This window comes from Acomys russatus, chromosome 15, assembly GCF_903995435.1.
Source record: "Acomys russatus chromosome 15, mAcoRus1.1, whole genome shotgun sequence".
Classification (NCBI taxonomy): domain Eukaryota; kingdom Metazoa; phylum Chordata; class Mammalia; order Rodentia; family Muridae; genus Acomys; species Acomys russatus.
In genome coordinates, this window is record NC_067151.1 from 8,954,613 (window position 1) to 9,015,560 (window position 60,948).

General features: G+C 45.6%; 2 protein-coding genes across 2 annotated transcripts in view; both read right to left on the reverse strand.

The window, feature by feature from the left end:
* Cldn11 (claudin 11) overlaps positions 1-7,424 on the reverse strand; it is a 13,391-nt gene extending 5,967 nt beyond the window's left edge. The window contains exons 1-2 of the mRNA XM_051157003.1: positions 7,005-7,424; positions 3,864-4,028 (exon numbers count right to left, since the gene is read on the reverse strand). Of these exons, the coding sequence (XP_051012960.1) occupies positions 3,864-4,028; positions 7,005-7,230 (391 nt within the window). The 5' untranslated portion in view covers positions 7,231-7,424. The remainder of the gene's footprint in view (positions 1-3,863; positions 4,029-7,004) is intronic.
* A 28,927-nt stretch (positions 7,425-36,351) lies between these two features.
* Positions 36,352-58,786, reverse strand: Skil (SKI like proto-oncogene). The gene is made up of 7 exons (XM_051157005.1): positions 58,587-58,786; positions 55,195-56,947; positions 43,001-43,098; positions 40,450-40,682; positions 38,505-38,734; positions 37,926-38,150; positions 36,352-36,908 (listed from the first exon to the last, which is right to left on the reverse strand). Exons 2-7 carry the CDS (start codon positions 56,281-56,283, stop codon positions 36,750-36,752), a joined length of 2,034 nt encoding a protein of 677 aa, XP_051012962.1. The 5' UTR covers positions 56,284-56,947; positions 58,587-58,786; the 3' UTR covers positions 36,352-36,749.
* Between the last annotated feature and the right edge of the window lie 2,162 nt (positions 58,787-60,948).

Below are 60,948 nucleotides of genomic sequence, written 5' to 3' on the forward strand. Positions count from 1 at the left end.
AAGGAAAAAGTAAACTTATTAGGTGTCAACTTAAATATTAGCTGAAATATTAACTTAAATATTAGGCTGAGGAGTTCAGTGAGTAAAAGCACGCATTGCAGAAACATGAGGACTGCAGTTCAAATCCCCAACACCCACATGAAAATCTGGGCATAGCCACCTGCATAGCCACTATAGGAAAACCTAGCATTTACCACCAAATCAACGGAATGTTCCAGTATGTTATTTTCCTGGCCAGTCTTCAACATTGACATTTTTCCCGTTGTTTTTATGCCATGCACTGTCATCTACTTTTTCCTACAGCAATCTAATAAAAGCCTCATGGTTACGTGTTGGATTTGATTTTATTCTTATTTATTGTTTATGAATGTGTTGCTAGTCCCCAGTTGCTCTACACTCTGCCACATATCCAGGTACTTGTTAACATTAAAAAATAAAAAAGAACCACAGAATTTAGAGACAGGAAGGGTTCACACAGCAGTTAGAGTATACGGTATATAGAGCTTACGGTCAGGGTCACTGTCATACTAAGATGTCACATCCTTTGTCCACACACAGGATTCCCTATCCATGTAGAAAACCCATGAGCAAGGCAAGCCGTTCATCTCATATTCGCCCTCACCCTTAATTCTAGCAGAGCTCACCATGAACTGGAAAGTGTATAGCTTTTCCCAGCATAAATAAAGCCACCGGCCCAGATGTTTAAAGTCAAGAAGAAAAGCTGAAAGAAGTTCCATGAAGAGGCCAAGTCCTGTTTCCTCTCTGTCCACTCCCTGGGGGGTTGAGGGGACAAGATGATGTATTTCACTGAGAACAATGGATTGGGGTTCCTTCATGATGGAAGATGTGAACATTGCTTTTTGATGGAAAACATGAACATCCCCTCATAGGGTCCCCATACCCCAATTTCCATCAAGCCAGGGTGCATTGTCCTGCCTCTCCCCTCCAGCTCTGTGCGTGGACACCACCCTCTCAGAACTCAACCATCATTGGCTTGGCTCTCTATTTCCTCTAAACAACAGCAGCCACAATCGTGCCAACCTTGACTTGCTATGTGCCAGACGCCACGCTAAAGCTTTGCCATCCTTCGTTGCACTGGAGGCATGGCTGTTAAGAGCCATTGATTGCTCGGCTGGCACAGTTGAGGAGCAGTGGGGTCCAGACTCAGTACGGTTGGCTTGATGCCAACCGACAAGATGAAATGTTAGGGCCCAGAGCCTTGTACCTTGAAAATTGACAAATTCGATTCCCCTCTGATCTCTCCCTAGCTCTGAGGCAACTGTTGCTCCTTGAACAATGCAGAACCAAGCACCTGCGGCTTCCTGCTCAGACTGCAGAGGATGGAGCTGGCCAGCAGGCAGACTTCTTTTTAAGCCTTCAGAAAAAGTAGTCAAAGCCGGGCGTGGTGGCGCACGCCTTTAATCCCAGCACTCGGGAGGCAGAGGCAGGCGGATCGCTGTGAGTTCGAGGCCAGCCTGGTCTACAGAGCGAGCCCAGGACAGCCAAGGCTACATAGAGAAATTCTGTCTCGGAAAAAAAAAAAAGAAAAAGAAAAAGTAGTCAAAGGTTTCCAGGACCAGGAAGAACTGATCCGTGTTCAGTTTCCACATCAGAACCAGCTGTGACACTGCCCACTCCCAGCCCCCCCACCCCCAGCTCCTGCACTACTTCCCGCCTTTTGCCCAGCAACCAGCAGATCATCGTCAGTGACCCCATCTCAGCTCCCACCCCCAGGACTGGGCATGGCCCAACCCTGGGGAGAGTGGCAGAAACCAAGCCGGAGCTGCACACAAAGGGAGCCTTCACACTCCGGCTTCCCCACCCATCCCTGAGGATGGCAAGCAAGGATCTTAGGGCAGGAGTGAGAAGGCTTGAAGGAAATCGGCAGGTGACACTCTTGAGACAATGAACTCAACATTTCCCGAGCCAGCTCCATCCCATCAAAACAATATGTGGAGACCTGTTGAGAAATAAATCTGACAGCAGTCAAAAGAAGAGGCAGCAAGGAAGGTGAAGTTAGGCCCGCACTGCAAGTCCCTCACCTGCTCTGATGCTGAGCTGAAGCCACTGCGAGGGCGCAGGCGCAGCTTCCTAGGGGTCAGATTTCTTTTCTCCCATGGGTTGGATGGAGGCAGACAAACAGGGACTAATAGATGCACTCCGTCCCTCTCTCCAGCCCCATCTCACTTTCCCCAGCTACGGAACTGTCCCCACTGAGACAGCCCAGTGGGTAAAGGTGCTTGCTGTCAAGGCTGGGAGCCTGAGTTTGTTCTCCAGGTCACACACAATGGAAAGTGAGAACCAACTGTCCTCCATGCATGTGTGTGCACACACACCCACATAAATATATGTTTAAAAAAATAGTACTAAGACAAAGAAAATTAGGCAGGTGCGGTGGCACATGGCTTTAATCCCAGCACTCGGGGAGGCAGAGGCAGGAGAATCTGAGTTCAAGGCCACCCTGGTCTACAGAATAAGTTCCAGGACAGCCAGAGCTACATAGAGAAATTCTGTCTCCAAAAAAAATTAAATTAAATAAATAAAAATTAAATTAATTAATTAATTAAAATAAAAGCCAATTCGTCTGAGAAGTTTTAATTGGTGTGTCCCCATGCAACACTACAAGTATCTATACATTTCACTGTCCGTCTCTCACAGGCTCGTCTGCAGTAATTTTAACATGCTGTCTCACTTGGGGATATTCTGGAACTCTTGTGTAAAAGGTCAGGGAAAAAATACATTTTTTTAAAGACAAGGTTTGTATGTCTCTGTGGCGTAGTCATTAGCCAAGAGGACGACCTTGAACTTCTGATCCTGCTGCCTTGGCAAGGGCAAGATCTGCAGCTGCAGCCTCGGAGACAAGCCTGTCGGCGGGAGTTGGTTCGAGCTGCCCCGAACACATATGATGGGGAAACTGAAACAGCAGGCCCCACTTCCTCAGCCTAGATTGTTCCTCCCTCCAGCCCATGACCCCATCATCTTCTCTTCAACTCTCTGTGGCCTGGATTCCTGTGCTCTGGGAAAGCCCTCTGCTGTGACTTGGGTGCTTCCTTCCATGTTTATTGCATATCTTGGAGGTCTATGCACATTCAAAGTAGACATTCCTCCTCTCTGTCAGGGTCCCCATGGCCCACCACAGTGTCTGCCATACTTGATCAATGAACACTTACTGACCTAAAATATTGCTCCATCACCTACTGGTCTACGGCCCTCTATATCATCCCACTGTGCTCCTGTTTTCCTGTCCTCTCACTACATATTATTGAGGCTCTCGTTTCTTCTTCTTCTTTTTTTTTTTTTTTTTTTTTTTTTTTTTTTTTTTTTTTTTTTTGGTTGTTTTTGTTGTTGTTGTTGTTTTTCGAGAAAGGGTTTCTCTGTGTAGCCTTGGCTGTCCTGGTCCCGCTTTGTAGACCAGGCTGGCCTCGAACTCACATCGATCCACCTGCCTCTGCCTCCCGAGTGCCGGGATCAAAGGCGTGCACCACCACGCCCAGCTACAGACTCTCATTTCTTATTACAATGAGAATCACATGGGAGCCTCCCAAAAATACCTTTTCCTGACCTGGTCCCCAGAAAACTCCAGACCAGTTGATGTGCTGTGGAGTCTGTGTACAAGTCATTCTAAACCGAGTCTACTGTGAAGGCTGCTTACACAAGCCACTTCCTTCAGATCTCGCTTGGGCAGTCATTTCCTTGTCACCTGTCAGCTCCTCTCACGCATGTAACTTGGAGTCTTGTCTAAACTTCCTCTGGAATGAGATCTAAAGGGACAGAGACTAGAAGCTACATTTCTACATCTCCCTTGAAGCACCCACTGTGAGATCTGAGGCTCTCCACATTCACCAGAGTTGGGGGGTCCTTACCCAGCAGAATAAGAAGCACCCCAGCCAGCTGGGCTCGCCTGTACTTGGCCACTCCAGGCTCGTGGCCCATTCGGATGCACGGGAGAACTGTCAACAGCAGCAAGATGGCCGGCAGGCCCAGAACCGAAGCAGCGATCATGAGGGCTCGGCAAGCCTGGACGTAGCCTGGGAACAAGAGAACAGAGAGGGTGGGTTGGCCTGTGATACGTTGTTGCTGCTGGTGTTGTCGTTGTTGTTGTTGTTTCGAGACAGGAACTCACCATAGTCTGTACAATTCTCAGGCTCATGACCCTCCTGCCTCAGCCTCCCCAGTGCTGGGATTATAGGCATGAGGCACCACCTCAGCCTAGTGTGGCACTGCTATCGCCGATCTACCACATGCTCTTGTCCTCAGTTCCCGCTGGGTGTGGATGTATGCAGCCCTGACCTACGCTGTAAGCTAAGACTAAGGCTGCCCTCTCCCCCTCCTCCCCAGAGGCTGCTGTCCTGGAGACTCCTTTCTGCTTGGGTGGTTAGGTTCCGTTTCCTGCTTTATGAGTGGTCCCTGTTGATGTTTAAAAGGTGACTCTCTAGCCCTTGGGATTCCTTTGAGTAGACACCCGTCCTGGGCTTTATGCCGCCACAACAGATGGTACAACTAACGAGGAAGGAAAAGGTGAGTTGAAAGAGACTTGCAGAGCAAAGGTGCCAACTCTGCGCTGTCAAATGAAAATGCCAAGCGAGAACTCTGTGAGCATAACATGCGCAGCTTCATGTAAAACAACCCTGAGCAGATGCCAAGGGGATTTCACAGATCTAAGTTTTCTGTTTCACTTTTACGTTATTTATTGTTCCTCATTAAAACACTCCTTTTTTTTTTTTTTTTTTAAGTGACCCATTTATGAATAACTGTTGTCTGTTTCATCTGCTTAGGCAGAAGTAGAACCAGAGGCCTGAGCAAGGCTGGTTTAATAGCAAGGCCCTAACTCTTTCCCGTGTCCCGGGACCCCATGTCAGACCCAGCCAGCCAATGTGCAGCATCAACACTGCCCCTTAGCAAGGCATGCCACATGGCCTGTCTCCCAACCCCTGCCCACCTCACCACAACAATGAGATAGCCTGTCAGGTATGGATAGACTTGTAGACCCCAGGAGGGGCCCCAGAAGTCTGAGCCCAGCCCCTCCCTTGCAGCTGGGAGGAGGGGAGCCAGGGCCCACACAAAGGCAGCAGTCAGCTCACACAGATGCTCCAGAATTTATGGCCCGAGGCTACCCACGAGCTGCTGTACCATAGACCATGCCTAGAAATCAGAAGATGGAGATGGGGGAGGGGGGGCGCAGGTGGGGACACGGAGCAGGGGACGAGGACGACACCCCACCCCCACCCAGCAGGTAAGGTAGGGAGTGCAGAACACTAAGCTTCTCCACACAATATATGCACATCCTACCCCCAGCAGGGCCTGGGTGTTCTGAAAACATCCCGTTTGGCATTGAGTGCTCCGGAAATGTAATCTCAGGGGAAGAAGACAAAAGGATTTTGTACACCAGTTAAGCAATCTCCACAGCCAGCTGTGACGAGAAAATGACCTTTGCCAGTTCTAGAGCACCTGTACTTCAAAGCGGGTCTTCATCTCGTCTCTCATTGGCTCCCACAAGCAATGCTGATTTACGTTCTTTAAAGAAAACTACTAGGATTTGTTGAGGTTAGCAGTTTGTCCCAGATGACCAAAACTGCAAGTGGGGCTGAGTCCCGGAGTCTGGCCCGGGTCTACCCAAGCCAGCATTAACTGAAGCTAGTCCACACCAGGGCTCCCGGATGCCTGTCCTTCTGAAAGTCCAGGCGGAGAAAGGAGGAGTGGACGGCAGGCCTGACATGCACTGCACCCCCTAACTATGTGGTAGAGGCAGGGTGTGGAGCAAGAGAGAGTGCAAAGAGAAGTTCAAGTGTAATGTGGGTGGGACTATAGCTCAGTCTGTAGAGAGCTCGCCCAACATGAACAAAGCCCTGGGTTCAAGTCCCGGTACGGCACACTGGGATCAAGATAAGAAGTCAACAGTAAGTAAGCTGCAGAGGGGGAGGAGAGTTCCAAATGCCCTAATAGGCTCTGGATAGCCAGATATTCTCTGTGAGGAATGTACAAATTTAGCTGTTCTCAGACCAGAAATGTCAGGGCTGATTTCTCCTCACTTAAGGACCTGCCTATGCCCTTAAATGTATGCATCACCCAAGGCCAGAGGGACTTAGACAACCTCACCTGGGTCACAGTAAAGCCACCGAGCATGACAAGTGGTACTCACAGCCGCCCAAGTCATCCAACTGTTAAAATTGTTTCCACAACCTTTCCCATGGGACCCAAAGGGAGATGCTCCCTCCACAAATTCCTCACCCAGGGTCGCAGAGGCTCGTCCTCCCCCGCCCCCCCCCTTCCAACATGAAGCTGAAGACACAGTGGCAAAGCCTGGAATGAGACTCTGACCTGTGTCTCCCAGGGTACTGGATTCCCAACAGCCAGTAGCCGTCTGGGTGGAACTGGAGAAGGGTGTCACCCTCGCAGGGGAGAGGTGTTACTGCAGCCTGCTGTTGAGGGATCTCGGGGCAAAAGATAGGGGTGGGTGGCAGGTAAGATAAGGCAGACCCTGAGACCTGAGAGAGCCAACTGGGATTCACTTAATCTGGGCAGTCCAGAAGTCCTTGAACTTGAGCCTAACCTGACCCGGATGCCTCCGGAGTACTGCGCAGTCTAAAAGCTCAGCCTGCACCTACTTGAGGCACCAGGTTAATCTTACTTTTTCCTCCTCTCTCTTCTATAGATGGCTTTAACCAGAAGCACATCGGAGAAGGCAGGGGCCAGGACTGCAGTATTTTGGTCAAGTAGCATGGACACCTGGGATGGTGACACAATGGGATTCGTTAAATTCTCAAAGCCATTGATCACTGATACCAGTGACCAACTTGCCTCTACTATCTCATGCTCCCGATGAAGAACCTGGAGCTGGCAGGTGGTTGTTTAGGGCTAATTCTCCTATAAGGTGGGATTGGAGATGCCAAAAATGTACGCGGAGGTCTCTGAGTCCCCAGACTTCTGAGAGCTCTGTCTAAAACTCCCATTTCTACCCCATCCTGCCTCTGGAAGCTGCTTGCAAGCTCCGACGGAGTCCTTACCTGGTAGGATGAGAATGTCCACCAGGGGCTTGCAGTGGTAGAGACCAGTGGCCATGACGCAGTCAGCCCACAGCCCCTTGGATCCCAGTTCGTCCATTTTTCGGCAGGTGGGGATGGTGTAGCTACAGGTCACCACCCAGTCATTGGTGGACGTGGTGACGATGATTCCAATCCAGCCCACGAAGCTAGTGACGAAGCCCACCACCTGCAGGCAAGTGGCTACCATGGTGGCCGCAGCGACGTCCACGCGGCTCGACTCTTACGGACTGTGGCCCCTGCGCCGGCCTGGACAGAGCCTGCTTTAGGCTTGCCCTCTGCCGCCCTCGCCAGCCGCTGGCTCCAGGAAACTCGAGGTGGAAAGTAAAAGGCTGCGAGCGCACTCCGACGGCGTGCAGCGGGGACAGGTGCGCCTGGCGGGGACAGCAGCGCTGCTGGCCAGCGCGCCCCCGCCCCCTCTTTAAACTCCGTGGCCCGGGCCAGCAAGCGCCAATCTGCGACAGCCCCGAGCCAAGCCAGCCAATCGCGGGCCGGGCTCCGGAGCGGGGTGTGGACGGGAGCAGGGGGCGAGGAGGAGGCAGTAGGGGGCCGGGTGACGCGCGGTCAGCGCTGGAAAGTAAATTAATCCCATCCTGATGGGAGAACCTGCAGAATGCTCCGGGTGCATCGGGCTCCTGGTCTCTTATCTCTGCATCTGAGTTTCTCTCCTCGACTTCTGCCCACTCCCACTCCCTCCCCTTCTCAGCGATGATACCCACCCAGTACAGTTTCCTATGACCCTAAGGAAAAAGAGGGACCCATTCAGAACCTGAATCCCAATCCCCAGCACCCAACAGAAAGCCTAGCAGGGGGTGAGGGCCCGGGCAAGTCTGTAACCCCAGTGCTGTTGGGCTAAGTGCTGCTGTCCGCCACCCCTAGCTCCAGGTTCAGTGTGATTCTGTCTCCAGAGACAAAAGTGTATGGCGACAGAGCAGGACACAGAACACCCTCCTAGTGCATACTTGTGTACACACACACACACCACATACACATGCGCGCGTGCACTCGCGTGCCACAAGAAACAAATAAATACAATAAAGATGCTTTCCCGTGGTGGCAAACCAGCAGGGTTAGCTCTGGTCACAGTGATGGTGACGATAGCTACTCACGGTACTGTTACTAATACTTAACTATGCACACGTGTTTTTATGTTATAGCTTGTTGGATTCTCCACACTTCGTAGTGGGAACAACTGTCAACTCTACACAGAAGAAGCAGCCCCTCCCTTCCCCCCCCCCCCCCAGCTAAGAAGGACAAGAGATTCCGTGGAGCATCTCATCTGTGTCCCTGACCAATCCTGGGAACCCATTCTCCCTTTCTGAATGTTCCTCAAGGGCCTGTGTTCCTCTTCTGATACATTAAGAGTGAGGCACTCTGCCCAGATCACTGTAAATAAGCAAGCTTCTGTTCTCCACCGAGCAAGCCGCTAGCAGGGACCGGGGACCGAGTGGGAAGCGGAAGCTATCAGCACCCTGGCTGCCCTCTCCTCAGATAAAGCTCTGTGTGCCCTTGGGGAGGAACCCAAGGACTTGAGCGCGCCAGGGGAGTGCCTACAGCTTCAAACCCGCACAGCTTTATGTCTTGAAAGGACTCGCTTAGCCAATGTCTTGACCTGGTCACCTGGACCTCCTTCCACTCACCACCTCCTTTATTTAAAATGCTGAAGAGTTTCAGCAAACACAGCTTTCCGAAGTCTGGGGGGGGGGGGGGGGGGGGGGGGCGGGGTCCAGTACAGCACCATTGGTGATGAGTTCACCACAACCATTCCTATGCTTGCGTCTCTGCACGTCACCAGGTCTTCTAGGGAAGGCTGTCCCTGATCAAGGAGACAAGCAGGGATGTCTCTTAGCCCATGTGATCCGTGGGTTCTTCACTTTGGAGTGAGAATGTCAAACGGTTCATTGGTGTTACTGTGGGCTAAGTGGGAACTCACAAGTGTTGACACGGGAGCTGGTTCTGCTAACAATGTGCAGACCCAGGCTGCACACACAGTTCGAGTCCTGGCTCCACTACTCCTGGCTTTGTGATTAAACATTTCACATTGTTTTGTTTTTTTTAAGAAGATAATATTTAGCCGGGCAGCGATGGCACATGCCTTTAATCCTAGCACTCAGGAGGCAGAGGGAAGTCAGTTTTTGTGAGCTAAAGACCAGCCTAGTGTACAGACTGAGTTCCAGGACAGCCAGGACTGTTACACAGAGAAATCTTGTCTCAAAATATATGTGTATGTGTGTGTGTGTGTGTGTGTGTGTGAGAGAGAGAGAGAGAGAGAGAGAGAGAGAGAGAGAGAGAGAGAGAGAGAGAGAGATTTGCACTCATTCTTTGAGAATTCCATGCATCTTTTTATTTACTTATTTTGAGCACATGTGTGGGGGTGGGTGTACATAGCACATGTGTAGAGGTCAGCGGACAACTTTGCAGGAATCAGTGCTCTTTCCACCATGTGTGTTCCAGCAATCAAAGTCAGATCTTCAAGCTTGAACCTCTGCCTGCCGAGCTGTCTCACCAGCCCCACTTAGTGTCTCTTGCCCTCCGCTCATTTATAAAGTAGGGGTGAGCACGGAGCCTACATAAGTCACTATACATACAGAGCTCAAAGTAATGTCTGGTACAAATACTCACTAGACCTGGCTACTATGTTATGATATAGAGCTCAGTCTTGCTTTTGCATTCTTCTTGGGCTCCTGTAAGGTGAGGATTTGTGCAAACAATTTTGTAGGAATGGTGAAATATGAACCATCACGTCTACAGAGTATTTCATCATGAAGTTTATTAATCTGGATGTTGTCAGATATTTTGTTTCACATCCAAAACTAGCTTTGTGCTAAGCACAATGAAGAATATGAAAACCTAAACACCATCAATTCTGCAAAATTAGTTAGGAAATTTACAGCCTTGGGACTCCATTAAAAATTAATGTTCTACTTATGACATCTCAGTCAATCAGAGCTGAGCAACAGCCTGGCCAGTCACAGACCTCACCATGCACTTGCATGCATGCACACACACACACTGACACACTCACATACATACATACACACATACACCCACTCTCTCTCTCTCTCTCTCTCTCTCTCTCTCTCTCTCTCACACACACACACACAAGCTCGGTCAATCAGAGCTGAGCAACAGCCTGGCCAATCACAGATCTCACACATGCACTTGTATGCATGCACACACACACACTGACCACACACACACTGACACACTCACATACATACACACACACTCATATACATACATACACACAGTCACACACACACACACACACACACACACACACACACACACACACACACACACATTTGCAAAGCCAGCTTTCAGAGCTCAGACACAAAGTAGTGCCTTGACTTGTAAAACCATCCAATTTTCTGTCTTGGAAGGCACCGCCCAGGGTACACTCCCTTCTTGATCAGTTCCTTCACCGTGTGAGTCTCATGGTCTTCACTTGGCAATGAGAAGAGTGAATTTCCCACTAGGGGTGTTACGATGACTAAGGCACCACCATACATCAGTTGAAAATGTAAGCTGCGGGGCTGGAGAGATGGCTCAGTGGTTAAGAGCACTGTCTGCTCTTTAAGAGGTCCTGAGTTCAATTCCCGGCAACCACATAGTGGCTTACAACCATCTGCAATGTGATCTGATGCCCTCTTCTGGCCTGCAGGTGTACATGCAGATAGAGTGCTCATATACATAAAATAAATAAATAAATCTTTTTTAAAAGAAAATGTAAGCTGCATTTAAGAGACAAGACACTAAAAACTTTAGTTATTATTATTATTTTCTGTGACAGATGCACACAAAATGCTACCTGGGGGAGGCCAGAGAGATAGAACACAGCTGAATAGATCACCCATGAGCAAAAATATTATCCACTCCAAAGGAAGTGAGGCAGCCTCTGAAGCACAGAGACCTGGTCACCAACAAGTGGACAAAGGCCCTGAGACCCCGTCACCACCCACAGGACATGGCTTCACAGGCCACAGGCGCTGAGCACACAGTCTCATGGCAAGGCTCTCTGGGTTCTGGGGAAAGGCCACCAGCTCTCCTGTGGTTTTGTTTTCTTTTATCACTTTATTTTACTTGACATAGGGTTTCTCCCACATTCCTTGCTGTGACTGAATCTCAAGTCTCCCCTGTGATCAGGATCCTCAACTTCCCACATAATACTCAACAAATCAACACACTGGGCCCACACACAGTCTCAGGGCCACCTCAGTGGGACAGTGAGTCTCAGAGTCCAACCACGCCCATTGTCACCAGAGGCCTCCCATACCATCCCGTCTTGATTCATTTTCTCTCAGAAACTCTGTTGTGTCGCGTCTCCACATCCCCACAGTACAACACCAAACTAGAAAGTTCAGAGGAGACCTGAATTTCTGTCTTCTGACCTTAAGCCCAGTATTATACTCAGTATGAAATTTTTTGTTCTTCCTGGAAGGTGTTTGAAAGGGATGATTTGGAGTGCTAACGCGTGTTCTAAACCACAGATGTGTGTGAAAAAGGAAGCATCTGTATTAATGCTGTTATACCATTTACAGTTGAAATTGGCCAACCTAACTAGACACTGTGTATAACTCAAGGCCAGTGCTTTTGCTAGCAAGCGTCAAAAAGCTCACGCCGAGAACTTTGGGCCAAATAAGTGTGCTCTTAGCGCCCACTAGTGATTTTGACGTTACATAGGTGGTTTTTTTAAAAAATTCAGTGTATGGAAAAAAACCACTGAAATGAGCTATGAGGGAAACCTCAGCTCCACACATGCCGAATAGGGGACAGACAACCGAAATTTTCATTTTTCTGTGACAATTTTTTATATGCTAAAAATATACATCTCTTAGGAAACCGAATATATGAAAGCACAAGATGTCTATGCACCCAGCTCTATAAGATTACAAATCACGCATCTTTTGTGGTGGGCAAGTACACATACGCGTGTGTTTGTGGAAGAGCGGGATCACATGGGCGTGGGTGTGCGTGTGCATGTGCAGAGGACAACACTGAGTGTTGCTTCTTAGGCACCATTCACTTTCTGGTATTTTGTTTTCTGCTCTCCATGGCCCAACAAGGAAGCTAGCCTGGTTAACCAGCTGTCTGTCCAGCAGTTGTCTGTTTCCACCTTCCCAGAGACGGGGTTACAATGCACACCACCACATGCACTTTTCTTTTTAACTTTTTAACACATTTTCTTTTTAATTATGTGTATGTGTGTGGTGTGTGTGTGTGTGTGTGTGTGTGTGTGTGTGTGTGTGTGTGTGAATGCAAGTGCCGGAGAAGGCCAGAAAAAGGCATCGTCTCTCCTGGAGCTGGAGTTTAGGGCGCTGCCTGAAAAGGATGCCAGCACTTGGGAGGCAGAGGCAGGTGGATCTCTGTGATTTCAAGGCCAGCCTGGTCTACAAAGTGAGTCTAGGACAGCCAAGGCTACACAAAGAAACCCTGTCTCGAAAAACAAACAAAGAGAAACAAATATACTTAAAATAAGCTAAATTCCCTGTGCTTTCAAAATTTGACTGACTGTGTTTTTCACTGAAACCTGAGATGGCAGCACAGGCACCCATGAGGCACACGACGCATACTGATCAAATATGCACAAAATTAGAAAAAGAGAGAAAGAGATTGCCAAAACTCTGAAACCCCAAGTCCCTTTAGGAAGGGAATCTGAAGACACTGTGTACAGACATCAGAACTAGCCAGCACTGGTTTTAGGGAGTGGCCCGAAGGCAGAGTGTGAGGTCTGGGTCCCCGACCCCCACTTGCTGCTGAGTACTTAGTCAAAACCTCTTTGTTTGGGGATGCCAGTGGCCTCTCCTGCAAATCTATCCACAGAGTGAGTTGCACATACTGCCTCGTCTAGAACTTGAGGCTCTGCTGATAGCCAGGCACGGTGGTGTCCCTGTAGCCTCGGCTACTCAGGCAGGCCTGAGTTCAACCGCGGGACAGCTTAAGGTAGGAATTTGGGACTAGTCCTGGCAGCCGAGCAAGATCCAGTCTCAAAATAAGTAAACGATAAAGTTTTTTCATTCAGCTATTCTGCCACTAGAACATGTTCTGAACACCATTTCTAGGCCTTAATCTTCAATCAAACCATTTCTTCAAAAGTCTTTGTTGGGTTTTTTTTTTGTTTTGGTTTGGTTTGGTTTTTTTTTTTTTTTTTTTTTTTTTTTTTTTTTTTGGTTTTTCCGAGACAGGGTTTCTCTGTGTAGCCTTGGCCATCCTGGACTCACTTTGTAGACCAGGCTGGCCTCAAACTCACAGCAATCCACCTGCCTTTGCCTCCTGAGTGCTGGGATTAAAGGCATGCGCCACCACGCCCGGCCCTATTTTTAATTTTTTTTAAAGATTTATTTATTTATTATTATGTATACAGTGTTCTGTCTGCATGTCCACCTGTATGCCAGAAGAGGGTATCAGATCACATTCTAGATGGTTGTGAGCCACCATCTAGATTGCTGGGAATTGAATTCAGGACCTTTGCAAGAGCAGGCAGCGCTCTTAACCTCTGAGCCATCCCTCCAGCCCCCTTAATTTTTTTATATACAAGTACAATGCATTTCTATCCTATCTCCCCCTCCTTCCTCCAATTCTCCCATGCTCCCCCCAGTATCTCCCTCTGAAATTCATGCCATCTTTTATACATGCCTATGTGCACACCTGGGCATGGACCACTCACCAGGGGACCTGTCCCTAGAAGAAACTGGCCCTCTCTCCCTCGATGGACTGCCTGTGAGCGAGACCTTGTGAGCCCATCCCTGTTGATGCTGGCATATTGACTGGTGTGACTGCGTTCATGCAGGCCTGCTGCAGACAACCACATATTGAGAGTTCACTGTTGCAAAACCTGTCACATCAGAAGACACTCTCAAGGCAACCCTCCCTACCCTTTCACTTTGGCCTTTTCAACCCACCTCTTGCGGTGTTGTGGCCCCCACCCCCAACCCCCACCCCGACCCCCGGCCCCCCCAACCGCACCCCCGGGCGTGGTCTTACCAGTGTCATCCCCCCACCCAGCCGTGGGTATGGGCGTGGTCTTACCAGTGTCATTCTCCCCCACCCAGCTGTGGGTGTGGGCGTGGTCTTACCAGTGTCATCCCCCTACCCAGCCATGGGTGTGGGCATGGTCTTACCAGCATCCTATTTGGGATGGACACTCCACAGTCCCTTATTCTCTACCCTTTCATCAGCTGTGACTCTCTGTTGGCTCTGTTTCTTAGCAATTAAACTTTATTATACAACCCAACTAGCTTACACAAGAGGGAAAAAAGGTTAAAGGGAAACAAGAGTGAACCTTTCGGTATCCGTTCCATAGGACGGGTCCCTAGGTGTCTCTGGCCTGTGCGCTGATCTGGCCTGTTTGCTGATCCTTTTCCTGATCCATATGCGCTCGAGCTCGGTCCGAACCTGCAGCTCCTCTTGTCCTCTCTGCCTGTCTGTCTCTCAGGAGCAAGGGTGGGTCTCCTCCTCCCATTGAGGGCAATTAGAAACACAGTAATCCAGGTGGAGTGTCCCACCCTCACCCCTGCCCCCTCCCTCATCTGCTTCCTTAATTCCAGGCCCAGGATGGCTCCACCCAGTCTATCTCAAGGTTAATCTCAGGGAGTATCCCTGGTGTGTCCAAGGGCAAAGCCCGCCAAGATTGCTTTCACCTGTGACAAAGTTTACACTTCTTCTCACAATTCTCTGTAATCACTTGTTTAATGCAAAAAGAAGTGTCCTTGATGAGGGGTGAAAAAGCCCATCAAGAAAGCTCACGGGTGCAATTTCTAGCCCAGAAGCCATTTTTATCCCAAGGTTGCCTTCTTTCTGGGTCATATACAAAGGAAGCAGCCAACTTGAGCAGTGAGCTAGAATTTGGGCTGAGCCCTTTCTTCTGCCCCATTCAGCCCGTTCTCCTTCCAGACACCTGAGACTCGGGGTGATGGTGTGGGTCTCAGCCGTGACAGCACTCCTACTGACCTGTTAGAAGACTCAGGGTGGCTGGGCGTGGTGGCACACGCCTTTAATCCCAGCACTCGGGAGGCAGAGGCAGGCAGATCGCTGTGAGTTCGAGGCCAGCCTGGTCTACAAAGTGAGTCCAGGATGGCCAAGGCTACACAGAGAAACCCTGTCTTAAAAAACCAAAAAAAAAAAAAAAAAGAAGAAGACTCAGGGTGATGATGTGGGTCTCAGCCGTGACATCACTCCTACTGACCTGTTAGAAGACTCAGGGTGATGATGTGGGTCTCAGCCGTGACATCACTCCTACTGACCTGTTAGAAGACTCAGGGTGATGGTGTGGGTCTCAGGCGTGACATCACTCCTACTGACTGTTAGTAAAGGGACTTGTGTCAGTCCCACACTGGAGATCACACTTCCTAAAAAATCCCAGTAATAAAATATGTGAATGCTGGATGGAAAAATAAGGAAACAATATAAAAAGCCCCACCATTAAGTCCTGAGCTAAGACAGTAAGAACAAGTATTGTCATTCAACTACATAGGACATCGGTATTGAGCAATTTGTCCAATTTTAAACCTTTTACTGAAAACATATGAAGCATAACATGACCGGAGCATCACATGTGTCCCTGGCGTTCGTTCAGTGCGTGATTTAGAAAGGATGCATTCTGGGAGCTGGCTGGTGCGTGAGAGCCTGCAAGGGACCTGAGTCCAGTCCCTAGCACCAAACCCAGGAAGCCCGCAATCTCCTGAAACCCAGATCCGGGGAGATCTAATGCTCTGGGCCCTACCTGCATGTGCAGCTGCAGGCCAGAAGAGGGCACCAGATCTCATTATAGATGGATATGAGCCACCATGTGATTGCTAGGAATTGAGTGCAAAATGCCTAGAAGAGCAGACAGTGCTCTTACCTGCTGAACATCTAGCCAGCCCCCAGCCTTTCCTTTTTTTTTTTTTTTTTTTTTTTTTTAAGAACAAGAGGCTTTTTGATGTCTTTTTCTGTATTTCCTTTCCTTTTATTTTTTTCAAGATTGAGTCTCATTATGTAAGCCCAGCTGGTGTCTAACTGGCAATCCTGCTTTCTCAGACTCTCTATGCTGGGAGTACAGGCATGTCCCACCACGTCTTTTCTTTCTGTTTCTTACACAAAACATTATTCTACTTTAGAAGGTTTGTAGACTAGGCTGGCCTTGAACTCACATCAATCTACCTGCCTCTGCCTCCCTGAGTGCTGGGATTAAAGGTGGTATTATTTGTTTATTTATGTATTTGCCTATTTACTTGTTTGCTTGTTTATTTAGTTTGGTTTTGGTTTGGTTTGGGTTGGGTTTTTTGTTTTTTGTTTGGTTTGTTTGTTTTTTGTTTTTGTTTTGTTTTGGTTTTTGGTTTTTCGAGACAGGGTCTCTCTCTCTGTGTTAGCCTTGGCTGTCCTGGAGTCGCTTTGTAGACCAGGCTGGCCTTGAACTCACAGCAATCCACCTGCCTCTGCCTCCTGAGTGCTGGGATTTAAGGCGTGCGCCACCACCACCCAGCCTTGGTTTGTTTTTTTTTAAGACAGGGTTTCCCTATGTAACCCTGACTATCCTGGAACTCACTCTGTAGACAAGGCTGGTCTCGAACTCAGAGATACATCTGCCTCTGCCTCCTGAGTGCTGGGAGTAAAGGCGTGTGCCACCACCACCTGGCTGAGAAAAAGACTTTTAAATAGCCAAGATAACTCTTTACTAAGAAGATTTTACACCTTCACATTAAATTCCACAGAAAACAATTATTTGCAAAACTTAGCTTGGCCACTGGAGGGCTCTCACAGACTCCCTTTGCCACTAGATAAAGCTGACTTTAACTTATGCAAAAAGGGTGTTAACAAAATACCAACAGCCTCACTGGCATACCCTTCTCCAGAGAATTTGGCAAGATAGAACAAAAAGATTTAAGATACACATATTCTTTGACAAAGCTTCCAAAAGTTTATCTAAGAAATTTGTTTAAAAAAATTCAGTTAACTTTTTGTGGTTTACATCTCAATAAAAATGTTGGTTAAGAACCAGATGTTATAAAATATCCTCTTATTTTTCTTCTATGTGTCCATGTGTAAGCCTGTATGCACAGATGTGTACAGGTGCCTATGGAAGCCAGAAGGGCCCTGAAGCTGGCGTTACAGACAACTGTAATCCCCAACCTGGGTGCAGGGAATTGAACTCTGGTCCTGAAAATAGCAGCAATTATTCTTTTCCACTGAGCCATCTCTCCAGCCCCAAATTATCATTTTCAAAAAATACACTACTTAAATCCATATAACCTGTACAATTGGAGGCTTTTTATAGACACGTATTAGAAGAATATACACTAAAATTTAACAAATAATCCCTTTGAACAATGGGATTAAGGTATTTTGTTCTGTTGTTGTTGTGTTTTTCTGCTTTTATTGGTGTCTTCGGGTGTTTTGTTTTGCTTTGTTTTGTTGTTTTTTTCAAGTCAGGGTTTCTCTGTTTGGCCCTGGCTGTCCAGTAACTCATTGTAGAGATCAGGGTGGCCTTCAACTCAGAGATCCATTTGCCTCTGCCCCCTGGGATGCAGAGCACTACCACTACCAGCCTCTCTCTTTTGTTTTTTAGACATTTCCCCATAAGAAACATCGGCTGTCTTGATAAACAGGACATTCTCTTCGTTTTTAAGAGTAAAATATCTTAAGCATTTATAAATACCTGTGGGCCGGTGAGATCACTCCTTGGGTAAAGATACTCATCACTAAGCCTAGTTAATGGCCTGAATTTGATTCCTGGAAATCTAGTGCTAAAAGGAGAGACTTGATTCTCATAGATTGTCCCTTGGCTTTCATACCCATGATATCACACACACAGACACACACACACACACACACACACACACACACAGACACACACACACAATTCAGGACACACACATCCACTACATATATACACACATGTACACATGTGTACGTACACACACACACAGTCTTAGCTCTGTGTTGGGCATCTTGAGATGTCTTCACTGTAAGCGTAATGCTGCACGTTACCCACAGGCGCCTCCTCGCCTATCATCATGCAGCAAGCTTCCTCCCTAGAACACATGTCAGTCACAGGCAGCCCTCCCATCCCTTCAGCTGTTTGTCTCTGGGAGTGGGAGTGAAGTGACCATACTTGCTGTCTCTTACTGACTCTCTCATCTTTGAAAACTCAATTCAGGTGTCGTTGTCTCAAAGAAACAGCTTCCCAGACTCCTGAGCGTGGTGCCCTGTCAACATCTCCGCTCTTAAGCTCACCCATGGGACTTTGTTCAGGTGCCTGGGAGCTACAGTATGGATGGTCAGGCCATAACAAAGCAACCGTTGTTGTCTGAGTTAAATCCAGGCCTTTACATCTCTCCAATAGAAATCTTCAGCTCTAATGTGTTCAATCTCCTACTATCCACTATCAACTATCTTTTGAGGGAATTTTCTTTCCTGTAGTAAGTGGCCTCTAAGATGTCCCCCAGTTGCCCCATCTCCTGGCTGGCATTCAGTCCTGTGTAACAATTTCTCCCATTATTCCAGCGTTAGTGCTACCAACAGCATGTGACAAAATTGCTGCACATCACCTGGAGACAGGGTTACCAAGGCTACGGGTTTTTTTTGTTTGTTTGTTTGTTTTGAGACAGGGTTTCTCTGTGTAGCCTTGACTGTCCTGGACTTACTTTATAGACCAGGCTGGCCTCGAACTCACAGCGATCGGCCTGCCTTTGCCTCCCGAGTGCTGGGATTAAAGGCCTGTGACACCACGCCCGGCATATGTTTAAGCAGGATGGCCATGATCAAAACGGTGGAGTAGGAAGCTGTAGGCACTGGTTTCCCTATAGGAATGAGGAAACAAACAAACAAATAAAAACTAGTCAAAACCAGCCTTTTCAGTGCTCCATGAAATAGCAAAGAAAACTTTGCAGCAGCTGAGCAAACAGTCTAACAGCTGGGGTAGGAAATGCTACTTTCAAAATGACAGGGCAGTCCTGAAGAATTTTCACATGTCAGACCCATCCCCCTATTCAGTTTCCTCTCTCAAACCAGAGCAGGAACAGACTTTGCTTGAAATATACTGAGTACAGCTGGTGTGGTGTTAGACCAGGCACTTAGAAAATGCTCCTGAAAGTGGACGTTGGCATAGGCCACAAGTAACTAGAAGTGTTTGAAAGCTGGGCATCTCTGCCTGTGTGCTTTGTGTTTCTTTGGGACAGTTGCCTCCTTGGCTCTTGCTGGTGTACTGATCTCCAAGGTGTGTCTGTCGAAAGGCCTGTCTTACCTAACCCTTCTCACCCAGGCTGCAAGAACAGATAAGAGTCACTGAGTCAGTACCTTTTACAATGGTCCAGACCCCTAAAAGATGCCTGGAGCCTCCCAGTCACCGTCCTGAGCTGGCATTCAACTGACATTCCAGGAACTGCCGAGTCTGCAACCCGCGGACAGATATCATGAGAACAGCAGGGCGTGGTGGCGCATGCCTTTAATCCCAGCACTTGGAAGGCTGAGGCAGGAGGATCACTGTGAGTCTGAGGCCAACCTGGTCTACAAAGTGAGTCCAGGACAGCCAAGGCTACACAGAGAAACCCTGTCTCAAAAAATAAAAAAGAAGAAAGAAGAAAGAAAGAAAGAAAGAGAGGCTGGAGAGATGGCTCAGCTCTTAGAAGTACTGACTGTTCTTCCAGAGGACCCGGGTTCAATTCTCAGCATCTACAATGGCAACTCACAACTGTCCGTAACTTCAAAACCTGACACCCACAGACATACAATGCACATAAAATAAAAATAAATAAATTTAAGGAAAGAAAGAAAGAGAGAGAGAGAAAGAAAGCTACAGTGACATCACCAGCAACCAGAAACCATCAGCTCATGGGAACTAATCCCCTCTAGCAGTGAGGGCTTCTTCCTTGAAAGCACTCAGTGAAACTAGAGCTGGGATACCGAGCAAGGTGACCACCTTGACCAAGGCCACTCAGCTATGCAGGCCTCTTGCCCCAGCCCCGATTCTTCCCCACAGGAACGTCCCAAGGATGGACTGGAGAGGTCACTGACCTCATTATCTGTACTTCCCAATGTGGCAGTAGCCACTAAATCTCTTTTGTGCAGTGGCTGGGGAGATGGCTCTGTCAGTACAGTGCTTGCTGCGGCAGGAGGACCTAAGTTCAGACCTCTAGCACCATATGAAAAGTGCACAGGGCAGTTGCTGTCTGTAACCTCAGCCCTGTGGGGATGGAGGCAGGGGTACCCATAGGGCTCAGTACCAGCCAGCAGCCAACTTCAGTGAGCTTCAGGCTCAGCGGCTCAAAACTAAGGTAAACGGTGATTGAAGAAGACACTCAGCATTGATCTGGGGCCTTCATGGACCCAAGCACACACCCATAAACAGGTACACACACACACACACACACACACACACACACACACACACACACACTCCTCCATTCTTTACTTTCTATCATTGATTTAATTGGTGTGTTTGCATAAATGTCTGAACCTAGTCTGTTGGTCCTCCCAGAGCTACGGTTTCTGCTGTAATGTTGCCATAACACATCTCTAGGGTGGATGTTTGATGGATACAGCACATACAAAGGACACAAGATAAACTACATACTCATAGATGTCTCAACAAAAATGGTTGTGGTGGTGGAAACACTTAACAAAACGCCTGGAGACTAGAGGCGCAGCCTGGTTGGAAGAGTGTTTGCCTAACATACACAAAGCCCTGGGTTCAGTCTCAAGCACCACAGAAACTGAGCAGGGTGATACATGCCTGTAATTTAGTACTCAGGAGGTACAGGCAGGAGGGTCACAAGTTCAAGGTCACCCTTGGCTACATAGCAAATTTAAGTCGGGAGACAGAGGCAGGCTGATCACTGTGAGTTTGAGGCCAGCTTGGTCTCCAAAGAGAGTCCAGGACAGCAGAGGCTACACAGAGAAACCCTGTCTTGGGAAAACAAAAACAAAAGAAACAAACAAAATAAGCAAGTTTAAGGTCAGCTTGGGGTACACAAGACCCTGTTATGTCTTTTTGCCTTTGCTTTTGTTTTTGCTGTTTTTGTTTGTTTGTTTTAAAAACTACCTAAGGACTACAAATGTTGGAACAAAATTCTTTTAACAAACAAGACATTCAAAGGAGCTGTGTTTGTAAAGGGGGTTGGGAAACAACACACATGCCCAGGCAAGACACACGCTCAGGAAAGACTTGGACTGATCCCAAAGCTAACATAACCGTGAGCTAACCTTTAGGATCCTGGCAAACTTGGCTGAGCGTTGAGGAGCGCCCAGACAGTTCAGCTACACAGACCGGGGTGGGGGTGGGGGTGGGGGGTAGTTAGGTAGTCCTTAATCTGCTTCGGTTTTCTGAATTTCCTTTTGGTTTTTGGATTTTTGTTTGCTTGATTGATTGTTTTCTTCTTTCTAGGTTTAGCTCCTGCTCTTTATGATAACCCATCAAAGCATTAAGTAAACATGGGCAAAATGAATATGAACTTCAGTGGTCCCCACAATAAATAATCTTTGCAGAAGTGGTCTACAGGAGTCTCAGAACAAACAGGCCAGTGTAGCGCTTACCAATTAAAAAAAAAGGAAGCCAATAAATTAGAGAAAGAAAAGTATCTGATTTTGTTGTTGTTGCTTTGTTTGGTTTTGTTTTTGTTTTTCGAGACAGGGCTTCTCTGTGTAACAGCTCTGGCTGTCCTGGAACTAGCTCTGTAGTCCAGGCTGACCTCGAACTCACGGAGCTCCCCCTGCCTCTGCCTCCCAAATTCTGGGATTAAAGGCATGCTTTAAGAGTTACTAAATTAGGTGGATCACTGTGAGTTCGAGGCCAGCCTGGTCTGCAAAGTTAGTCCAGGATAGCCAAGGCTATACAGAAAAACCCTGTCTCGGAAAAAAGAAAAAAAAAAAAAAAGAGTTACTAAATTAAGCTGGGCAGTGGTGGCGCACGCCTTTAATCCTAGCACTCGGGAGGCAGAGGCAGGCAGATCTCTGTGAGTTCAAGGCCAGCCTGGTCTACAAGATGAGTCCAGGATAGCCAGGGCTACACAGAGAAACCCTGTCTCAAAAGAAAGAAAGAAAGAAAGAAAGAAAGAAAGAAAGAAAGAAAGAAAGAAAAGAAAGAAAGAAATTACTAAATTACAATTTTTCACATACCCAGCTGAAAACAAAACTCATTAAGCCATACAAAGAAACAGAGAAACGGTACCCAGTTCAAAAGAACAACCATCTGCCAGGCAAGTGGTGCATGCCTTTAATCCCAGCAGAAGCCGGCAAAGCTCTCTGAGTTGCTCCAGGCCAGCCAGGGCTACCCAGTGAGACCCTGACTCATAAAAACAATTGGTCGCCAAAAAGATCGATAGGAACACTGCTGGCAAAACACGGATATCAGAATCTCAGGCCTCCAGGAGTTCATGTTATTACCTAATTCTTCATTCTTGTGACCAAAGCACCCAACAGAAACAACTTAAGAGAGGACACTGTTTGGCTTCAGAAGCCTGAGTCGGCCGGGCACTCCGTGTCTGTAGTCCTCAGACTAGTGGGGATCCCTCCCTAGAGGCCCACTTCTGCCACCAAAGCCCCACATCCCGAAGAAGGTTCCACAGCCTTCCAAAACAGATCCACCAAAGAGGGACCAAGTGGTCTAGCTCAGGAGTCCACAGGGCGCATCACATAGTCACCGCACAATGGAGATGAAGCTCTGACTTGAGCGGACAGAAGAAACTAAAAGAGAAGTGAAGAGATGCTTTTGAATGTGAAGGAAGGACATGGAAGAAGGGAAGTGGGGAGGGAAGGAAGGAGGGGGGAGGTGGGGAGGGAAGGAAGGAGGAGGGAGGTGGGGAAGGAAGGAAGGAGGGGGGAGGTGGGGAGGGAAGGAAGGAGGAGGGAGGTGGGGAGGGAAGGAAGGAGGGGGAGGGAAGGAAGGAGGAAGAAAGTGGAGAGGGAAGGAAGGAGGGGGGAGGGAAGAAAGGAGGGGGAGGTGGGGAGGGAAGGAAGGAGGAGGGAGGTGGGGAGGGAAGGAAGGAGGGGGGAGGTGGGGAGGGAAGGAAGGAGGGGGGAGGGAAGGAAGGAGGGGGGAGGGGGAGGGAAGGAAGGAGGAGGGAGGGGGAGGGAAGGAAGGAGGAGGGAGGTGGCGGCTACTTACTTCTACTGACCTCATGCATTCCCAGCCCTGAGGCTCATGCTTAGATCCTGAGTGCTGCCAACACTGGCTCTGCCTCTGTACTGGGCCCTCACATATCTAAGATATTGAGCCCTGCAGACCAGGAATTCTAAAATGTCCGCAGCTATATAGCAAGCTCAAGGCCACCTAAGATGAGACCTCAAACAAGAAGATAATTTGTATGACTTAGAGACACTGTCAAAGGCCAAACATCTGAGTTATTTGTCTTCAGGAGAGAACAAAGGGAGAGGAAGCTTACTTAAAGAAATAATGGCAGGAAACTTTGCAAAGCTAAAAGATATAAATATCCCAGCCTGGTCTACAAAGTGAGTCCAGGATGGCCAAGGCTACACAGAGAAACCCTGTCTCGAAAAACAAAAAAAAAAAAAAAAAGATATAAATATCTAGGTACAAGATGATCAAAGTTCTCCAACCAAATAAGACTATGACACACATAGAAGCAAACGCACAGCAGAGTTCTGTGCCTATGGGCACTTACCTTTCTGGACAGGCTACAGTGTGATGATTATATTCAATCTCCAGAGGGGCCAAGTACCAACAGCAAAACTGTCCCCTAGAAATGAAGGAGGAAAATAACCCTGCCCAAACAGAAACCTAAATGGCCTTCATCACCACCAGACTAAAAAATGTTAAAGGAAGCTCTTCAAAGGAAAAGAAGAGGATGTTTTACACATGTGGAGATATAAAACTCACTAGGAGGACTAGAGAGATGGCTCAGCAGTTAAGAGTACTGCCTGCTCTTTCAAAGGTCCTGAGTTCAATTCCCAGCAACCACATGGTGGCTCACAACCATCTACAGTGAAATCTGGTGCCCTGTCTGGCCAGCATGCCTACATGCAGGCAGAACACTGTATACATAATAAATAAATGTTTAAAAAAAAACTCACTAGGAAAATTAAGAACATTATCAGATTCAGTATGCTGAAGTACTGCAATGGTGGTTTGCAAATAAATCATTCATATATTGTGGGTAAAAACTCAAAGCACAGCAGGGCATGGTAGTGCACATCTCTAATCCCAGCACTCAGGAGGCAGAGGCAGGAAGATCTCTGTGAGTTCGAGGCCAGCCTGGTCTACAAAGTGAGCCAGGACAGCGAAGGCTACACAGAGAAACTCTGTCTCAGAAAAAAACCAACCAACCAACAAACAAAAAGCTCAAAGCACAAAACTATGAAAAATGCAAAATGTGTTACAAAAATAAAATGTATGACAGTCTATAACTTAATCAAAAATTATTTATTTATTTAAAGACAAGGTTTCTCTGTATAACTCTGGCTGTCCTGGAACTTGCTCTGAAGACCAGGCTGGCCTTGAACTCACAGAGATCTGCCTCCCTCTGCCTCCCGAGTGCTGGGATTAAAGGTATATGCCACCACTGCCTGGCTAAAACTTAATTTTAAGCGTTTGACAAAGATACTCTATGTGGGATTAAGCTGCACCCAACAGTCATAGGTTATTAAATAAAAAATCCAGAGCCAGGCGTGGTGGCGCACACCTTTAATCCCAGCACTCGGGAGGCAGAGGCAGGCGGATTGCTGTGAGTTCAAGGCCAGCCTGGTCTGCAAAGTGAATCCAGGATGGCCAAGGCTACACAGAGAAACCCTGTCTCAAAAAACAAAAACAAAAACAAAAACAAAAAAAAAAACAAAACAAAACAAAAAAACAACCCAGAGCCAGGGATGGGCAGCCTTCCTATAAGTTGTGGCTAGGGAGACCCAGAGGCTCCCAAAATAACAATGCAGGCAATTGCCAGTGCTATTGGTTGTCCGCCAAAACTTGATAGTAAGACCCTATTGCTAAGGAACTACATACTTTCACTTCAGGACAGAGAAATCCAGCTAGAACTGGAAACTTCCTCTCTGCTGGCTAGCCTTCATTGCTAGAACGTGCTATGTCGCCTGCTGGTAGAGAATTGTCATCTCTTACTTCACTGTGGACCTTGGAGGCGACAATTCTGACCAGCTATACAAGATAAACCCACTGGGGCATAAGTGGCCAAGAGTGTCGTGGAGGTAACTAGTCTCTTTGTGATTGGATTTTGTGCCTACTGCGCAGGTAGTCCTGTAAGCCAACCAAAGCCCAGTGGCTGGGGGGGGTGGGGGGAGAGGGGCTATGCCCAATGAGAAGCTGCTGCTGTTTTGCTCATTGGACACCATGTGCCTGTCAAATTGCCTTCTAAATAGTTACGTTTATGCTCACAGATTATTAACAGCGGTTTTGGCTTTGGACAGAGAAATTTTTTCTTTTTTTCTTTTCTTTTCTTTCCTTTCTTTCTTTCTTTCTTTTTTTGTTGTTGTTGTTTTGTTTTTTGTTGTTGTTGTTTTTGTTTTCCCCCAGAATGGTGACTACAGAGACTCAAAATCGGTCAAAGTCCTAATAATAAGTAGCAGCTGAACTCCCGGTCATAATAGCCATCCATATAGATGACCCCTCTCAGACTCAGCAAGCACGATGATGTCAGCTTGACACAAACTAGGGACACCTGGCAAGAGAGACCAGACCCTCAACTGAGGAACTGCCTCCATCAGATTGGCCTGTGGGCATGGCAGTGAGGAATCGTCTTGATCGATGACGGATAAGGGAAGGCCCAGGCCTGTATGGGTGGGGCCACCCCTAGGCAGGTAGGTCTGAGCAGTGTAAGAGAGTTATCAGAGCAAAGGCAGGCGGAACAAGCCAGGAAGCAGCATTCCTCTCTGGTCTCTGCCCTGGTTTCTGCCGGGGTCCTGCCTGGAGTACCTGCCCTGAATCCCATCAGTAAAGGACTGGGAGTTGCAAAATCTGAAACAAATTCTTTCCTCATAGCAACAGAAAGCAAACAAGGGGTGAGTTATTAGCCTACCACCACCTAAGGTTAACTATAGGTGTTTTGTGTAAGTCACCTGGTAACACAAGCCAAGAATTTAACAGTCAGGTGCAGTGGCAGGAGAGAGGAAGAACAGTGGCAACGACAAAACCATCGACGTCAAGCCATGTAATTTAGAAGGGATCCGGCAACACAATCCCAGCATTTGGCAGACGGAAGCCAGAAGACCACAAGTATAAGCAACACAGGAAGATTCTATCTGTAAATAAACAAATAAATAAATAGAAATAAAGAAATCAAAAGTTACACTTTGGAAGAATTATCTAATTACAAAGGAATGCACCAGGAAAGGGACAAAGGGTTATAAAATAATGAGGAAATGACCAAATGGCAGTGGCAGAGTGCCACCTACCAACATAGCTTGAATGTAAATGACTATAGCTCTCCCTTCAAGAAAACACCAAGGTAGTGGCGCACACCTTTAGTCCTAACACTTGGGAGGCAGAGGCAGGTGGATCCCTGTGAGTTCGAGGCCAGTCTGGTCTACAAAGTGAGTCCAGGACAGCCAATGCTATACAAAGAAACCTTGTCTCAAAAAACAAAACAAAACAAAACAAAAAAACCAACAACAACAACAACCAAGAAGACACCAATGTGTATGCATGATTTTCCTACATGTGTATATGCACCCAGTGCCTGAGAAAGCCAGATTCCCCTCCCCTCCCCCCCCCCAGGAACTAGTTACAGATGTTTGTGAGATGCTCTGTGGGTGCTGGGAACTGAACCCTGGTCCTCTGCAAGAGAAGCAAGTGCGCTGGAGAAATACAAACTCATCTTTCCAATCCCCCTGGAACACTTGCTGCTCGGTTGCCAGCACACACACGAGGTTGCTAAAACTTTCGGCAATTTTAGTTCCAGAAGATCTGACCTTTCTGGCCTCCTCTGGTACCTGCACTCTTGTAGCTGTCATTTTGGCTTGATTTGGGTTTTGGGTGTTTTTTGTTTGTTTGCTTGTTTGTTTTGTTTTGTTTTTTCAAGAAAGGGTTTTTTTTTTTGTGAAGCCCTGGCTATCCTGGACTAGCTTTGTAGACCAGGCTGGCCTTGAACTCGCTGAGATCCGCCTGCCTCTGCCTCCCTGAGTGCTGGGATTAAAGGTGTGCGCCACTGCACCCAGCTGCCGGCCGTAGCTGCACTCTTTATTGAAGGGCTTTCTAACAGGTCCAAGTACGGCAAACATTGCTCCAGTGGGTCTTGCCCTGACCTCTCCTTCTCCCTTGCTAACTCATTAGATTGCATTCCTAAAACTAATCCCCAAGGTCTGTTCCCTCATTTGGCCTCTAAAACTCCAAGGTTCAACTATCAAAACACCATGGTCCAGAATCAAAATTCATCATTTGCCTACCCTGGCTAACAGCTCCAATCAGGACTCACCAACTTCCCCTAACACAGATTTCCCCCTTCTTAAAACTCCACTTCTGTAGAGACATCTGCTACTGTCTTTTTCTCATCCAGGGGTGGCACCCTCCCTAGGAACCTGCTTGTCCATCCAGGGTAATAAATCTTCTTTGTACTGAGAATTTGGTGTCTGGGTGTGTATTCTGTGCGAAGTCTAAGTCACACACACATAATTTTAAAATAAGATGAATCTTTTTAAAAAGAGACAGGGTAATTCAATGGAAGCTGTTTACTCATTTCACCTTCAAAGACACTGACGAAAAAAACCTAAGGACAACTAGGGGAGTTGTTCCATAGCAGGTAGATTATGTGCATGACATGACAGCCTGGCTCAATGCATAAAGCACACAGAGAGGTAATGTGCACAAGAAAGGAAGGGAATGGGGGAGGGGAAAACAAAGCCCCATGCAAATAAAGGAAAACCAAAATGTCAAAACAATCTCTTCTGACCACAATAGTGTGAGACTATAAATCAGTAATAGGAGAAGTTACAAAAACTTTCCAGTTTGTGGGGACCAGATAATAGCTCCTAAAACAAAAACAAATGAAAACAGAAACACAGTATGCCAAGACTCATTGTACACAGCCAAAGTGACCCTAAGAGAAGTTTGTGGCACTAAGTATCAACACTTGAAAAAAGATTCTTAGCCGGGCGTGGTGGCGCACGCCTTTAATCCCAGCAGTTGGGAGGCAGAGGCAGGCGGATCACTGTGAGTTCGAGGCCAGCCTGGTCTACAAAGTGAGTCCAGGATGGTCAAGGCTACACAGAGAAACCCTGTCTCGAAAAAAAAAAAAAAAAAAAAAGAAAGAAAGAAAGAAAGAAAAAGAAAAAGAGAAAAGATTCTTTAGGTCACAAGATGGCTCAGCAGGTAAGAGCACTTGTCTCAAGCCAGACAACCTGTGTTTGATCCTCAGAAGCTGGTGTGTGTGTGTGTGTGTGTGTGTGTGTGTGTGTGTGTGTGTGTGTACAAAACAAACAAACAGGGAAGTAGAGAACCAAGTCCACAAACCGTCCTCCGCTCTCAGTGGTCACCATGACATGCACACACACACATTCATAAATACTCTCTGTCTTACTATGTCTCCAATCTACAGAAAGACGGCCAAGAGAACCTCAGAGGAAAGAACAGAGTAATAAGGATGACAGAGAATTACATAAGAAACCGGAAGAGGAACATAAAAGGTCTGGATGCCCTGAAAGCAATTCTTCCTTGTCAAAGTGGGGGTGGGGTGGGAATCAACAAAACTTAGCTCAGCTAAGGAAAAAAAGAGAGGAATTAGAATGAAAAATGCATTCATTCCAACCAATACAAGAGAAACAGATGGGACAATGAGACTAAGTAATAATTACATGGTAATAAACTGGATAACCAAGAGCAAACTTGTATAGTATTGGGCACATTTAATCCACAAAGATGAAACACTGAATAGAAAAACTTCAACAGACCAGGACAAGAAGACTGAATCATTAAAAATCTGTCATCAAGAATGATCAAGGACCTCAGACAGACAGACACACACACACACACACACACAGAGAGAGAGAGAGAGAGAGAGAGAGAGAGAGAGAGAGAGAAAGAGAGAGACTGACTGACAGACACAGAGAGTGAGAGAGAGAAACTGACAGACACAGAGAGTGAGAGAGAGAAAAACTGACAGACACAGAGACAGAGAGAGGCACACACAGAGTGAGAGAGACACAGGGAGAGACAGAGACACACACACACATACACAGAGAGGGACAGAGGCACACACACACATACACAGAGAGACAGACACACAGAGAGAGACACAGAGAAAGAGACAGAAACAGAATATGAGACAGAGACAGAGAGAATGAGAGACACACAGTGAGACAGAAGCAGAGACAGAGAGACACAGAGAGACACACATAGAGTGAGAGAAACAAAGAGACAGAGAGAGAGAGAGAGACAGACAGACAAACAGACAGGCAGACAAAAGAGACACACACACACATACAGCGAGAGAGTGAGTGCTAATAAATCCATTCAACAAAGTGCCAGGCTACAAAATAAAGATGTAAAACTCAGTTGCAGTCTTATGCCCTAAAAACAAAAGACTCCTAAATGGAAATTAATTTAGTCTGCATCAAAAAGAATTATTTAGGGATAAAATTAACCAAGGGAAAAAAAATGGTTTGTGGAGTGAAAATGCTGGGAACTAAACACCAGTGTAGAGAGACATCCCAAGTTCATACTCTCTAAGATTTAACTTTGTTAGAACAGCAATGAACCCAAGGCATTCATTTCATAGATTTAGTGCAATCCTATCAAAATTACGATCATTGTGAAACTGGTACAAACCCAAATTATTAAGGCAGTATGAATTTTTAAAAATCTGGGGCCAGAGATGGTGGCACATATGACCCCAGCACTGGAGAGGCAGGGATGGGCAGATTTCGGAGTTCCAGGCCAGCCAGGCCACAGCACAGTGAGACTCTGTTTTAAAAGAGAAGAGGAGCTGGAGAGATGGCTCAGTGGTTAAGAGCACTGACTGCTCTTCCAGAGGTTATGAGTTCAATTCCCAGCAACCACATGGTGGCTTACAACCATCTATAATGTGATCTGATGCCCTTTTCAGCACTGTATGCATAATAATAAATAAATATATTAAAAATAAATAAAAATAAAGAAAGAAAGAAAGAAAAGAAAAGAAATTTAGAAGATTTGCAAGTCCTCATTTTAAAACTTACTTCAAAGTTCCATGTCAAAACAGGTTTTTTTTTTTTTTTTTTTTTTTTTTGTTTTTTTTTTGAGTAAGGACAGGTACAAAAGAGCTCAGAAATGTTTTGTTTTTTGTTTGTTTGTTTGTTTTTGTTTTTGAGACAGGGTTTCTCTGTGTAGCCTTGGCTGTCCTGGACTCGCTTTGTAGACCAGGCTGGCCTTGAACTCAAAGCCATCCGCCTGCCTCTGCCTCCCAAGTGCTGGGATTAAAGGCGTGCGCCACCACGCCCAGCTCAGAAATATGTTTTAAGTGATACAGTTAAGTGAATTTTCCAATAAGGTTACCAAGACCACTTGATGGGGCGGGGGGGGGGGGGGGGGGGGGGGGGGGGAGAGGAGGAGATTGGGCTTTATGACTTGTTCTTATCAATAAGAGGGCTAGGAAAACTGGATACCTACTTTTTAAAAAGAAGGGGGCGGGGAGAGTAAGAGGAGGCGGCTGTACTGCATCAGATACAAAAGTGAAAACTGATCAAAGACCTAGGTTAGTGACACTGAATTTAGCAACAATTATTATGGCGTCAAAAGTTCACAGGTAACAAAAGACAAAATAAACTGGGCTATTAATTTCAAAACTCACTCCTCAGAGGTGTGATGATTCTTTGGGTGAGCCTGAGATGTAGGGTGACCCTGGAGACAAGGGGTTTGAGGATGCTGACTACAGGCAGCACCAGCCCAAGGGCTGAGGCCTCAGAAGGAATAAAAAACAGTACTTCCTGATGGCCAATGCAGTGTGAGCGCAGCCTCAAGCTCCTGCTGCCACGCCTGACTGACTGTACCCCACCCCACCCCCCAACCTGGGAGCCAAAATAAGCCCTTTCTCCCTAAGTTCCTGTTGTCTGCCATTTTGTCATGGCTACAAGCAAAGTAAGACTGAGAAAGAGACTGATCAGAATGGTAGAAATAGAGACGAGTCATAATCTGACAAAGAATAAAGACTAATGGATGCTCAGCATATAAGAGGCCAGCACAGGCCGGGTGTGGTGGCACACGCCTATAATCCCAGTACTCGGGAGGCAGAGGCAGGTGGATCACTGTGAGTTCGAGGCCAGCCTGGTCTACAAAGTGAGTCCTGGATAGCTAAGGCTACAAAGAAAAACCTTGTCTCAAAAAACCAAAAAATAAAAATAAAAATAAAAATAAAAGAGGACAGCACAGTAAAAGCAAACAAAAAAACCTAGACTAAGATAAAGGGCTAATACTCAACAAAGCACGACAGAAGCCAATTTTAGAAGCAGACAACCAGTTTCAAGATGTCTCCAAAAAACATAAAGACAGCTAGCCAGCCCATGAAAGTGGTCTCAGCATCCTTAGTCACTACAGAAATGCAGGTCAAACTGGGATGAAACCACATCTCGTATGTGCATGGGTAACACTGGTAAAACGAAAACTTTTCCAGCCCAGCCAGGGCTACATAAAGAAATCATCTCAAAAACAAATAACAAAAAAGGAAAACAGTAGTGCTGCTTTCTTCTGGGTCACTTATTTGGGTAAGGCAGGTTCCACACAGCCGTGCCATCAACAGCACCAACCCAGTCACGCTCAGAGGACATCACCCTGCTGGATCTGAAGCCACACACCCAGTCGGCCTGCTCCTGTATTTGAGCCTGAAATACTGGCAGTTTGCCGTAAGGTACTAAATAGGTTGTAATAAGCAATAACTTAGGACAGGAACTGGTGTGTGTGTGTGTGTGTGTGTGTGTGTGTGTGTGTGTGTGTGTGTGTGTGTTTTAAAGGAAGAGTCCAAGCAGCCTGAGAACCAATCACAAAATGCTGGCATTTTCTACACCTGAAACATTATACGAAAGTTTATAATTTCATCTGTGTGTAAGTAGGTTCAGAAAGAGGAAAACGGGGGCTGAGGGATAGTTGAGCAGTTCGGTGCTCTTGCAGAGGACCCCAGTTCAGTTCCCAGCTCCCACACGGCACCTCACACCGATCTCCTCTGGCCACCATGGGCACCAGCCATCCCCACAGCAAACATACACACACGCAGGCACTCACACACAAACAGATAAACCTCTTTAAAATGGAAGGGAAACTTCTACCTTAGGGGGACAAGAAAGGTAACAGTTGACACCAAGATGATTTGAACCAAATTTCATTGGCTTTAAAAGTTTTTATTGGGAATATCATCCACAATCTATACAAGTTATGTACAAGGCATGAAAATGATGGAAAACAGCACAAAATACAATTGAGGTATAAGCTAAGAGCACAGTATGTCATGTTTCAATAAATATAATCCAAAATTTGTAAACTAAGTAACCAGATAGATGAGTCTTTTTTTTCTTTTTTAGTAAAACCATATAAAATATTTATTTCACGTGAGGTAGAGGACAGTTTTGTGTGTCATGTAATGCAACCAACCACAGCAATTTTAATCATAACCCTACACACATTGGCAAAATTATCAATTGAATTATGCTCAATATGGTCAGCGTGTGTCAGTAGTTGCAGAAGGGGCTGTTCACTTACTGCCTTCACAGGTTGGAAACTGAGGACTGGCTGAAGACTATTATACTGCCTTAAAGTGATGGAGAGGGAAGTACTTCCGGCGGGAAAGCTACCGGTGACTACATTTACCACAAACTCTAACAACTCAAAAAATGTCCTAGACTTAGCAATTATTTTAATGGGGTGTTTTCATGAGAATTACTTTAAATGTGCTGTGCTTTCTTTTATTTTCAAGTGAGGTATCTATATATTGAAAAAAAAGTCTTATAAATTTCTTTTATACTAAACTAACTTTAAACACTATTTTGTTTGCTGGGCTTAATTTTAAAATGTTTTACATTTGATCACTTTCTAATTCCAAAACAGTAGCACTACATAAGACATTTAATTCTATTTCTAAACAAGCTTCAAATTGTAATATGTATTTTAAAAGCCATTTAAGTGGGAAGATTAAAAAAGACTGTCCTTTTAAACAAGATACAATACAAAATACCCATATATGTTTTTCTTCCAATAGTGGAAATGCTTAGGTATTTTACACTAGAAAAAAAAAATTAAGCTCTGTTTAAATTTCTCAGTCCCACAAGTATAATATATAATGCAGCAGTTCATATCACATATTGCTGATTGCTTCGGTGAGACCATTAGCAAGCAGACAGATGTACAGCATGGCCGCGCTTTGTCATCAGCTGGTAATGTCCTGCCCTACAGATAAATGCATAGCGGACAGATAAACCGAGGCTTCCCTACTCGCTCACAGGGTAACATGTTGAGCAGATCTTCCAGACCCGGGGAAGAACCCGCCAGGGCCAGCTTTGCAGCTGCGGCGAGGGAAATGCCTCGGCTCACTTCTCAGTATTTGTGCTTCCTTTCTGTTCAGCTTTTCTACAAAGAAGCCATAGATACACATAGATACACTGGTTGCTCTGACGTGACTCTGAAAGGACTCGGGGAGCCTGTGAACAGTGTGGTACTCACTGTTTCACCTACTTCAGTCTGCTTTACAATTCACTATGTACAAATGAGTTTGTTTTTTTTTTTCATTACTCCTTCCCACCCCTGTACAAAAGATCTTACATATAAACAGGTTATATATTAAATATGTTATAAAATTAGCTCAAGAAGCATAAAACATCCTTATCCTCAAAAACAAGAAATTCAAGCAAAAGAATATACTTCAAAAATGGTAAAGCCAAGCCAAACTTCATGTTGGCCAAAGCTCCCGGTGTTCAAGGCCTTGGCTGTGCTAGGCAGGTGGCTTAAGAGTTTCCTTGGCAGCTGCAGGACCTTGTCACACTCAACGCCTTTACACACTTGGTGCAAATTCCTCACAGCCATTGAATCACAGGGAGAAGCCACCCACACCAAGCATCACACTCACCCCTCAGTGTAAAAGCTAACACCGTCTTTCTCACAGTCTAGTGAACTCCACAGTCACTCCTCAACACAGCTTTTCAGAGTAAACGGTCTCACGTTTTCCTGAACAGCACACGGAGTCTGAGGGAAAACCCGCTTGCCTAGTGACTTGGCACAACACGGGAGGCCCCGACACCAAAACAAACTTTAAGATAGCAACCAGCACGCAAAGTGAACATGCATAAAATAAGTTTCATATGGATATTTTAGCAGAGGTCACTTTGGGAGTATTACAGAATTTCAGTCTTGTTTTTCAAGTTACAGGGTGCAGTGTAAATTAAAGTTACTTTCATCAGCAGTAGATATATTTACAGTTGATTAAAAATTATTTTTAAGGACATTCAGACATAAAACTATGGCACATCCTTTCATCTTCTGAAAAGTGAAGACGATGCTAACTAATGTCATGAGGCAAATTTCATCAAAAGACGAGAAGAATTTACATTTACTAAGTATTATCTAAGCAGCTTAGTTTCGAGTAAGTCCAAAACGTAAATGCTCTAAGTCCTCGACTCTGCATCCCCACTGCCAAGCTGTGATACAACTAGTGACAACTCAGCTACAGCTACGTTAGAAGCCTGTGGCTTTCCTTTCTCCAGACCTAAATAGAATGACATATATAGGACCAAGCAGTGGTGGCGCACGCCTTTAATCCCAGCACTTGGGTGACAGAGGCAGGCGCATCACTGTGAGTTCAAGGCCAGCCTGGTCTACAAAGTGAGTCCAGGATAGCCAAGGCTACACAGAGAGAGCCTGTCTCAAAAAAACAAAAAAAAAAAAAAACAAAAACAAAAAAACAAAAACCAAACACAACAACAAAAAAGAATGACATATATGGTCCCTGTGCCATTAGCATCTGCTTCTCCTCAAGGAGGTTACAGAAGGCAACACATCAAATTATGGAGCTAAAGAGTAGAGCAAATCCACATTCAGGTCACAATATTTAGAAAACAAACTCCCCTTTGGAAAGTGGAAACGTTGCTTTTAGAAAGTAAGTATGACCATGCGTGATAACGCAGGGCTGTGATGCCCCACACCACTGGTACAGTGATAGCCTTAACTCTAGGTTACTCCTAAGCACAGATCTCAGGTAACTGCACACAGAGCTATGAGACAGCACTGGGAACAGGAAACTGAGATGAGGATGCCAGTGAAGCTTTCAGGCACTTCCCTTAAAAACCCACACAGGGCCAGCTGTGGTCGGGCTCACCCCTGTCAACCTAGCACATGGGAGGCAGAGGCCAGCTGTGGTCAGATTCACACCTGTCAACCTAGTACATGGGAGGCAGAGCTTGCAAGAGGATCCCTGCAAATTGAGGCAAAAGAAAACAAAAAGAAAAAAATACAATGCTAAAAAAAAATTTTTTTTTTAAATTACAATGCTCACTGCAAATTTTCCCTAGTAAATTTCAAGCCAAGCATCAACTAATGTGAAATTTGCTGGTAAAAATATCAGACTTTATGTGCAAAAAACAAAAACAAAGAAAAGTGCAGAGGCTGCCCTTCCAAAATCATGGAATTCATTTGTCATTTAAAATTCCTGCTTGTAGAGCCGGGCGCACACCTTTAATCCCAGCACTCGGGAGGCAGAGGCAGGCGGATCGCTGTGAGTTTGAGGCCAGCTGGTCTACAAATTGAGTCCAGGATGGCCAAGGCTACACAGAGAGAGCCTGTCTCGAAAAACAAAACAAAACAAAACAAAACAAAACAAAAAAAATCCTGCTTGTAGCAGATACTTCAATTGTGAATTATTAACCTATCAGATATTATATTATTAGCTGACTGTAAATTCCTGATTTTATGATTAGTCATAATGGTCCATTCATGCAAGTCTTAAGATAACATTTAAACATACAAAAGTCCAAAATAACCTTCAAGATATTTAATATTTTATAATTTAAAAGAAAAAATCCATTATATAAATTTAATAAGACCTTTGTAAGACTACATATAAAAACTGCACACGAGGACTATGAGTTACGTAGGAACCAACGCACATCAGCGGAATCCATTTTCCTTGTGAACGTATTTTCACGCCACTGTTAATACAAGTTCAGAAATCATTTCAGTTTTCCAAAGTCGCGCACACATATTTAGGTATAGCCGCTCTTAAAAAGAAAGACACATGACAAATGGCTTCTTGTGTGCAGCATCAGGGCACAGCAAAGTGTGCCCTCCACCGTACGCTGGCGGGCTGGTACTATCTGATCAGTAAGATCCCTCTTGGAGGAAACCAGAAGAAACTCACTCCACAACCTGAACAGAGGAAAAACAGACTTGGTGTCTATGAATGCGGTGACGCTGTAATGCGGAGAAAGCAGGCAGAGTGAGGCGCTCTGCGTCAAACGTTACCTCTGTATCTAAACTCAAGCCTGAAATACACACAACAAAATTGACAGGGTATTTCCCACCACATAATACAGATTTGGAAAGTATGTAACTGTTTGGCTTGTCTTAGAAACACAGGTAGACTGTCTAAAGGTCAAAATACATAGGTAATCATTACCAAGCCAACTAGAAAAAATACAAAGAAGCATACATTTTCATTCATTTGGAAAATGAAAAAATTTATGTACTAATATATAATCTTCACGTTTGCTGCCCTATAAATGAACAGAATGCCTAGTTATCTTCATGCAGATAAGATGTTAGAATTCAATTTTTAAAGCAAGTGACAACCCAAGCCCTGTCAGCCAAATCCAATCGGCCTCCCCCTAGTCCTTGGCGCTCTGTGATGACGTCACCATCTGCAGCCTCAGCTCCTTGATCATCATCTCTAGCTTCTGCCTGGCCTCGCGCTCCTGCCGCAGCTCATCTTGGAGTTCTTGCCTGTCGGCCTCAGCATGATCTAGTCTTTGCCTCAGCTCTGCCAACTGTGTGATTGAAAAGACTATGTTAGTTTTCCACCATTTAATCATCCTACCACGGTTACAAAGCCAACCGCCATTGGCTTTTTACACACTGAGCTGTTTTCCTGCATCTCTCAGAACACCCAGTAGCGCTGACAAGTGACATGGCAGTGAGCTGGAGGAGTGCATGTATCAGGAGCAATCGGTGTGCAATGCACACTCACTAAGGCTACGGGGCCACTCTGACGCTGCTCACAGCTGCTATTCAATGTGCTCATCTGCCCATATTTGTGATAATAGTAACTTATGGCTGCCCCAGCACTTCCAAATATAGTAGGCAGTAGTTCAGAATTGCTAATTTGGAAGAAAAGCTCATCTTACTATATTAAAATAGTGGAAAACTATATTCTATTTACTTGTTTATGCATTTATATAGTGCTAGAGATGCAGGACCCTATGCAGATTAAGCAGCCACATTTTCTAGCCCAAAAAGATGCAACATTTTATACACAAAGACATTTTTATACTAGACATTCAGTAATTAGGTAACTAAATTACAGAGTCTCAATTAAAATAGAAAATAATAAAGTTTAAAGAAAATCTTGCCGGGCATTGGTGGCACACGCCTTTAATCCCAGCACTCGGGAGGCAGAGGCAGGTGAATCTTTGTACGTTCGAGGCCAGCCTGGTCTACAAAGCGAGCCCAAGACAGTCAAGGCTACACAGAGAAAACCCTGTCTCGGGGAAAAATATTTTTTTTCTTGGAGCCAGGCGTGGCAGCACACACCTTTAATCCCAGGACCTGGGAGGCAGGCAGATCTCGGAGTATGAGGCAAGCCAGGGCCATACACACTGATACCGTCTCCCATACTGTTACCATAAAAAAGACTAAAGGGGAGAGCGGGAGGGGAGGGGAAAGTGGAGGGAGGAGAGAGAAACACTATCTTAGCAGAGAATACAAGCTGTCCTTAAAACAAATTTCCCACTCTGAAGCCTAGCCCGACCGCACAAAGTAACGCTGAAAGGCCGACCCGCTCTCACCTGTGCCGCATACTCAGCCTCTTTGTCCTCCTCTCTGTTTGAGTCACAGGCACACTGCTGTTTCATCACCTGCTCCAGCTTTCTCTCTAAGTCTCTCTGCTCAACATAAAATTCCTCCATCCTCTGAGCGTGCTCACTCTGCAAAGACTCAAGCTCTTTCTGCAGATTCTGCTGCTCCTCAGTGAGCTCCTTCATCGCCTTTGAGCTGCTCAGCATCTCCACCTCCTGTAACACAGAGTGAGCAGTCTTTATTTCCACACCATTAGGAAGCAGTGAGTCTCAAGGTATGCAAGCGATGGCAGCATATCTACACAGCAGTGACCATCACAAGACCTCTTCCTCATGTAAAGCTGACCCGCCCTGAGTCCATCTGCAGCATTGCACTCTCACACGTATATGAAAAGGCGCCCTAACAATGACTGTGCCTAGCTGGGCAGCGGTGGTGCACACCTTTACTGCCAGCATGCGGGAGGCATCGGCAGGTGGGTCTCTGTGAGTTCCGGGACAGCCAGAGCTACATACAGAGCCCTGTCTCAGAAAACAAAAACAAAACAAGGACTACTTGTTAGGACAGCTTACCATCTGAAGCTGCTGCTTCTTTTGCAGGATTGAATTCAGCTTCTCCTGCTGTTTGACGTAGGTTCTCATCACATCTTCCATAATTTTTCCCTTGTCATCTTCACAAGTAACATCTCTGACCAGAAGTGGAGAGGAAGCTTCGGCATCGCGCTTGCTCATGTCTCTTACTAAGTTGCTAACAGTAGGCTCAGATTTCTTTTTACTTGTAGAATTATTTGACTTTGATGAGTCTTTAGATTAAAAAAAAAAGAAAGAAAGAAAAAGGAAAAGGAAAAAAAACCATTAATACCAACTGGTAAAAAGTCACTGGAACAATTTATACGTGAAATTTCTAAAAAGTCTATTTGTAAGTCTAGTCAAATGCAATAAAATAATTAGGGAAGAAAATTAATAAAAGTAGAGCCAGATGCATACAATGAAAATTACAAAAAAAAACCTAAGACATGAAGACAGGAAACGATGCTCCATGCCCATGGGCTAAAGACTTAACCTACTCCATCCACATCAAAACCCCAGCGCCTATTTTTGCAAAAATTCAGGAGGTCATTCTAAAATTCACACTGAAATGTGAGAAATTCAAAATACCTAAAACAACCTAGAAAAAGAGTAATAAAGTTAAGAGGACTCACAACCACCAACTTCAAATCTTCCTACAAGCTACAGAAATTACTATGTGGGACTGGTAATGTGTTCGCCATGTTAGTGAGAAGACCTGTGTTTGAACCCTCAAAACACGTGTAAAGCACTGAGTAGCAGCAAACGCTTGTAGTCCCAGCCTTCCTGAGGCTAATGAAAGGCAGATAACACCTGAATCCCAGAAGCTCAAGAGACAAATGACAAAAAGACTATGCCTCACGGTATGAGGGGACAAGCAAGACACAGGCACGCGTGCACACACACACAATGAAATTGTGGGGCCGACATAAGACTAGACATTTAAATAAGCAAAAACAAAAAACAAAAAAACTTCAGAGCCCATGTGCTCACTTGAATAGCACATATGGTAACAGTGGAATACTTCCACATTAGACATGGCCTCTGAGCACAGATGACATGCTAACTTGTGACACATTCCTTATTTTTTAGCAAAGCATAAGGATATGTATGTATAAACACGTAATAATGAAGCCTATTACTCTGTATGTAACTTAAAAAGTTAACAAAAGAAACCTCAGGAGTCCAAGCCAGGAGTGATAGGTGACTACACCCATGACCCTGACACACAGGAAGCGGATGTTGTCAAAGCTCAAGGGAACCCTGCTACAGCAAGGATTCTGTCTCAAAAACCTTCATCAATTGCTGTTATTATAGTGCCAAGACAATACAATCAGGAAAGAAATTTTTTTTCAACAAATGAGCAGCAATAACAACATGCAAATAAACAAAGTGGGACTCCCCATAGATATAAATATTAACTCAACATGACCTCAGTATGAGATCAAAGAACTAACTGTAAAGGCTCAAAGAACTAAATCTTCCTAGTCTTGAACTACACAGGGCTTTCTTAGGTATGGCACCTGAGGTGAGAAAGCAAATTACACAAACTGAACTGCATGAAAATTGCAACTTCATCAAGAAGAAAGTAAAAAGGAAATTGTCAGAATGGCAAATCATGTCTAATAAGAATCAATGTTAAATATATTAACATGAGGTAAAAGGCATCTCGGTTCACAAAAAGTGAGAGAGAAAAGGAAGGAGCCGACAGGCAATTTTACCAACACGAATAGGAAGGGAAAAAGGCAGTCATTCTCTCTCATCAGCTGCCACCACGCTAGAAAGCTCACAACTGAGGTGCAAAGAAACCACCCTGAGTTTTCAAAGTTAGAACTGTTAACACCTGTGGTTATATGGGGGCAGATAGTGTTAAACAAAAAAGGTCTTTAAATACTGAGTAAATGTGTTTCTTAACCAGCTGATTTTAAACATATAACTTCTGAATACTTACCTACACAACTGTACAATTCTCTACTTGTTTTTAAATCCATTTTCTCCTGTTCCTCAAGTGAGACGTCTGGGTAAGACACTGTGTTCTGGTGTTTACTACTATCATGAGGCTTTCCTGCCTGTTTGGAGGTGGACTTACTTGTCTCTGTCTTGGTGACCTCTTTAGACTGGGGCACAGCAGATGTGAGTGACACATTCGGGGCAACCACCTTATCACACATGTACAAGTAATAGCTGAAACAGAGGTAAAACAGAGCACATATTACACATTGTGCGAAAAGTATAAATTAAGATGTGGCATCTTTCTATAACCTCAATTCTCAGCTACTAGAATCAACGTAAAAATACAAAGAATACAGGGCACAGAAAGAGTTCTGAGAAAAAAGTCAGCACTTAAGGACAGCAAAAACCACATGGTGCCTCCCATTCATAATCCAAGACCTAAGATGCTCAAGCAGGAGGCCTGCCACAAGTTTAAAGTTGGCCTGGGCAACAGGGCGAATTCCAGGCCTGCTTCCCTGGGCTATATAGTGAAAGACTCGCTCAAAACACAAGTAACTAAGGCCGGGCATGGTGGTACACCAGCACTCGGGAGGCAGAGTTAGGCGGATCGCTGTGAGTTCAAGGCCAGCCTGGTCTACAAAGTGAGTCCAGGACTGGCCAGGCTATACAGAGAAAACCTGTCTCAAAAAAACAAAATAAAATAAAATAGTAGGCACAAACTATCATATCAAGGCTGGATGATCTGACCCATTAGGAGGAAAAGTAACAGAAGTGCAGGCACAAAAGCCAGACACACACACCCACACACACACACACACACACACAAAAGCCAGACACCTCACTTTCTTTGTGTGGGACACCTATGCTACTATTCTTTACCTCTAGTTCTGAATACTTGGTATGCTGTGTAAAAATTAAGCAAACAGAATTTCTCATGAGTTTAATAGTGCCCAAAGACTTATTTAGAAAGAGAGAGATGGCTCAGCGGTTAAGAGCACTGTCTGGTGGCTCACAACCATCTATAATGTGATCTGAGGCCCTCTTCTGGCATGCAGGTGTACATCCAGATAGAGCACTCATATATATAAAATAAATAAATCTTAAAAAAAGAAAGAAAGAAAGAAACTGTACGATGGTAATTGTATCCAATGTGTGAATTATAAGGCTAAGACTGACAGCTGGGATGTACTTTTATTGAAATATAAACACTTAATTATTAAAGATGACGTTACAAAATCTCCAAGTTTCAAAACCATTTGCTTTTAAAATTATCAAAGTAAGGCTAGGTGCAGGGGCACACACTTTTAATCTCAGCACTCAGCAAGCTGAGGCAGGTAGAACTGGGAGTTGAGGCCAACTTGGACTACCTAAGGAGGCCAGCCAGGGTTACCTAGTGAGAACCATTTTCAAACAAACAAAAACAAAACACAGCTAAGTGCAGTGGTGCACACCTGTAATCCCAGCAATTGGAAGGCAGAGACAGGTGCATCTCTGTGAGTTTGAGGCCAGCCTGGTCTACAGAGTGAGTCCACGACAGCCAGGTCTGTTACACAGAGAAACCTTTTCTCAATAACAAACAAACAAAAAACTCAACCAAACAAAAATCCACCAACAAAACAAAAAGCAAAGTAACACACTCAACTCCTGAAGAGTCAATCTACCCTTCTTAAGGTAAATAAAAGAAACCAAGGCTTTCCATTTCTACTTCAAAGTAGAAATTTTATATTTCTAAAGAAACAAATGTTGAAGGTTAAATTGAAGGTTATTTTTATAAAACTGTGTTTGTTTCTTAGTTTCTCTCAACCTGGCTATCACACAAATAATTGAGACTTTTATATTTGTTTAGAAGACTTTACAACACAATCTTGAGCAGTTTAAGTCTGTTCTAACCCTTTATGTTATCCTGACTCCATCTTTGTCAAAATCTCCAAGGTACTTGCTTTTTAGTTCTTTCTCTGCTGCAGCTGAATCTTCTTCATCTCCCCTGCACCTTTCTCTGCCTATGGCTGAATCTCCTACTTCCTCTTCTAACTCCTCCTCCCCTACCTGGCAGGAAGTCCAACCCTATTCCTTCCCCTGCTCAGCGATTGGCTGTAAGCTGGTTTATTGACATACAAGGGGACAATTGGGAACAGAGTTTATACAGCATTGAGACAGGACATTCTGAGAACAAGGACTGCAACCAGATATGGGAGGGACAGAAATCAGCATTTGAATTATGCAATAACCGTATGCCAACAAACACATAATAAAGATGATCACAAATATTTAATACAATTTACAGTTCATTTTATTTAGACTCCGATTTTTTTCCTAATAAAATAGCTAAACAACTTCTCTATGGTGAAAAACAAGCAAAAACTGTGTTTGATCCAGTGTGCTTGTCTAAAAAAATTCTGAATCTTCAAAGGTAATTAACAAGGAAAAGCGATAGGTAAGCGGGTTAAGTTTTAATTGCTAGAACTGTACCTGGAAGGCAGCTGTTAGCACGACGAACAAACCAAGCAAGCAAGGAGCAAACAAGCAAACGAATGAACGCTCTCACTTACCTGGGGTGTAAAAACGAATGCGGCTGAGAAACATGGCCACCTTCCTGTTTTATAACGGGATACCATGATGGCAATTCCATTCCTGACGGCAGCTCTGTCTGTAGAAGAGTGTGGAAAGGAACGTTACTGAGGGAGGGGAAAGAGGAGTTCTGAAGGCTTCCCAAAGCTGATAAAATAGTTGTGAGATTCACTAAGTACCACAATGCTGATGTACTCTTCAGAACCTGGGCAAACTCAACCACTTAATTACAAAGTAAACCAATCAGCTGCTTACAATCTCTCAGTCTCCAGCAGAGTAAAGTGAACTTACTTCTAGCAACAAATACTAAATGAAAAATGTTCACAGACAGCTGATAGCTTGCAAGAAAATAGAATTACAAAATATAATCATAAAAATTGAGGCAGAGCAAGACAATCTGAGGTCTGCGGGTGTTAGCACAGGCCAGGACAAGTCCTATATTACATTTCAATTGTGTCTGACTAACACAGTACTTTGAGTTACTATGGTAACTGGAACTTAAATCTTGAATCCAGATGACATCATCAAATTATATTCTGTATACTACTTAGATCTAAATTTATTTGAAACACTTAAATTTGTTTTAAATGTTTACATTTTTAGGGATCTGACGGGTGGCTCAGTGGTTAAGAGCACTGGCTGCTCCTGAAGTGGACCCAGGTTTAATTCCCAGGAGCCATATGGCAGCTCAGAACTGTTTGTAACTCTGTTTCTCAGGGATCCACAACACCCTCTTCTGCCCTCCAAGGGTACCAAGCACATACGTAGGTAGTTTATACACATATATACATGCAAGCAAAACACTCATACACAAGGGGAAAGAACCTTAAAAACTATAAAAAGACCCAAATGGCACATTTCCCCCAAAACCTTACTCCTTTAAAATTGTGGTGCTCAAGAGAGTGCCTTAATAAGCAGAATATTTTGCATTCTAACTCCATTTGGTTAGATGGCATGTTGATAAACACCAGCATATTATTCTAACAATCCAAGGACATCTAAGATTATCTTGAATTAAGTGAAATGTTTTTGGTTAAATTCACTTAAAAATAAAACTCTTCAATTGGTCTTATACCTTAAACAATTCTAGATATATTACCTAATAAATCATTTTCAGACTTTTAAAAGTTAAACTCACTAAGGTGAACAAACCACATTAAAAAAGTTTTCCCACTATGGATACTCGATTCTGAAATCTTCAGAATAGCTTGCAAGAAATTTTCAAACCTTAGACTTAGAATATAATAAATTTAGTCATTAAATCCATTTCTAAACTCCAGTTTGACTTTTATTCATAGTCCAAGCACAGTATGGCTTTAAAAAAAAATTAAAGACAATGTCTCAAATGTATCATTGTGCAGCTCCCAGTGGCCTGAACTCAAGAGATCTACCTGCCTTTGTCTCCCAAGTACTAAGATTAAAGGCTTGAGTCACCATGCCTGGTTTATTTCAGCAGTTTCTCTAAATCTGAAACATCATCGTCAGTAGCTGCATTTGTTTAGTTAAGCATTCATCCTTCTCAATTCCTCATTTTTATTTCCTATCCTCACACCAGTCAAACAGAGTCACAGACCGCAGGTCCTGAGCAAACCTCATGCTCTACTTAGCTGTCTGTTGCTATGATCAATACCATGACCAAAAGCAGGTAACCATCCAAGCCAGGTCAGGAACTTGAGGCAGCACCCAAGCCTAACAGCCATGGAAAGGGCTGTTTACTGCCGTGTTCCTGGCTTCTACTCATCCTCGCTTCTCCTCCTTTCTTTTTTTTTGGGGGGGCGGTGAGGGGTCAAGACAAGGCTTCTCTGTGTAGCCTTGGCTGTCCAGGCTGGCCGTAAACTCAAGAGATCCACATACAGACAGGTCACACGCGGGCCAATCTGATCTGGGCAATAGCCCAATTGAGGCTCCCTCAGCTAAGTGTGGACAGCTAAGCAGATGACTGGCGCTAACTAGAAAACTCAGCAGTTACCTAGTTTTGTCCCTAGCCAATGTCAAATTTCCCTCTTCAACCCAGGTAAGGGTTAGCCAGCCTCTGAACAGTAACTGAGGCCAAGAGCATGCTTACTTTGTAGTTGCCTAGTGTGTGTGAGGTTCAGTCATCAGCACCAGGAAAGAGCAGAGGAGGAGGCAAAGGAGGGAGGGCGCGCAGTGCACAGTTACTGGCTACCATGAAACTCAGACGCCGCCACATTTGGCATCTCTCTCCTGTGAAGCACAAGGGAAGCTGCGAGTGGCCGCATTTCCTCAGATGTACAAATTAGCACAACTCCCAGGGAAATGCACAATGCCAACAGTGATAGCTGCTGCAAGTTCATTGTTCCTAGAATGCTGCAGTAGGCCAGAAACGCACGTCTAGCATGTTATCTAACTACATGCTAAGAGCAATTAAGCACAGGTTACAGAATTCAACATTCACAGACATGCTTGGTTTTCTCTTCTAAGCCTGCATTCTCGTCAACATACAAATTATGTTTTTAAAAAATGACTGGTACAACAGTCATGCTCCTGATCAGAAATACAAATTATCAAAATGGGACCATCTTCTGCCTTTTACCTTACCGCTCAATGTGACTGTTTACTCCATTGTGTACTAAGCATTAAGACAATATGCCCTCAAGCCGGGCATGGTGGCGGACGCCTTTAATCCCAGCACTCGGGAGGCAGAGACAGGCGGATCGCTGTGAGTTCGAGGCCAGCCTGGTCTACAAAGTGAGTCCAGGATGGCCAAGGCTACACAGAGAGACCCTGTCTCGAAAAACAAAACAAAAAGAAGACAATACGCCCTCGATCACGTGGCAAGTGGAGAAGATCCTTTAAGGCACAGTCTTACTATTTGAAGTGTCCCTGCTGCTGGATCACCTACCTCAGAATGAACAGATGGCGCCCTTTCACACACAAGCAAAGTTTCAGATACAGTATTTTCAGCCAAAGGTTCTTTTTCTACTGAACCAAAATAACATTTATGAGAGCAAAATTTATAGGATCCCAAAATGTACAGTAAGCTCATTTTCCTTTCTTTTTCTTTTTTCTTTTGGGTTTTCTTGTTTGTTTGTTTTGTTTTGTTTTGTTGGTTTTTTTGAGACAAGGTCTCTCTGTGTTAGCCTTGGCTGTCCTGGACTTGCTTTGTAGACCAGGCTGACCTCGAACTCACAGTGATCAGCCTGTCTCTGCCTCCAGAGTGCTGGGATTAAAGGTGTGCACCACTACACCTGGCTTCTTTGCTTCTTCAAGACAGGATTTCTTGGTGTAACAGCCCTGGCTGTCCTGAACTCACTTTGTAGACTAGGCTGGACTTGAACTCACAGTGATCTGCCTGCTCCTGCCTCCTGAGTGCTGGGATTAAAGATGTGCGCCACCACCACACTGGGCTCAGTAACGTAATTTTTAAAAAAAGATTTTACTTATTTATTTTATGTATGAGTGATCTATCTGCAAGTACACTTGGATGCCAGAAGAGGGCATAAGAATACAGTGGTTGCTGGGAATTGAACTCAGGACCCCTTATCCACTGAGCCATCTCTCCAGGCCCAGTTAAGTTCATTTTTAGTAAATAAAACTTAGGGGAAAATGTCAAAGTGTTCCTAAATTCCTACATCTTAACTCTGGTACGTCCTACACACAGCCTTGCATAATCAGATATCCTAACTATTAGTAACTATTGGTTTTGGTGACACTGCTTATCAGTCTGATAATGACATGGTTTAGGGAACTTGACTGCATTTTTCAAAAAAAGATTGTTGGTGCCACTTTAAATACAAAAGCATGTCCACCTGTTCAAAGCTATTTGTATTCAAGTACTCCAAACTGCACTGGCACTCTTATGAATGCCAGACTTACACTCAAGAATAAACTTGGCTTTTAAGAGGTATGCTCGTTTCTAATAATAATTTTGGATTAACAGTATATTATTTAATTTGTAGTGACAAACACTAATTATCTAAAATAAACAGGACAAAGTTTTAAAATGCTGGCAGGACTGCCAAATTCCCAATCAAAATCAAAATTAGACATTTAAAAAAAATTTTTTTAATGTGTTTACACTTAGGGAGAGTGTAAAACTATGTGTTCGTAAGTTGAGAGTGTTGCATCTTCAAAAGGACACGTTTCATGAGACAGTTCTTTTCTTCCACCATGTGCAACTTGGGGACTGAACTCAGGTCATCAGATGCGACTGCAAATGCCTTTACCACGATCATCTCACTGACCCCATCCAAAAAAAAAAATGTTTAAAAGCAGAAAAAATTTTTAAAGGGGGTAAAACGATGGCTGAGTGGTTAAGAGAACTGTGGCTTCTCTTATAGAGGAACCAGGTTCAATTCTCAAACCCACAACTATCTGAAAAGCCCAGTTTTAGTGGATCTGACACCTTCTGTTGGTCTCTCTGCAGGCACCAGGCAGGCAAGTGATAATAAAGCCATACACACATTCAGACAAAACACGCACACACATTAATCAAAGGCTAAAAGTGCTACAAATAATAACCATTTTTAAACTCTTGTGTTCAAAGACAGTACAGTACAGTACACCAGCTGACAAGCTTACCAGGCTCAATAGAATGCTTATGTAAGAACTAAGATATACTGCACGTTATTCCGTGACAGGTTCAACTAAGTCATCAGCAACCTGATCAAGGTCACTACTAGATGACCCTGACGTCGCTACCTAGACACCTCCCTTAGTCTGAAGTGATGCTCCGCTCTGGGTCTTTGTACTATATAGAACCCTGAGACATTCGCGTGAGCGGTCAATAAATGATGGCAGAGTCACCCAGTAGCTGCCAGCCACTTTCACTGGAAGAGACCCAATCCCTCAGATGGTGTCTGCTTTCCCCAGAGTGCCCAGCACACTGTGACTGAGTGTGCCAACAACTGAAATGAACTAGTGTTACACAGCAGCAAAAGCTACTTAGGAGCTTTTCGGGCTTAGGTGTATGCTGCACGTATTGAGAATTAATTAACCTAATGCAAAACTGAGGCACTATGATCTAAGCACCTGCGTTAACGCATCACAGGAGCTGATCCCATGGATCACTGGGCCTGAAATCAGTGCCCGCTGCTCACACTGACAGACCAAGCTCTCCACATGCCTCAGAAGGCCCACATGGCAAGCAGAGGCCACATTTCTTATAATAAATAGTTATTGTCTTAAACTTCACGTGAAGTTGGTAGTATAGTGCTCCCTCTGCAACTGGAAATGATAAAACCCTTGTCGAGGAATTAGCAACGAAATTAAGAAAATAAATTAAATTAATTTTATACTGTCATTTTTTCTATTATGTAGTTTACATAATAAACTACAAATATCAATGTGCTGCTGGGATCAGAGCCCAGAGCCTTGTACACACGAGCCAAGCATCCAGCCACTGAGCTACACCCTCAGACTTAGACCAAGTAGGGCTCTGGTGTGCTCTCTGTCACGGTAACAAAGCACTGAGCAAAAACAACTGGGGAGGGGGGAGGTTTCTGTGACTTTCACTTCCCTGTCACAGTCTATCACTGAAGGACAGCAGGACGGCATCTCAAGCAGGAAGTGCAGTGGACTCAAAGGGTGAAAGCTGACTTCAGGTTTGCTTACTTTGCTTCTGTCTACAAAGTAGGAACATGTGCCCAGGGGGCAGGCCTCCCACATCAATCAGTAATAAAGAAAATGCCCCAAAGACAAGCCACAGGCCAATCTCACTGAGGTGCTCCCAACCCAGACTCCTTCAGATGACCCTGACAGCTCAAGCCAACTACAAAAACCAGCAATCTCAATGCCATAAGCATACTTTCACTAAAACATGTGTCGAGGTATTTAACATGTAAGTCTAACACTTTCTGCATGTATGGATGCATTCCAGAAGGGCAAAGGGGGTAACAGGTCCTATGGAACTGGCTGTAAATCACCATCTACAGGAAACCAAACCTGGGTCCCATGCAAGAACAGTAAATGTTTTTAAAAACAGTTTCCCAACCCATTATATATATATAATAAATAAATATAAATAATATATACACACACACATATACATATATGTAAGATTTCAGACGTGCCATTTTTTCCATGCTTTATTGATCCTGTATCTGGAATGGTTTTCTTTTAGGCAACATATAATTGGGCTATCCTAGTAAATCTGGTCATTAATTGGGGGCGTTTAGACCATTTACCTCTGCTGTTATTAGTATCACTGTATTCCACCCACAGTCATTATTAGTACTCCATTTGTGTGTCGTCCCCCGTCCCGTTCTTTTCAAATTACAAACAAATAAATAAATGTAAGGCTTTCTTTTTCTATCTTATTTGGAAACATGCATTTAAAAACTATGGTCTGGCGTTGAGTGTGGTGGTGCACGTCTTTAATCCCAGCACTCGGGAGGCAGAGGCAGGCAGATCGCTGTGAGTTCAAGGCCAGCCTGGTCTACAAAGTGAGTCCAGGACAGCCAAGGCTACACAAAGAAACCCTGTCTCCAAAGAAAAACAAAAACAAAAAACCTATGGTCTAATTTGGGCCTTCAAAGAATGTTCACTATCAATACAAAAAGAAAATTTGTCTTACTGTGTATATGATCCTCACTTTTCTATTTTATTCTATACTGCATCTATTCTATTTTACCTAATGCTAGTGACCTGCTGAGTGACTTCATGCTCCTTCTGACCGCTCCCAACCTGATTATGAAGAGAGTTAAAAGCGTCACGATACAACTGCAGTGGTCCGCCCCGCCTGTTCTTGGGGGAACTGCAAAGCCATCTCCCCAAGCATTTTCTTTAGGGCTTGCTTCTCACATGGAGCCCCTCATGAAAAAAAGAGTACACAGATGCAAAGTTTGAAAAGGAGCTCAAGATAAAAAGAATCAATATCTAACAATTCCATTTTAGATTTAAAAAATTAATGTCATATATTTATTAAAACATAACTATTTCTAAAGCATTCTAAAACTTTACAATAAAACCAAGGAACTTCTACTCTTAAAAGAAAAAACCAGAGACTCAATCACTACAACACCCTTCAGGACCCATCAGCAAATGGTGTACCAAACAAACTGCTGGGCCCCATTATCCGAACCTCACAGTGCTCTCAGCAGAGTGGAAATGGTCGGCACCTCCGAGGGATCCAGTGTACATACCGCCTGGGTTGCAGCCTAACAGTGTAACTAATTCTAAAACATTTCGGGTTCGTGTGACAAACCTCTTTCCCATGTAGGTGGGGGAGGGATTCCATGTACACAGCAGTATTTCAGTAAGCACTGAATACCATCTGATAGTTCTATTCAAAAGGCTTTCACCAAAACGCTTTCACATTCATTCTCTCATCTGATTAGTATACTAAGTTGTATATACATAAACTATATATATTTTAAAAGGTTAAACCATTATATATATATATATATATATATATATATATATATATATATATATATATATATATATAAAGAAAGCAAGCAAGCAAGCCTGGGGGCTATGGTAGCCTGAGTTTAGTGAGGCAGGTGAATCTCTTAGGCTAGCCTTGTGTACATAGAAAAACCTTGGATTTGACCCCATAACTAATAATAATGACAATAATTATCATCACCACCACCACCACCAAATATTTAAGAGCATTTGCTTCACCGTGAGGACTATGAGCAGCAGCACGGTTCCTAACCAGGAAGGAGAAACCTGTCATCACTGAAGAAATAAAACTGAAGGGAGTGAAACGGTTAATTTGGGAGGAAGGGAGGCGTGAACTGAGGTTCAATCCAGGGCTAACACAAGCTAAGCTAAGTTCTCTACCCACTAGGACAAAGTATTTCTAAGTTGTTTATCTTAGGGACATCTGCATCACAGGTCACTTAAACGCCAATCTTCCCTTCATTGTACACCATATAACTTACTACTGTATTGACTGGACAGTCTCAAGGTTAGAAAGCCACCCACGCTTTTTCTTTTTTGAAGAACTTTTATGTGTATGAGTGTTTACTTGAGCATATGTATGTGCCTGTGGCCTTCAGGCCAGAAGAGGGCTTTAGATCCCTGGAACTGCAGGTGCAGATGGCTATGTGCACCATGTGGGTGCTGCGAGCCAGAGCTGAGTCCTTGGCAGAAGCAACCAGTACTCTTACATGCTGAGACATCTCTCTCTCTGGCCTGGCAGACCATCTCTAACTTAGGGAATTAGGATTAGTCAGTCCTGTGTTACAGTGAAGAATCACCGGCAATTCTGTTATCAGCTAAGTATAAATGACCTCTTCTAACATGCTTGAAGATAATGCTAAGCATTGGCCCTCAGGCTCACCTGCCTATGCTGAACCTGCTTAGCCCTGTTCTATCAGCAGAAACTCAGCCACTCTCTTGTCTGGCTGAATGCCTACCAACAGGGTGAAAAAGAATAAGGAAAACAGTATTTTTGCAGATTATTTAAGCATTCTAAGCCACAACAACCATTTTTCTACATAAAAAGCATACAAAAATTTTAAAAAAGGAAAGAAGAAATCTACAAGCAAAGAGTCTGGATATACCCATTCTACAGTGCAACCCAAGCAAATCTCAAAGTATGGGGTTTTGTTTTGTTTTGTAGTTTAGATAAGGTCTCATGTAGCCCAAGCTGCCCTCAGTCTCTGTATGTAGACAAGGATGGCCATCCCATTCCCCAAACACAAGACCACAGGGTCACAGCACCCATGTTTTATGCAGTGCTAGGGATAAAACCCAGGGCTTTGTGCAAGCTAGGTGAGCTCTACCAACTGCACTGCATCCCAGGCCCATCATGAGTATGTCTGATGACCTACAAAAGGATCCAAAATAGTTTAGTTTCTACAAAGAATAAACTCAGTTCTCACCTAAGAACACTTACCCTACCCCAGTTATTCCTATAACTTAAATATAGTGAAGTAGGCAAATTAAATATATTAGCTATGCATATAAATAGCTTCTTGGTCATCACTACTAGAATTTCTGTTCTTTAAAATAAGTTGCCACAGGTGCTGGGGAGATGGCTCAGCTATAAAACAGCACTGGCTGCTCACTCTTCAAGACGCCCACTTTCAATTCCTAGCACCCACATGGCAGCTCACCAACTGTCTGTAACTCAAGTTCCCGGGGATCCAACACCCTCACACAGGGACACAAAACACCAATGCATATGATATGAATAAGTTATTACAAATAAATAAATGAAAAGAAGTAGCTACATCTCTAATAATTGCCTACATTTTCAGGTTGCTTTTTATTTTAAACCAAAACCTGTATTTTGACTACATAAACCATATCAAATCACACTGATGACACTACATATAACCTCCTTCATTTAGAAGGTTAAAAAATTCAGCACAGGCCAGGCATGGTGGCGCACGCCTTGAATCCCAACACTTGGGAGGCAGAGGCTGGCAGATTGATATGAGTTTCCTCATCAATTTTGTTTATCTGACACCCAAGAGCTAAAATCCCGAGTCTCTGATTGCCTTGAGAAACATCTCCTCCAACCTAAGGCTGCTTTCCCCTGTAAATACTACAGCTTGGGGCAGTCAGTAAAGAATTTAAGAGCCATTATGCTAAACTAAGCGCTAATGCTATTTTATTCCTCAGATGCAACTTCTGTTGCTTCAGGGACAAGTTCTAGCCTTGAAGAGAGAGAAGTCAAAAGACCTACCTTCAACTCATTCCACCAGCCACACGCCAGGCATACCTGACAGGAGGAAATAGCCGAAGTCACTTCCCTCAGGGATCCTTAAAAATCTACCTCTGGCTGGGTGCAGTGACACACGCCTGTAATCTCAGCACTCAGGAGGAAGAGGCAGGTGGATCTCTGTAAATTCAACCAGGCCAGCGTGGTCTACAAAGTGAGCCCAGGACACCCAAGGCTACACAGAGAAACCCCATCTCAGAAAAAGAAAAGACAAAAACAAAACAAAACAAAAACAAACAAACAAACAAAAAAAACCCCTACCTCTCCATGTTTAGAGGAAATGTTAAAATGTGCAAGGACAGTGTTTTTGTTTTTCGAGACAGGGTTTCTCTGTGTACCCTTGGCTGTCCTGGAGTCCCTTTGGAGACCACGCTGGCCTCTAAACCAGAGATCTGCCTGCCTCTGCCTCCCCAGTACTGGGGGTTACAGGCATGCGCCACCGTGCCCAGCGGAAGCAGCATTTTTAAAACTGCGTAAGTGTGTGATGAATATAAATTCCAATTTTTTTCCTAACAGGCTTGACTGGAAATTGTCTTATATTCCCCTAACTTCCTCCAGTTCACATAAAACTGGAGACAACACAGCACAAAACCTCCAGCAAACTCTAAAGGAAAGGTCAGCCCTGCTCTAAAACCTTCCCAAAATCAAACTGACAATGTGTCTGTATTACTGTATCACAAGTGCAGGGCCTTCTCAATTCCCTTCCCGTAAATCTCTATTTTGAAACCACAGTCGGCCGCACTTCTCAGATGGGCTCCGCCCAGGCACAGAGCAGGTGGTTCTAAGAATGCCTGCCAAGAGCCAAGCCCAGAGCAAGAGCCTCTGGCACAAAATCTGGCCACCATCAGACAGGTAAGGGTCGTGGCCCTAATGAGCTGGGACAAGATCCAAGTATCACAAGGGGCACCCCTCATTTTCTCTTCCTTTTTTGTGTGTTTTGTTCGAGACAGGGTTTCTCTGTGTAGCCTTAGCTGTACTGTACTCGCTCTGTGGACCAGGCTGTCTTCGGACTCACAGAGATCTGCCTGCCTCTGCCTCCTGCGTGCTGGGATTACAGGCGTGCACCTGTGCCACCGCCTGCGCACCCCTCATTTTCAACTGTAGATCGTGTCTGAGCAGGAAGCCCAGCAGCCCAAGTCCAGCTGTAGGCAAGTTTCCCCGCTCTGAAGTGAGAGCACCAGGTCAACCTGCTTTAAGAGCAGTTGGCGCCGCCCCTCAATGGCGGCGGCAGTGCGTCTCCTATAGCCCCGGGCGAGGAAGCCGGGTGTACAAAGCAGCAGGCTACCCTAAGGAAAAGTCTAATCATCTCCGTGCTGAGCTTCAGCCACAAGTCCGCCTTAGAAGACACTCAAGTCCCTTCAAATCTTAAGCACAGAACACCTACTACTAAATTATAAGCTAAGCCTACCTAACTCTGCTGCAAACAACCCTGAATTATTTAATAAACCTTCTATTAAATAGAAGTGGTATTCAAAAGAGAAAAAAATTAATGATGGAAAACTTTTAAGTTCTTAAAATGTGGCCAGTTTTCTGTCATAAAAGTTAATTAAACAGGGGACTGGAGAGATGGCTCTGAGGTTAAGAGCACTGGCAGCTCTTCTGAAGGTCTTGAGTTCAATTCCCAGCAACCACATGGTGGCTCACAGATAAGATCTGGTGCCCTCTTCTGGTGGCAGGGCCCCATGCAGGCAGCATATTGTATACATAATAAATAAAAAAAATTTTTTAAAGTTAAATAAAATTATACATGAAAAACATCTCCAAAGTAATGCTCAATACATTTTAAACTGTACTAGGTATATTACATATTAATTTTAAACCAAGTAGAGAAGTACGTAAAATAGTCACATCAAACCTCAAACTTTGTCATTTATCTGGGCATTGAAAATCTTAATGAGAGTGAAGACATTATCTTAGCGGAGCAGATAATGGTGCAGGAGGGGTGATGTTTACCTCTCTCTGGGCACAGTTTGTTACAGTGACATTTCATTACTCTGAAATAACCTTTACTCTGCTTCTGTATCACAGGTTTTCAAAAGCATACCTTTCTTTTGTATTAAAAACAAAATCTTGGCTACTACTACCAAATTACTCAGATCAATGTCTTAATTTGACTAAATAACTGATCAATTCTCAATCTCTAAGCACATACAAAAAAAAAAAAAAAAAAAAAAAAAAATCAAAGCCCACTGGTATAGCTTCAGAAAGCAGCTCTGAGCCTACCATCAGAGCAGTTTTGGCCAGTCACTGTATCACCTGCAAAGTGCAAGCCACCGTAAGTCAAGACGGGACATGTGAAAGAGACTGACCAGAAGAAGCCACAGCGCCTCCAACCTCAAAAAGCCATCGGAGACTCAGAGGCTCATCCTCTTACCTGGGAAACAGGAGCAACCCCTTCTCTCAGACGAAAAACCGAACAGGTGGAAACATGTTGAAGCATTACTTTCCAGATACAAGCTACAGACACAGAACTAGGACACCACCACAAGCATTCAGAGTCACTCCTTGAAAAGAAAAAAATAATAATAAACTTGCCTTTGATTGGGTTCTCTTTCCATTCCTCACGCTAAATTTCTCCTTCATTTCTTCTAAAATTATCTTCAGTTTCTTTTCCTCGGGCGTCCCTAGGTATTTTTGGTTCACGTGAAGGTAACAGTGCCACTTGGCCGACTCAAAGCCCCAGTGGCAAGTCCTCTTGTCAGGTGACCTGTGAGAATGCATGACAAATGTCTGGGGTGCAAACATCCCACAGCATTCCAGACACTGGATACAGGGGGCATCGGGCTGGACATAAAACTGGGGTGCAAAGAGACCCTGACATTTGCCCAGGCATTCGTGCTCCACTTCAAAGGCACTGCCAGTTTCCTTTAACTGCGCCCAGGAACTTTTAGCAGGAAGCATGCTACCATTTTGAGGAAAAGTTCGCGGCCGCAGTAAAGCATTGCAGAGTCTTTGCGCATCAGTCAACGTGATGAGCCCACAAGATGGGGCGTTGAATGGAAGTATCCCGAGGACCTTTAAGATATGAAGCTGGTCTGAAGTACACCTTGAACAGTAGATGTACAGCTCATCACACACTGTGTTGATTTGCTGGAGTGAAAACTCTCGGAGAACAGAATTTAAGACTTGTGGCAAGCAGAGTCTCTTTTCTCCTCCAACTTGAAAACAAGAAATAGACTCCCCTTCCAGAACAGTCTGAGTGAGCTCCGTGGAGCTGTCAGAAGGAATGAGAAGGGGACCAGGGAGAACCTGAGGAGACGGAAGAGGCAGGAACACCGTTGGGGACATGCTTTCTTGGGAATATCGAGCAGAAAATGCTGCTGGTCCACCCAGGGAGCTCTGACTACTTAAATGGAATTGTGCCAGCGTGTGTTTCAGACTGGGGTTTAAGTTGAGAGTCTCAGGGATGGAAGTGCAGCTTCGCTTAGCATGCTGGCCATCGGCAGCCACTGCCCCATCACCATAGTCATCCAAGTGCTCCTCTTTCACCTTGGCCAGCGTCTTCCCGTTGGCATGAATGTCCGTCATCATCTTTTTCACAGGAGGACTGCCATCATCCTCCATCTCACTCAACTTTTTATTTGGACCCTGGACCAAGGAGAATTTGGCCTGTAGGTTTTCCATGGCTGCACTGGTATCTTAAATAACTATGTCTGCAATTGGCATGTTGTGCTCAGATGCTAATTTGAAAAGGGTATACAAATACTTAGGACTCACTTAGAAATCTTTAGTTTCCAAGGATGAGTTTTCTGAATAGATTTATACAACTTTTGGTTTTAGTTATACCTTAGGATATAATCGAAGATACTACAAAACTTCTCAGTTTGTTTCTAATGATAAAGAATTTAATCATAAGCACACTTCTGAGGAAAACGTTGTTTTCTTGAGCACTTCAAATATTTCTATTAAAATAAAGCTAATTTCTCAATTCAAGATGAGCAAGGTTTGGTGTAACAGTTGAGTTTGGTGGGTTTGTTTTTTTTTTAAAGCAAAGCATATGGCAAGTTTATGCCATTACTCTATCCTAAAACTACACCCAAACATGAGTTACAATGATGCAACGGATTTAATTTTTGCCAAGAACACCAAAAAAAAACGAGGCAGGTATCTTCACTGAAAATGGTGGTGAGTTGCTCTGTGCTGACAAATTGAAGATTTGTCTAAATCTGCAAACCAGTAGGGAGAGCCTGGCTCCACCTGAACTTCTGTAACTAAGCACACTACACACTAAATGAAAAGGCTGCCCAGTTATCTTCAGGGATTACAGTTCATCCTTCTTTTAATTGATCTGTAAGAGGAGAAAGGGGCGGGGAAGAGTTACATTTGAATTTGCTCCAGAGGCCAAAAGGTCAGTTTAAAACCAGTTTCTTAATCTTAAAACTCAGTTCAACTTTACCAAAGGTAACACTTGGGTGATTTCCTACAATCTAACACCAGTTATCTAAGAGAAAACTCACTTAAATAGGAAGCAGTCCAGAAGGCAGATAACAGAAGCATTAAATAATATCCCTCCAAACAAGGAAAAGTACCCAAATTTAGAATAGGAACAGCCAAAACTCTGTTCTGGAGGCTTTCTCAACCATGCCATTTTAACTAAAAGAGAACCCTTTTTTTCCCATCTCATTAAAAAAAAAAAAAAAAACAAAAACAAAACAAAAAAACCAAAAAACCTGTAGTTTAAGATGTCAAAAAAACCCACTATACACATGTTAATATACCTACAATATGTAACTAAGTTAGTCTCAAGTGAATTAATTCATCTAGTCTATATACTATCTTTCTGAAATGAAGGAGAGAAAAAAAAAACTTTCCCTTTAAAAGGTTAGCGAATTTACTTAATGGAAGCCAAAAGCTGTAAGACTCCACGCCTGGAAATCTCCATCCTTGAGCAAGACTAATCCGGGACAAAAAAGCACAAGGCAGACAGACCTCACAAAGAATGCAAATGGAGGCAGAGTGGGGGAAAAAGAGTCCTCTTCCACTTCCCTCCCAGGAGAACGGCAAAGAAAAGCCCGTACATAAAAAACCCTTGCTTCTCAACTCCCAGCAATGTATGTTAACACAAACCCAAAGGATTACAGACGAAACGCACCCCAGCCACTGTACTGAGACTTTCGCCACTACAGGGACACCTCAGGCAAGGCGAGCCAAGGAAAAGGGCAAGAGGCATGCCCTAGACCAGGGGCGCCCCCACAATCCTGCGCCCACGCAGACACCCACCCACCACCAACCCGAAGAAGGGAGGAAGGTAAGGAGGGAGGGTGGAGAGGGAAACAGAGGTCCCCTCCGGACGTCTGGTGAGGTGAAGAAGGGCAGAGGGAAGTAGGAGGAGTCCTCCCAACCCCCACCCCTGTGACTGGGATCACCCTAAGTGCCCTCCAACATCGCCCCACGGCGGGGGCCGCCGGTGGAAATCCCCCACGAGCCCGGTCCGCGGGAAGTGCTCTAGGGCTACCTCGGCGCCCCGGGGCCAAGCCTTCCCCCCTCCACCCACCCCGAGCCGTGGCACCCAGAGGGGCGACCGCAGGTTGGGCGCCAAGCCCGGAAACGCGCGTCGCAGGACGCTCAGATCTGGGGCCAGCCCGGGGCATCCCCGCCGAGCGCAGACGGCCGGGGGATGGCGGCGATGACCGGCGTCCAGGTCTCCCGGGTCCCGGCGGCTCGGGTCAAGTGCAGCGCTATCCTCTCCCAGCCGACCGGTCCCAGGATCCGCGAGGCCTGTACGCCCGTGGGGATCTCCCCCCGTCGCGCGCCCCATGTCCCGACCCCGCCCGGGGACCCCACGCATCCCAGACGCCCCACTCAGGCCCCCCGCGCCCGAGAATCCCCCGCGGGGATCTGTGGCCTCCCCCCATCACCTCCGTCGCCGCCTCAGCGTCTCCGGAGGCCGCACGCCCCTCACGTCCCCCCGCGACCAGCGGCCGCACCTGTGCCCGCCGTCACCGCCGCTCGCCAGCCGCCTTCGCTGTGCCGGCGCCGCTCCGAACCCCACACACATCGCTACACACAGCCTCTGACGTCACCCGGCCCCGCGGCCCGCCCACGTCACTGCGGAGACACGGCTTCCCGCAGACGCCGCCGCCGTCTCCGGCCGCCCGGGGGACAGCGAGGGCGGCGGGCGGGGGAGGGGAGGGGAGGGGAAGGAACGAAGCCAGCGGCGCCGCGCGGCCCCGCGCCAGCCAGCCCCTCGGGCGCGCGCGATGTCTGGCCTATTGTGGCTCCTCTCGGGCAGCGCGCGCGCGTCTTCGGCCGCCGCCAGGGGCGCGCGCCTGGTGCCTCGGCCCCGCGCGCGCGCGCGCGGCCTCCCCTCTACCGTCCTCCTTCCCCCCCACCCCCACCCCCGCGCGCGCCCGGCTCTGCTGGCCCGGCGCGCCGTCTGGGCGGCTGGCGCACCGCGCTGTCTGCGGTGCCCAGCGCAGACAGGATGTTCCCCCGGCCCCACCCCCGCCCCCCCTCCTTCCTTCCTCGAGTCGCCCAGCCGGCTGTCTGGGGCCGCCCTCGCCACGCCCGCTGCCGTGTGGCGACTGGCCAGACCCGGGGGCGCCCTGGCCGCCGCGCGCAGACGGTGGGGGGGAGGGTTGGAAAGGGGGGACAGGGCGCGGCGGGCTGCACTGTGCGCGACCCCGGCAGCTGGCCGTGCTCGAGGTCAGCCTCGGCCAGTCCCCCCTCCACCCCCCAGCCCGCGGTGGCAGCTGGCCTCCCGGCCCCGCCCCGGAGGTGGCCTGCTGGCCGCACCCCGCCGTGAACCCCCCCCCTCCCGGCTGAGCCTGCCGCGCAGATGCCCCCGCCCGGAGGCGGCGACCCCCCACCCCCACCCCAGCGATGCCCCGGCCGACGCGCAGACGTCGCAGGGCCTCTCGCCCCCGTGGGGCCTCCCGCCGCGGCCGCCCTGCCAGCTGCCGCCGCTCAGCCCCGCCTGGCCGCGCTGGGGTGGCCTCGCCCGCTCTCCTACCCAGCCGCCATCGTCGGGGAGGCCGCGGTTTCCGCACCGCGGGGGGACAAACCTTGCTGCCCCAGCTGCTCTCAGCCCACAAGTGACCCGTTCTAATTCACTAAGCGCTTTGGTTGGGGTTTTCAGGTTTTTCTTTTTCTTTTCTTTTCTTTCTTTTTCTTTCCCCAAGAGACGGTAAGAGGTGGGGAAAGAGAACCACTTTCGGCTGCCACCTCGGGCCGCCGGCGGGGGGGTACGGGGGGACTTCCTAGCCAACGTACCCAGGATAGTCAGCTCGAATACTCAACTCTGTGGAGCTAGTCCGTCATATTTCGAAACGTCAAGAAATCCCCTTTTCTCCACCCTACCGCAGGCCCAGGAACTGAAATAGCGCAGCGAGTAGCACCGCGCAGACTTAGGGAACTCAAGCTTCGGCGGCGCTACGCGCCCCCCCGTCCCCCCCGCGCGCATTTCTTTTTTTTTTTTTTTTCCACCTAGTTGATTTTACGTCTTCGGGGTTACTCATGTTTGAGTCCACATTTGCAATTGTCCAAATGGGAGTAGTTCTGTGCTCGAACGTTTTTCTCCCTTCTTTTCCCCACAATAGGTCTAACAAATGGTTCCCCCCTCCCTTCACCGCCCCCGCCCCAGCTCCTGTCGGCCCCCGACTCCATGCTCCCAGGTCATGCCCCTCTCCCACCTCCTACCCTCCGCTCCTTGACTGCTTGCCTGTGTGAACATGAATAATTCCACAGCACTTCCCATCTGTTATTGCCATAGAGACAGAAGCTCAGCAAAGATAATGATGTTCTGTGCCGAGCCGGTGGGGGGAGAGCAGCATCTGCGAGTCTGGGGGAATAGATGTTCCAACCGCCAGAGTATTCAGAGGCCTGGCTGGAGAGCCGAGGTGAAAGCCAGGACAGTCCTGAGACTAAGCAGCTGGTCACCTTGCACCTGGCTCTGTATCTAGCTAGAAAAAAAATTTTTTTAGAAACCAAGATAACTGAGCACTCGCGCTCTCTCGCGCGCTCTCTTGCGCTCTCTCTCTCTCTCTCTCTCTCTCTCTCTCTCTCTGTCTGTCTCTGTCTCTCTCTCTCTCTCTCTCTCTCTCTCTCTCTGTGTGTGTGTGTGTGTGTGTGTGTGTGTGTGTGTGTGTGTGTGTGTGTGTGTTTAAGCGATTCTGGAACTGCAATCAATGCTAAGTTTTTAGTAGTCATCTTACCAGCCATAAAAGTAATTACTTGGTAGCATAGCCAAAGGCCTGAGAAACAAAGTTAATTAGACAGTAGATATACTTTTTAGAAAAATCAAATACATTATCCTTCAGTTCTTTTGTCCTCCCGGGACTATTTTTGAGG

What these genes read in the sequence shown, in the direction of transcription:
- Skil (XM_051157005.1), bottom strand. Translation starts at nt 56,283, where the DNA reads ATGGAAAACCTACAGGCCAAATTCTCCTTGGTCCAGGGTCCAAATAAA. An exon ending in GAAAGAGAACCCAATCAAAG is followed by an intron (nt 43,099 to 55,194) that starts GCAAGTTTATTA and finishes ACTCTTCTACAG; the next exon opens with ACAGAGCTGCCGTCAGGAAT. An exon ending in CATTCGTTTTTACACCCCAG is followed by an intron (nt 40,683 to 43,000) that starts GTAAGTGAGAGC and finishes CCTCTGTTTCAG; the next exon opens with CTATTACTTGTACATGTGTG.